We start from the raw sequence: 72,089 nt of genomic DNA, 5'->3' as shown, positions 1-72,089 counted from the left end.
CTAGCGAGCTTCCCTTCTAATACATTAGCCTCATGACATGTTTGAGATTGATCATCTTAATGCACACATATGTACTCTTCTATGCATCTTGATAGTGGTTCCTTATAGTTCTTTTGACCCACTTTTCTAGTTTCTTGTCACCTCACCCTTGTCTGTATTGGGGGGGTGGGGGGTTCTTTTATTGTTTCTCATGGTTCCTCAGTTCAATGGAGTGAGCTATGTATTTAGTTTTTGTTCCTATGTACTAGACAGATTTGGTAACTATGCATTTTAGTGAGATGGATCATGTACCATATAGACACTCTTCTTTTGGTTCCTACTTTGGTTGTAACCTTCCATGTTCAATCAATTAACTCTTTAGGCTTTGGTGTTTCATGCCATCTATATCTTCAAGTTTAGTTGTTTTCCTTTCTATGCCTCCTAATTCAATGTAGATTATAGTCTTCTCTATGTGGTCAAGTTCTATTTCAATGGAGATTTTTCATATCAGTAGTTACTTTTGATAGAGCTTTACATCTTCTACATGCTTCAATGGTTTTCTTCATGAGTTCTCTTTGTTCCTATTTTTGGAACAATGCTCTAGTTGGAGGCTTTTGTAGCCTTCACTAGGTTTTTAGATATCTCTTTTAGGAGTAGAGTTTTTCCTGCTGGGTTTTCTCTATTTTTTCATTTCATAGAGATTTGATTGTGAGTGGGTACCTCATCAAGCCTTGTTGTTAGGACTCAAGTTTTCTTTCAGCATTGCATTGTAGTTTCCTTTCTCTTTTTGCATTGTTGCTCATCTAAAGGGGGGGTGTTAGAGAAAAAGGTTAATTTAATTTCATTAATTAAATTACATTTTCTCCCTTCTTAAAATTTCACTTTATGCACTTTTTGCATTTTTTGTTTAAAAATTAATTAGTAATTATTAAATAGCTTTTACCTTTTAGGTTACCATTTGTAACTTTTTGGTTACCCTTTTTGGTTTCAATCTCCTTTTATAAGGATTGATCTTTTGTAATAATATATATCTTTTCTTTTTCTAAGAATAGAATTTGCATATTTTCAAAGCAAACCCTTGCCCCTTCTTCTCTTTCTCTTCTCTGTGACAAGTTTTCTACATTTAGGTATTCAAGGGCTTTGTGAATTTATTTTGTGTATTTTCTCAAATCCTTCATTTTTTGCTTCTAGTTATTAATGCCTTGCATTCTTAGGACATGTGGCTCCTTCATGATCACTAGTTAGATAGAAGATGCACATGCTTCTTTTGCCAGGGGCAGGTTTAATTTGAAACCTTTGTTGACTAGGAGGAAGGCTATATTGTTTACCTTGACTAGGAGCACCTTGATTTGGAAATTTTCACAAAATATCTTGGTAAGGATAGGGAACCTTTGGGAGTTTCTTCTTTATGGCTATTAGATCATTTTCCATCTACTGGATGAGTGTATCATTTGAGGAAGGGGACACCAAGGCTTTAGAGTTTAGGGTCTACACATCCTTCTTCCATTTTCTAGATATAATAAGATCATCATCTAACTCTATGGTGAGAGTTTGGGATGCTCTAAGTGTTGTAGGATTAGCTCTTTTCATTCAAAAAGCAATGTTTGGGGGCATGGTATTTAAAAAGAAACCTTTCTAATTCTCATCATTTGGCCTACTAATGGTAAGTATTTGATGCAGAGCTTTATTGAATATAGCCACAAATTCACACATAGATATGTCTATCTCTTTTTTCATCTGGCTCAATTGCATAAGTAAGGAATTTTCATCCTAAGCCAACTTAAACATGGCTTCAAAATAATTCTTCATCGTATCCCAAGAGGTGATGGACTCATTGGGTAAATGATGAAACCAATTAGCTGTTGAGTCTATTGAGGTTTGAATGAACAACCTTGCAATGAAATATTGTGTTGCTACAACCAACACTCCACACACGGTTTGAAAAGCATTTTGATGTTCTTCAGGTGACTTCTTTCCATCTTCATTGAATCTGGGAATAAATTCTTGTGCCTCTTTAGGCATTCTTCCAATGTCTCCCATGAGTTGTGGAGGCCCTATAGTGGCACCCCAAGGTTGATTGAGAGCCATTATTGACAATAAAAAATTTATAGGGAGGATTGTAATAGTAGAAGGAATCAAGGTTCCTAGGATGATTAAGGACTGGATGAAAAGAAAAGGATTACCACTTTTAGTGGAGAATGATGATTTGCTAGTAATTTTATCTTTATTTCTTTTCAAAGAAAGGCCAAGTTTGAAGTTAATTCTTGATAGGTCTTCAAAATCTTCATCCACTAGTCCTAATAATCTATCAGTCTGAGTATACCTTTTCGCAGCCAAGGTGACAGAAAGTGCTACAATATGATTAAATCAATTATTTACACAAGCAACCCTTTCTACAACTACTTCTTAAACTATAAGAATCCCTCTGATCCTCTCCAATATTTCTTCTTCTCTTTCTAGTACCAACTACACTTGGAGATATTGTTGATTAGTAACTCGATTAGCCTTAACACAAGTGCTTAAATTAGAAATAATATCTTCTTGTGTATCTTAACACCCCAGATTTGGTTGTAGAATAGGCAATTGCTTGTGGTTAGGAAGAACCATTTTCCAAAATTATATAATTCATTAAAAACTTAAGGGAAAGAGATTCTATATTTTCACTTCCCTAGTAGAGTTGCCAAATAACTATTAGTAAACAGTTTTTCCCTAAATCTTAATTCATAAAGAGGGGAAAATCTTGATAAAAAAACTAATTGAATTTCCCAAATGTGTAAGGAATTCTTTTCTTAGTATTGTTTTACAATACTATTAGATGCAACTACTAATTTGAAAAGATGTTCACTAGTTACTCTTTCAAGGGAAAACCTTCCTAATGAGTATTTTCAAAAAAATATTGGAAATTTTAAACAATCAATTCATAAAAATGAAAAGAATGTGCAGATTGAAAAAACATTCAAATTTAATAACCAAGATCATCCACATGATTAATCCTTATAGATGAAAATGACTTAAAATTTACTTTTACTATTATCCCTTTGAATTCTCTCAACTTCAATAGAAAGCTTTTAAACTATAATGAGACAATGAAAACCTTTTCAAAAAATGACTAACCTCCTCAAGGACATAAATCGTTATAGAATAGACAATAATATCTACTCCAAAAAAGCTTCAAAATATAAAAATCCAGAATCTTGTATTTCATTATCATATCCAAAATTTGCATCAAAGTTTTTGTTTAAAATGAAGACATTGTAATCAATAGTATTTATGGTTTGGCATCTACTGAGAGAGTCCCTATTAGAAATCAATTATTACATATATATACCCTTTGAAGCTAGATAACAAAATCCAAAATTACCCTGCTAGGAGTAGAATAGTTTTTGGTTACTTAACCATGCCAACCAACTAAACATTAAAAAAAGAAAAGAAAATAAAAGCTAGCAAGCATCCAACTATGAGATTCAAGGTGTCACAAGGATTTTTCCACACTAGAAGCAATCCTTCTAGCTTTCCAACTTTCATATGAAGCAGTAAAGGATGAGATAACAAATTGATGTGGCAGGTTGAGAAAAGAAATCCTCTATTTCAAGACTTTTTTTCCTTCAATTTTTCTATCTTTCCCTCATGCATCTCCAGGTTTTTGTGGTTGATTATCAACATAGCTTAGACATGTGCACTATTAGAAAAGTCTTTTCTCATAGGCATTTTCTTCTACTATACTTCCAATAATTTCTTCTATATCTATCTGATGATATCCTCTATAGGTGGGACACAATCACCTTCCCCTCCTACACACTATTTATAAAACCACTTCAGGTCTTTGAGGATTATGTCATCTATGACCTCAAGTCTGGATAATATTTCTTTGATTTCTACTACACCATGTGCAATTAATTCATTTCTCTATTCAATACATTCTTGATATCACATAGAAAGTTTTATCATCAAGACCATCTACAAGGCATTCAGAGAGGAACTTCTGCAAACCATACCCCTATATTTCATCAATCCACAATATATATTTCATCCAATTACTTTTCTCTCTTGAATATCCTTCAATGTTTGATTTGACCTTCTTGGTAATAGTTGAAGTTTCCTTCTGGGTATCACTCAGAAGATTCACTTGTGTTATCGCTTCATTTTGCATAGTCTAAACTCATTCTTCAAATATCTTAACAATAGCTTTACACTTCTATAAATTATCTGAGAACTGTTGATTGGCTGGAGACTTGACATCAAAAATGGCTGACATTTCATTGATTAGCTTTGGTTTAGGATGTAGCATGGCATTGATATATTGGGTCTTATTCTCATAGCTTCCTTCATGTTCTTCTTGTCTTTGGCATCTTTCTACACCCAGTCTACAATCTTCTTCTTAGAAACCTCAAATATTTAAATGTCCATAGCTCTAATACCTTTACTCAAGTATAATTTTGATACTTGATAATCTTGAGGTGTGAGTTCTTCCTAAATTTTATCTTGTGGAGGTTTGGCGATTTCTGCCAACCACCATCCTGCGTCCTTGTCAAAGTTGATCTGAGACTTTTTTTTTGCTTTCTTAATTTTAGAAGACCTTCCAAGGAATTTACTCACCAAGTCAACCATTGGAAAGGAGAGTGGTACCATGCTTCATTTATTTTCTATAGAAGTTTCTAACCACTTAGGTGTCATAGGTTCCTATCCAGGTGTGGCAGTGTTGCCGACCAGAGCTAGAGTACTCATTGATGCACTACATCCTTCTACCAAAACTAGAGTACCCATTGATGCATTATCTCCTTCTATCATTTTTTGTTGGTCTCCTACTAAGTCATACATATTAGGAGTAATGATTTGTTCTATTACTGCTTTAGCTTCTAAGGAATCCAAGTCTATTGTGAGTCTACTCCCTGCTTTGTTTTATGCAGTCTTTTTATTTTTGGTTTTCAAATGAGTAGCTCTTTTAGTGTTCACTTCTTGAAGTTTAACCTGAAGTTGAATTAGAGGGATAGATGCTTCAACTTCAGCTTTCTTTTGACCTACAACAAAATCATCAATGGCATCATTAGAGGGAATAGCTAGCTTTTTTGAAAGCTTCTCTTTTCTAGCTTTTGAGTGATTTTTGGAATTTTCTTGAGTCTACACTCAATTCATCTTTTTAGTCAACCAATTTTTTGTCCTCTTCAAAACACCTATCATGCAAGAATACAAATCATCTTCTTCCCTCTTGTTCCAATCTAGTTCAAGGATAAGGAGACATTCGGTTTTTTTTAAAATTATATAAGGGATCAACTAGCTCTTCATTATCATTTTCCTCTAACCCGTTGATGTCAAGATGAACTTTGAATGCTTGTATTTGACTTATGGTCAATCTTGACCATAATATTTTTCTTACTTGAAACCCATCAGAGTAATTGGCCCAATAGTCTTCTAGGTGAGGAACATGCCTGAGGGAGGACATATATTTTAGGTTTTCCTTGGCATAACCCACATAATCAAAGTTTTCTCTAGCAAAGTAGGACTTGAGACATAGATTTGGCATTATTGAATTTGTCAACATAGCTTGTTTGATATTGGGATGTCTATAGTGGCCAATTTCTATAGGAAAAAAACAACATAAGTCTTCTTAATATTTTTAGACAAATCAGTGACATGAATGAGCTACCTACAAATTTTAGAAAGGATGATGTTATCAAGGCAATTGTGAGGCAGTTTAAGAGGTTCACTAGTAAAACCTCCCACTCTGTTATAGGTGAATGTAGGGAATTGCATATAATGACAACCATAAATCTTAATAGCCCGCATAGATTCTTCAAAGATCCTAAAATTCTCTTGACCTTAGAGCTCAAAAACCAGTTTCCCTAAAAATACATCAATAATTTTCCTAAACTCTTTGTAGGGTTACTTTGATTGCAAATTTGTATAATATTGGTTAATGGTCATGAATTTTTTCCAAGGCTCATGTGGGAGACCTTCCAATTCCTTTGACATAGCCAAGATGTAAACCAAAAAGGAGGACATGAAAAAAGGGTCAAAGTTATTCAAACCTACAAGACTTGTGTGTAACCCTTTAGCTATCAAATCTGCCTAGTCAATGAATTTATGTCCCTTAACTTTATTTTGTATGAACAAATACATCCAATCATCCCAGTGAAAGATTTATTTTTACTTTGTTGACCAAAAAAACTATGTTGGAGATCTCTTTAATAAAATGCTCAATAGTTAGTGGTTTGGGTAACCTTGATCCTCGTAGTATCATTCTTAAGAGCCAAGTCTATCCCACAATAGAATCATAATCCTTCTTGTTTCTCCCATACAAGATTCTAGATTCTTCAAATTTCCATGGCTCATAGGGTTCTTTATGAGGCATCCTTAGGGAAGAATTGACTGTAACCCTATCAATTCTAGTTAGAATTTCACCTGTGACTTTCTTTATACATATGGTCTAAGGATCATAATGATTCACACACTCAACAATTAATTTAGAGCATCCTATGGAGGTTGGGAAAATGGAAAGTTCTATCATATTTCTACTAGTGAGTCTCTGGTATACAGGTCCAGCTTGTGCATTCTTAACTCTTTCTACCAGTTGGGTTAAGTCTACATTGACTAGGAAAGTATCATGTATGTCAGATAAAGAGCTTAACAAGAAAGACTTCTTGGGCATTGGGAGCTTAGGCTAGAAAAGAGTCATGGTCCCTTTGATAGGGGATCACAAACTCAAATGCTAAAAAGAAAGCTTAAGCAAAAACTAGGAGCAAGAAAAAACAAAATATATATAGAACATTGAATTATGAATTCACTAGTTTCTATAAAGTCAAGCACTCCAGTTCTATTCTTACCAGCTTGATGTTTTGGGCCTTGACAAGGTAAGATGGACAATTAAACCAAAAAAAGAAGAATTTAAGGAATGAGATTTCAAAAAATCATGAACAGATATGAAGTGTGTGAAATCATTAACATCAGTGTGTGAATTTATTTGACAAGACTCGTCAACCATTTTATATTAATTAATTTCGTCACATTAGCATATGGTCTCATTTTATTGATGTTAGATGATCACTAATTTTACTTTCTTAGAAATACTAGTACTTTGACACATGCCTCTTAGCTATCACATTTATTGCCTTTCACATCTTCGACACATGGCAAGAAAGTGGGGCCTCCTTTTAGTAAAACATGCATGTTTTAATTGATCGGATCCCTATAAGAAGAAAACGAATAAAAATGTTAAAATAGAAAGAAACAAAGTTGAAGTTGAAGTTGCACTTTATTGCTTCAACTTCAACTTCTTCTTTGCATAGGACATGTTGGAGTAATTGGGAAATGGAAGAAAGGATTTTGTGTTTTTGCTAATGATACCAGCTTGAACTAGAAGTTGACATATAAAGGATATGAGGTTCAAGTTCAACTTTGACCTGGTAAATCTTTGGGTAATAGTATCAACAATCGGCTAGACAAATATGGAACTAACAAGGAAAAAGATGATGAAGAGGATGTTGATAAAGATGATGAAGAGAAAGAGGATGATGAAGAAGAGGTCAATGATGAAGATGATGAAGACGATTAGACTACAAGTGGAGATCTTCGTGACATTAAGATTATTCAAGACTTAGACCTTGAAAAGATAGCAACAAAGGTAATGGCCTCCCTCCCACTCTCTTTGAGAAAAGCCTTAGCACCATCTAGATCAAAGAAGACAACTACCAAGTCTATTGAGGTAAACATTATTCCATCGATCACCTAATTGTCTATTGGAGCAATCCTAAAAAGTGCTATGATGACCACTTCATCCACCAAGAAACAAGATCCATCTATCATAGTAGCAAGCTAGACTAAGTCATAGCCAACATCAGTAAGTTTTCCTATTATTACTATTATTTATTCAATAAGAAATTTTGTTTCTTTACCAAGTGCATCTATAATAAGTGCAATGACATTTGAGATTAGGCCTCAACTAGGCACAAATTATTCCTTTTGTTATTTAGAAAGAAATGGGTAAAGAGGTAGAAGCCTCTACTGAGGAAATTGATCTAGATGAAAATATAGTTATTCCAAATTGGAATACCTTTGACCTCACTGATGATGAAATGGATACCCTTGGCAAGCTATGGAAGAAAAGGGTGAGATAAAAAAAGTTAAGAGCTGAAAGGAAATAGAGAAATCAAGTACTTGAAGATATTAAAGGCATAATTGTTGATGCACTTAATATAGAGGTTGATGAAAAGCAACCAATTTTGGATCAACTTGTTGACATTGTTCACAAGTATAATGAAGAAGTAACTGGACAAGAAAAACTACTATAGAGGGTTGAGAGAAATTTTGAAAACAATTTTTTGGAGAAGGTAGCTCAAGAAATAGCCATTGATCAAGTGGAATTGTCCACCATTCTTTCTACATTTGAAAATTCTGTAAATAATGTTGTTACATTATTTTTGAAGTTGAGTAACACATCTTATTTTACCAAAGAAATAAAGGATAAGCTGACCAAGATAGATAATAACATGAAGGAAAGTGTGCATTAGTTGTCACTTGATCCTACCTACAAGTCTACACATTTTGTGAAGATCATATATCTAATAGATCTACAGGTAGAGTTGTTGAGGAAAGAAGCTAGGATAATGGCTACTTTGGTAGAAATACATGGCATGATACTTCCCAACATGGATCCAATGCAAAAACATATTGCACATGCTAAAAGATTGATCCATGAAAATAATTTTTCTATAGTTGATCACATGATGGAACTATAAGCTGAGGTGCAGATGACTTTGCACATTTCAAAATTTTTGCAAGAGAATTGGGACAAGACAATGTTCAAACTTTTGAAGGTACGTAGCGATTACCTTTCAAATTTTGGTTTTACCTTGTAGTTATGCAATTTTGGCATTTGTGTCAAAATCAAGGGGGAATGTATATCGTATGTATATCATAAGGAACACACACACACACACACACACACTAGTAAAATCAAGGGGAAATGTCTGTACTAGTGAGAATAAAAGGGAAAATACAAGTACAACAAGCTACAAAAATAATTTTGAAAAGGTAAAAATAAAGTCAGTACTTATAGAGTAATGAGCATAGTAGCCAAAGCCGAGTTACAAACCCAAGCATGTTGATAGGGGGAGTTTTGACATGTATTTTGAGTATTCATATTTTTGGGTATGGTAAGTATTTTCTCACTAATGCCAAACAGGGGGGAATTTTCACATCATTGTCAACTAGTGACTTAACACTTAGGTAGTTGTTTACATTTCTACCGAGCTCCACATGCAAAAAGAAGAGCCTACTGAGCTTTATAGTGTCTATCGAGCATCTAAAGAAAAATATAGTGTAAGTAGTGCTTCACAGTGTCTACCAAGCTTTTGAGATAGAGTGTAGTGTAAGCCAAGATTAATAGAGTCTACTGAGCTCTAGAACTATAAATTAGTGGTTACCAAGCTTCATAGAGTCTAACAATCTCATCAGTGTACATCATGAAGATTTTAGTGTTAACTGAGCCTATCAGTGTCTACCAAGCTACATTGTGTTAACCAAGCTGAAGGAAGGTGGTGTCGACCAAGCTGTAATGTCAACCAAGCCCTTTAGTGTCTACCAGGTTCTCTAGCTTTCACCAAGTCACCAAGTGCTTACTGATTTTGTAAGCTACTCTTTAGTGATCAATGTGGACCAAGCATATGTGTCAATTGAGTGCTAGAGCTTTGCCAATTTGATAGTGTTTTCAAGTGTCATAATATCACTTGAGTTGTCTTCAGAGCCCAATTATTAGCAACAAGCTTACTTAGTGAAGATTGTTTGAGTTTGGTGTTGCAGCCAACTCCAAAAGGTAATGAATTGGATTGGTATATATGTAATGCACTATATCATATCCACACACACAGACACACAGATATATGTGAAGTAAGAAGAAGCATGAGTGTGAATTAGAAGAAGGCTACAAGCAGTATATGGAAAACAAGAGTCTTATCTATCACATCAAGTTGATTAGTTTACATCAAAGGAATCTCATACAATAAACCAAGTTGCATAGTAGAGATTAGTTATTGATTCATCCTAATAGATGTATCAGTCAAATACTTTAATAGGGTGGACTTAATAGTCCTTTGTTGAATCTCCTCACAAAGTGAATACTTCATTGTATTGTATAAATCCTTTAACAAGGTGGACTTAACAGTCCTTATTGCTCCTAGTAGGGAAGATCACCAGAAGTGATCAATTGTAAGCCTTAATAGGAAAATTTTCACTACAATCATAAAGCTAGTGGGTATCATCCCCACCCCAATTTTGCTTTATATTTGCAAGGTTTCTGGCTCACCAAATATTGTGTCAAGTGTTATGAATGTTTTACTACTTTCATTCTTTCATGGATGCAATTACATCAGAATAATAGATGAAGGATCTATTGGTGAATTAAGTTAAAAGTTTTATTGGCTCCTAATTCACCCCTCCTGTCTCAGTCACCTAGCCTACATTATATTTCCAACAAAAAAATACCACATAATAAAATCAAAAAATGATCTAACAAAAGAATTAATATAATTTTAAACATGTACTAATATATTTTCCACATATCATGCAAAATCTTCTAGCACTATGGGAAATTTATATGAAAATTAAAAAATAAGATACAAAAGATCTTTGTAGTTTTCATTCAATAAAAATAATGATGTTTTATATAGATTCATAATTATTGCAATTATAACTCAAATAATATGAAACATCGCTATGTTAAAAAACATTCTCCAAGAACATTGAAACACCTAAAATTTATTTCCTTTGGGGAAAACCTCAAAACCTTTCTAATATCATTTACTAGAGCAAAAATGGGAAAATTGATAGAAAAAAAGGAGTTTCATGGAAGTCTCAAGCACCAAAAGAACATGCTAAAAAGAACCACCATCTAATGGAAATACTTTCTAAGCCTATAATTGACAGTTTTCATGAATCATCAACCATAATATGTGAAATATAATAATGGAAAAGTGAGGTGAAAAAATCACATGAGTGTGTTATATAGTGTGAACCACCTAAATCAATAATGTATGCTATAGCATAAGACATAGATCACGTTGAAAGAGCATGTCCTTTCCTTCTAGAAGGAGGAGGTGGCCTTAGATAAGAAATGTTATGTTGTTGCATTTCTTCCTCTAAAGCCTCTAAACATTTCCAACACTTAACTTCATGTCTTCCTTTCCATAGAAATGGAAAGGATTGTGTGCATACTTCTTAGTCTTGGATGAAGACTCACGAGACTTAGAAGATTTTCCTTGTTTTAGAGTGGGTTTTTCTAAACTAATTTTGGAGGTGGCTAGGAGGAACTCTCACTTCTAATAGAATCTATTTTGGGCTTCTTTTTTGTATTTATTTTCATTTTGATGTCTAAGAAACCAATACTTGGACCTTTGATCATGTTACAGAGCCCAACTATATAAGCTTGGCTTTCTCTTTAGTCAGCCGATAAAAAAAAAACTCAAATATGGGCATAGTGAATCTAGGACTTAAGGAATCCATAGTGGAATGGGAAGTACATGAGAGTATCTAAAAGTTTCTATGAATCTTTGACAAGATAAATACACTTTGTATTACTTTTATTATTTCCACAACCATATAACAATGATTTTTTTTGTTTAAATTTCATTAGAAAATCCTCAATAGAGGGAAAAGAATTAAGTACAAGTGAAGTAAGTTTAGCCTCAATCTTGAGTTCTCTAAATTTATTAATGGGACAAAATAAATCATTAAACTTGGTCCACATCTCATGAGGACTATTACACTCATCAAGGTTAAATAAATTTTTTTTGAAACATGTGTGGAAACAAAACCCATAGCCTCATCTATCTTATTATTATTATGATAAATAACCTCAAACGATCATGTAAATATTGGTTGAACTACATTTAAATAGGACAACAACCTCTTGGATCTAAGAAGTTGAGTCACGTTGGCTTTCCATGTATGATAGTTGTGAGGTATAAGAAGGTCAAGAGAAGAAATGGTATCTTCCATTTTGGAGTGTTTGAATGTGAGAAAGTTCAAGTTTTCTATAGTAAATGACATAAACTAAGAGAAAAAATTCCCTCCATAATGCAAGAAACTAAACCACAAAAGTGATTTCTATAGCTTTAAAATGGAAAAAGCTTTTAAAAACTTCAAACAAAATCTTGTGTATTTGATTAATTGTTTGGAAGAAATATCAAAAGATATTAATAGAGAAAAAGAAGATATTTCTAACACCTATTTGATTTCAAAAAAATGGATCAAAATAGATATGGCCCCTAAAGTGCAAAATGCTCATCTAACTTTCATACATAAAAAGAAAAGCAAACAACAAACTATTTTAGAATAACCTCCACCACTAGGATGGGCTCAAAACCAACTTTCAAATAATAGCTTGGTTGTGAAAAATGAAGCTTGTATGAGAAAGATATGCTTGTTTTAGTGAAGACACCTCCAAAAGAAAAAGAAAAATACTTCTATAGCCTTGAAGGGCTTAAGGTTTTTGGTCCCTAGTCACTAATGTGACTATATTGGGGATGGTTGACTAGTGACAGTGCTTGGGTGGTATGGAGGAGTGTGAGGAACACTCAAATGACATTTGAGTGTAGTAGCATGCGATGATGAAAGTTGCCCCATGACAACAATGGGGTTGTGTGCACTGGTCATGGTGGGCTAGCCCACAGGCAACTGGGTAGAATAGTATTTTTAATACTAACTGTGCTTTTAATAAAGTGCTTTTTATTTTATTTTATTCCCAAACTTTTTATTTTTGACCTCGGGAGTCATGTCCAAGACTGTACAACTTTGATGCAATATTTGTTTTGCCTTAAAAGTCAACAATGGTCAAATTGGACATATATTATATGAAAATAAGATTGTTTAGGTGATATGAACTCAAAGTGCAAAAAAAAGGTAGTCTCTTATTTTATTTTAAAATAACAAAAAATCCTTGATTAACTCACATTACCTAGAATTCTTCAAAAACCAAAATAAAATACAATAGTTCTATGCTCTAATACCATGTAGATATTATTAATCCAATTTCATGGAGTTAAAATTACCTACATGCAAAGGTAACCCGTCTCAAGGACACTCTTAAAATATGAGACGTTATATTATTAGAACAATCAAATGTATAAAAAATATAATGGATCAATTCTTATAAAAGAGATTGTATAAACTAAGAGAAACCCTAAATGGTTAAATTTTAATAATTAATTTATAGTTATTAAGTGTCTCTAATGCATAAAACTGAAATTTTAAGAAGCTTGTAAGGATAACTTAATGATTAAGTTATTACTTTACTCTTACAATCATAAGGAATAAGAGGATACTTACAATATAGACAAAGCTAAATACCAGCCATATAATTACATAATATATGTAAACATACATTTTAAAACATGCCTAAGAACCAAATAAAATTCCTTTATTATTACTAGTGTTGTCTTGTTAGACAATATTTCCATACACTTCACAATGAATGATACATGAACTTAGAAATAATGGTACATAAAGTAGTAAATAGATAAAAATATATTCTTGAATAATATAACATAAGAGTAATAATATTCATTATTTTTTAATTAACTCAAAAATATGATTGATATAAAATAGAATGCTAGAGAATATATGCATTCAATGATGTAATGCTCAATTAAATTTAATGTTTCTTAAATGTACAAATATCTAGATTCTTTCTTGGTTCGTAAAAAAGGAAATACAAGTTCAAAAAACCATTTTAGTACACCTTTATTCTTTGACGAGAATTACGTATTACCCCTCGTACAAGAAATGCCCAACATTTTGGGCATATACCCCAATCACATTGCTTGCATATGTAAAATCTATGTTGTTCCCATGTAAGTCTTAAAGAGAAAAAGCACGAGTCACAATAATAACTTGAATATTCCACACTTTCTAATATCAAATCATGTTGGGGATGCTCTGAATGGTTTAAGATTATATCATTGAAATACTTCCTCACCACTTCATTGCATTTTCCCAATGATAAACTTTCAAATAGTTCATTCTGCATTATGACATCCACCTCATCTATTTTCTCATCATTTATTTCACACAACATCTTGACCATTTCATATCCACTCCTTGTCACCACTCCATCTGTATCTAGTACAACTAACCATCTTTTATCAATATATAGAATCTTTGAAAGTAATTTGAGTTCTTCGATCATCAAATTTGAGAAATCGTCAATTTCTTCATAAAAGAACTTGCAACGGTACCAAAAAGTTACCATGTTCTCAAATGATAGTTTAGGCCAATGCATTTCCTGTATCACATCTTCATAGACATCTTTGAGTGTTGAAATATCCCATTCTTCTTCAAAATAATTTCCAACATATATAATTTGAACATTTTTATGAACTTGTTTTGATTGTTCTAAACTAGATTTCATTTTGAGCTTTGAACTTGGGGGTTCAGCGTAAAGCAAAATCAATTTATCTTCCATTACTTCCTTGTTAACCTACAGTAATTAAAAATAGAACAATATAGTTAATAATTATTCATAATGTATATAATAGAATAAAAATTATAATTTATCTAAAAATCAGATAACATTAAAATTAAAAGTAAAATTTAGAAAAACTAATTACTTCAACATAATATCTTACCAGATTTAGTTTATCGCAGAGAAAACTCAGACTTGATTCAGTATGCATGTAGGAAGAGACAATTTGATTAACCTTGTTTCTGGTGAATGGAAAAGCCTCTACACCCCATGACATGATTGCAGACAATGCATTTTGATTTGCAATATTTCCTCCTTCATCAAAAATAATGCAAACTGGATTTTTCCTTTCCACTTTAACCATATTAGGATTGGGAAGAACTGTCCAGCTCATTTTCTGAATAGCCCTTGTGTAAGTACCAAGCCCATATAATTCATTTTTAAGTAGAGGAATCCAGATCATTTCAAAATTGCGGCCTTCAGATTTGACTTCTTTACAAATCTGCTCTAACCTTATATATTCAGGCGTGTTTAGATCACTCATGAAGATGCCTACCACATTGTCCTTTAGCTGATCCAACGGTACCTGAAACATTTGTTTTACAACATATTACCTGAATTGTGCAAATGTGTATCATTCATTTTAAAAGCAACTAAAAGTTTTGTTTCCAGTCATATGATATATTGAATTTATCATTTTGCTTCAAATTTATGATATGTATATTTACATGAAAACAATAATTCTGTAGTATTATTATACAATGAACGTACCTGGTTCAGTCTACCGTCGAGGAGGTGATGTGCATTGTTTTCCTTCAATATTTGAATAAAATCAGTAAGCCTGCTTTCATTGGACGGCCCAGCTGTTTCAGAAGACTTTCCTGAACATATTGATTCTATGAACTCTCCAATTCTATTGGAAACTATTTCTTCTTTATACGAGCTGTCTGAACTCTGGAATATGGCCTCTCCTGAAATGTCATCCTCTCCAAATCTATAGTGAAAATCCCCAAATTTGTGTTGTTTATCCTCCACCACTACATTCACCATGCAACAGGCAAGTTTGTTGTCAGCTGTGTAACCCCAATTATTAAAAAGAAGTTGGGTAATGAGACGATGGCGCCTGAGGTTAGTTGAAGTGATGGCACACGATCCAATGGGGGCAAACTTCAAAATTTGTCCGAAACATTCTTCTTCTTCTTCTTTCTCTTGTTTTGTCGTTTCACCCTCCTCTTTTACTCTTTTCACATAAAAAATCCCGAGCCTTCCACTTGTAGAGTCCGTCTTTGCTTTTTCCATGGCAGCCCCAATGAGTCGTTGTAGAAGATGATGATGGTGAAATTCCATGCGCAGAGGGAGGCCGATCACGGCCACTGTCGTATTCTCCTGGAACAACATCGATGTTGACCGCTCTATCAATTCCTGCCTCGTGTTGTCCCATTCTAAGCACTTCCCGCGCAGCAAACCCAATCTCGCAGCGCGCTTCCACTCCTCCCAATCCTGCACAGAACGGATACGAACAACGCGACATATATCTCCATTTCAGTTTTACGAGAAGAATTGTAATGAGATAAACAAGTACAGATCGGATCCTCCACTTACCAGAACATTCTTTTCAGTAGACACGGCCATTGGAGATTCGTCCTCCTCCCGAATTTCTCCCCACCTCTCTATCAATATAGCACTTCTTCCAATGTCTAAATACTCGCAATGCTGTAATTTTATTATTTTGTCCATTGTTGCTCCGTCCAACTTGTAACAACTCAACAATTTAAGGATAGACAAAGATGGTAAAGTTTCAAAATCATCTGACAATGTTTCTAGTTTGGAACACCATTCTATTACTAAAATGATTAATCTTTTGAGGTTCCCGAATCCATCTGGAAGGCTCGAGATAAACAAGCCCTTTAACAACAAGGCCTCCAAGCATGTAAGCTCCCCCAACCCTGAAGGAAGACTCGCAAAACTGTTACAGTTGAGCAAGCAGAAGATTTTTAACGCTGGCAGTGCTTGAAATCCAGGAGGCAACTCCTGCAGTTTCGGACAATTGTCCAGAGTCATTTCACTCAATAAACTTAGCTTCCCAAAGTGTTCTGGAAGCGCCACGATGTTGCTGCAGTCCCTTATTTCTAATGTTTTCAAACATTTCAATTCCACAAAGCTGTTGGGGAGAGTGGATAATGAGTTGCATGATATCAATACCAGGTGAGAAAGAAACGGCATGTTTCCAAAAGAAGACGGAAGCGACTCTAAATTCAGCATTGAATCGAGAGTGAGCAACTCTATCCGAAGCTCTGCAAAGCTTTCTGGCAGTGTTTTCAAGGAGGTGCATCCAGTCAAGTCCAACTTCTGTAGAGAAGATAAACTGCCAATGCGTTGAGGTAGTTCCTTCAAATTCTCAGAGTCTCTCAGGCTCAGTTCTTCAAGTGCACTCAGCTTTCCCAGGTCTTCAGGTAAATATTGGAGAAGGGCGCATCCGGATAGCCTCAGACAAGTCAATGAAGATAACACCCCAAGTTCTTCCGGCAACGACGCCAACTTTGTGCAACTTTGCATGCTCAAATACTTCAGTTTCTTGAATTTTCCCATTTCTTGAGGCAAAGATTCCAAGTCAAATTTATCCAGAGTCAAATGCTCGAGAGCAGCCAGATTGCTGATTTCTTTTGGTAGCTGCCCACAACAATTAAGCTGAAGATTTACGAGAGATGCAGGGAGCCCAAATCCCTCTGGCAGTTTCACCAGTTTCTTCGCTTCCACAGTAAATTTTTGTAAAGAAGGTAGATTTTGCAATGGAAGTGTTTCAAAGGACTGGGCATAGCGATCTGGTACATGATGAGAGATGATCTTCAGACTCGGTGGAAGCTGTGTGCAAAAACAAAACGTGGCATAACGATCATTTTCAAAAACGAAGATTTTGGAACAGTACGTGTTACTTAAATCAAGCCTGAAAACTAATTGTAACCATGGAAAGGAAGACGGTTACAGCTTCATATTCATCGCAATAAAAAGGAATCAACTTACAGCCGCAAACAGTAAGCTCAGACCGTGTTGCTCAAATTGCAGAAGGGCTGAATATAAATTAATATACTGGTTATTTCTAATTTGTATTTAATTTGAAAGAATTCTTACCTTATGCAAATTCATGCCTTCCTTCGATCCATTGAAGAAAGCCGTCAGACCCACCAGTTTTGAAGCATCTTCGAACGGGAAATCAATTGTATCTCCCACGCTGAGATATCTCAATTTTTTAAAAGGTCTATTGCAGCGAGGCCCATTGATCTTCACCCAATCTCCGATCATCAGCACTCTCAACGACTTGCACGTGGCATTCAGATGTCTGGATTCAACTGTAATTAAGGAGTCGTTCCCAACAAGGGAGATGCCCTTTATATTTCTGAGATCTGCTTCATCATCATCTTCTATGACTTCTAATAATTTATTATAATTTGATATCCTTGTTCGCTCGCCTTCTTTCTCCCCCATTAAGAGAAGGACGTCGTGAACAAGAACGACGCCCGAGTCACTTTTATTTATTAGCATTTTGCTCTGAACAGTCTTAACTGTAACATCATCTAGAATCTTACAAACAAGCTCCCAATCCCAACCATGGAAAAATATACAAATATCAAGGAATGCCTCTTGCTCTTCTTTCTTCAACTTACTATAAACAAAGAAAAGCTGGTTACTGAGATTCTCCTCCTTTGCAAAACCATCGGGATTTCCCTCACGAAGCGCCTTGAGAGCTTCTCTGTAACTCGATAGATTTCTATCATCTCTCAAGTGCTTTCCGAAAACAGACAAGAGTATAGGGACGCCTCTGCATGCATCTGCAACATCATTGATGACAGTATTTTCATCAAAGTCGCCTTTGAAATGTGGATCAACCTGTAAGACTGTTCCTCTCAATAAGCTTCTTGCCGCTTCATCAGAAAAAACTTTCACCTCATATTCTTTGCAGCTGATATTGAGTTTTGATATAAGATTTTTCTCTCGTGACGTGATCAATATTCTCAGCTTTGTTTTTGACTTGCCCAAATTCTCCACTGATATATTCTTAGACTCGTTGAAATTCTGCACTGACATATTCTTAGACTTGTTGAACCACAGTAGATCTTCTGGCAGGAGTTGTTGGACATATTTTTTGTCAACAACATTATCAATGAAAAGAAGGCACGATTTGTTTTCCATGACATCTTGTAGGCGCCGATGGCCCTCCCGTGGATTTCGCAAATCTTGTTTCCCCCCTCCAAAATCATAAATGATATCCCGTTGGAGCTGCTTGATGTGCGATGTTACATCTGCACTTTTATCATCGATTATGACCCTGCAAAATTTGTAGTCTGCACAGATGTGGTTCTGATACAATTCCCTAATGACAGAAGCTGCGAGTGTGCTCTTTCCCACACCACCAAAGCCGCATAATACAACGGCCCGTGCTGGCTCCGTACCTTCAATATCCAACAACGCCTTCACCTCTTCTACTTTTGCTTCAATCCCGACTGTTTTGTTTCATAGAAATCAAGACGATCATATGAAAAAGTGTATTAGCAACCCCTCTTATTTTTTGAAGTTCCAAACAAGTCAAGTATAACCTATGTCAAGCCATAAGAATCATAAAAATGAATGCATTTTTATAAGTTCCAAAGAAGTCATCCATGTCTAACCTTAAGACTCATTATAATGAATGCATTTGTTACCTGGCTCAAACTCAATTAGCCGGAGAGGCGATTCCTCGAGACGCTTTGTAGTCGTTCGAAGAAGCTCTTTACTGTTTTGAACAAGCTCTGTTGTGTTTTTATGAATATCAAGGTTGACTACCAAGCCCAAAGATGTTCTTATGTCTCTTATACTCTCATTAGTCTTTCCAAGTTGGTCTTGTGTTGTTGCGGCGAGCCAATACCTATACATGTTGGCATAAAACAAAAGCTACACGTTAGTGATATAAAAACTTAAAAAATAAAAATAAAGGCCAAAATATTTGTACACGGATGCGACTAGTCTTCCCACAAAATGTACTTTTGACTGTTTTCAGTGTGAATTTACAGACATAAAATTTGGAAAAAAATCTGTGTTATGAAAAAAATTAAAATTTTGAAAATTTTGATTCTAGGGTACAGTTTTTAAATTGGAAGTGAAAGTTATCATACAAATGAAATATTTAAAAAGTTGAAGTAGTTAATAAAAGAAATTAAATCAAGAATATGTCTCAACTATAAGTCAAGAGAAGACATAGATAGAAGGTGGAACATTATGATCAATATCATTAATCTAAACTTTGTTTGCATCATATATTAATAAAGCTAAGTTGCAAGAAATTTGTATTCAAACTTGATTTTATAGTATAAGGATAGTATAAGGAATACATGTTTTGACTTTTGACAAGGTTTTGGGTGGCATAGTGTTTATTAATAATCTTTGCATATGAGTGTGTCAAATCATATTTACTACAGAATTCATTGGGCTTATAATAGTTCTAGATAATTTTGGTCCAACAATTGATGCTCATGTTGGAGTTGTTGCGATGGAAGCTCATGGCATTGTCTCTAAAAAAATGCCCCCACAAATTTGTCTTGAAACTTCATGAGGTATGCCCTCACCTAATGATGTGTTTCTTATTCGAGATTTCGATAATGTTTGTGTATGGCTAAACAAAAATACTTTGAAAAGCTATTTTGCAAGTAGGATCCCTCCTAAAAGCATGTTTTGAAAATAGGTAGGAATAAAAAAGACTCCTCATAAAGTTCAACTTGACAATGTCAAAAGCTTGACCAAGGGATTTTTTTTGTTTCATAATTCTAACCATTCTTGTGTTGAGGCTATGCTCTCTCATGTGCTACAATCTATTTGGTCCTCCTTATTGTTTTTCTAGTGCTGGTCTAAAGGCTTTACTATCTCAAATAAAAAGAAACTAAGGGTTCCCATGTGGTTGAGTTCCTTGGCATTCCCTTGTCACATTGGCCTTTCATGCAAATCGTCACTTAGTCTCTTAGCAAGGTGGTTTCTCTTGAAATGGTCATTTTTTTTATGCTCATCCTCAAAAGAGGGTTTGTGTTAAGATTTCCCTTTAGTCTAAACTCAAAGAGACTGTAGAAATTTAGGTGGCTGGTCACACCTTCACTGAGAAGGTTTTTTATTTAAATCTCCCCAACACTTGCTATAGGTGTTAGTCAGGGGACCATAAGATCAAATATTTTCCTTTGGCTATGCTCAGAGCAATATCTCCTCTTAAGGAGGTTTATTTTCAACCTGCAAAATGGGTAATAAGAATGAATGAACCATTGTAGTTTTTGAAAGAAATGACTTTGTAACTTCATCACAAAAGAAGCTTTTCCATTCAACTTGTCAACTCATTGTTGAGGTTCAAATGCAAGCTCCTTCTACCTTGGTGGTTTCCTCACCAATTTCAAACCCTAGCCAATAGGGGAAGGAGATAACACAAGGAAGGAGTGATTAGGAACTCATCTCCTAGCTACCCTTGCTAAGAGTAACACATGAAAGCCAACCCTTTTGAGAAACTGTAAGAAATTCTATAGAGAACAATAAAAAAATGATCTGAGAAAATCTTCATTCAACATGCTAGGCATAAGACTTACTTGGTTGTATCCATATACATTCAAGTTAAAATAAGGAAGCTTAAGAGATTAGTCTTACAAAGCCAAACCTTAGTTTGTTCCTTCTATCTAACTTCATTCTACTTTCCTAATCCTAGATCTCTACTTATATAGCTAGCAAGACCACAAGCCATCCTGTTAGGAAAATTATTACAAAATATAAGTCTTGCCCCAAAGGCAAATTCAATGACCTTTCAAACAAGAAAATAAAATTTGATGGGGACAAGGATAGGTCCAAACATGATCCAATAAGAGGTTCCCAAGTACGTGAAACACCATGATGTCAAAAAAAACCTCATTGAAGCCGAACCGACACATTACTCAAGCTTCTAGGAAATCAACACAGCTCAAACAAAGAGTACGATAACTCCTGCAAATTGTAGAATTAGATTCTACACCCTTAGGTAAAGGATCCATAATAGGTCCACACTAAGTAGCTAATTGAATAGAAAGAGAAAAAAAAAAAAAAATGACCATTCTCCATACAATAGACATGAACAATGAAAGGAAATCTTTTTGGCTGGTGCAAGATTGTCCAAGCACCCAAGATGCTCCTACATCAGGCACCTGAGGTAAACTAAGAAATAATGTCCACATTAGGAAACTCCGATGCTCTGAGAAGTATCATAACAATCCAACACAACTTCTATTATCCAAAAACTATCTTCCACAAGATTATTGTGTCATTGAACTAAATACTCTTTATAATATCTTCCTTTGGTGCTTTTACTAATTTTGGTATCCAAAATCATTTCAAGTACTTTTGTCTTCTTTTCAAGATAATTAGGCTTATCAATTGTTTATTCATTTGATTTATGATACTCAAAGATGGCTGAAATATTAAATAGAGGTGATATATACATATCCTCAAGTAACTAAAGCTCAAAAGAATTACTAATGTCATGTTTCTTCAAGATTCTACAAGGTCCAAACTTCTTCATCTTCATCTTACTGCATATGTCAACTTGAAATATGTTGTTCTCTAAGTGTACCATTTCCTTAGCTCCAACCTCAAAGATCTTGTGTCTTTGCTTCTTTTTTTCTCTATATTTATATCCTTGATTATTGTCACATATGATACTTCTTACTTCTTCATGCAAATTTTTCATGAAGTTCACAATTTTTTTGGTTTTAGCACTATTCTTTACTTCATGATCCAATTTCTTTAAATCACTACTTTGTTTAGGACTCGTGTGATTTACAATCTTAAACAGAGTTTTCTTAGTACTTCAATTCATGGAATTATTATATGCAAACTCATCTTGTGTCAAAAAAAAAAGTCAATTACAAGGTTTTTGTCCAATCAAACATCCCAACATGTTACCCAAAATTTTGTTTAAAACTTTAGTTTTACCATCAGTTTGTGGATGAAATGTAGAACTAAAATGTAGATCATTACTCATCCTCTTCTAATGTGTCCTCTAGAAATTGCCAGTAAATTTAGTATCTCTACCTAAAATAGTAGTCTTATGCAATCCTTGAAGTCTTACAGTATCTCTATAAAAAAAATGCTATGTGGATTGCATTTGATGTCTTCTTACAATGTATGAAATGTATCATTTTTGAAAAAATTGTCAACCACTACAACATAGAAGCATTACTTCTCTAAGTTCTAGGTAATCCCAAAACAAAATCCATATTGATATCTTTCCAAGGTCTGGAAGGAATAGGAAAAGGTGTGTATAGCTAAACATTTTGACAACATCCTTTTGGAACTTGAGATATTATAGAACTCTTTACCATTTTTTGAACATCGTTATATATCTGCAGCCAAAAGATTCTTTCTAAAATGATCTTTATTGTCTTATCAATCTCAAAATGTTCTGCAAGTCCACTGCTATGTTTCTTTTTAATGATATGCTCCCTTATAGATCTTATAGGTATACACAATTGAATTCCCTTAAACAACATTTCTTCCTGACTAAAATAATTACCCTGCTTATCTTATTCATTTGTCACAAGGTTATTACAAGATTTCCAAGGTTTACCAAAATAAGGGTTAGTTTCATACAAGTTCTTCAAATCCTTAAATCTGAGTACTTCAATTCTCATCTCTGTCAACAAACTTCTTATTCTCAATGCATTTACTAATTTATTAGACTATCCACTCTTATGCTTCAACATAAAAAAAGTTCTACATGTACTCAACCCATTTCATATGTCCCTGATTCAACTTATTCTAACTTCCGAAGTACTATAAATCTTTATGAATAGTTATAACACAAATTCTATAGGCATCAAATAGTGTCTCCATTTCTTTGAAGCTTGAATAATTTCATAGAATTCTTGATCATAGACTAAATATTTTCTTTTAGCATCATTCAATTTCTCACCATAGAAATCTATAGGCTTACCTTCTTAACTTAAAACAATGGCAATGGCATTATCACTATGATCACAATCAACTTGAATTTTTTTGTTAAAAATAGGTAAAGCAAGCACATTGAATTTGTCAACCTTCTCTGCCAATGTTTCAAAGCTTATATTTTCTCCATGTGTCCATTTAAAATCCTTTTTATCACCTGTCATTGTCTCTATCATAGCATTACACATTCATTTGAAATTTTTGATAAACTTCATGTAGAAACTTGTCAATCCATGAAATGATCCAATTTCTCCAAGATTCTCAAGTGTAGGCCAATTAGAATAGTGTTTATCTATTCAAGATTCATTTTCAAACCATCAGAAGAAATTATAAAACCAAGCTATAGCAGCTCTTCTTTCATAAAAGAAAATTCCATTAAATTTATCAACCATGTTTCCTCTTTTAACCTCTTAGAACTTGTCTGATATGCTCAAGGTATTCCTCTTTAGTATTACTATAGATAAGATGTCATCAAGGCATGAAATCAAAAACTTACAGAAGAATTTATTTAGAATTTCACTCATCAGACTCATAAATATACTAAGTACATTAGTTAAACCAAGAGGCATATCCAACCACTCATACAAACATTTATTAGTCTATCCATGCAATATTTTTCTCCACTCAATCTATCCATAATGTCATCCTTCCTAGGCAAAGGAAACCTATATTTCAATGTTATTTTGTTTGTAGCTTTAGAATTAGTGCACATTCTCCATTATCCATTATTAGGTTCTAATACAAGAGGTATTGCACAAGGACTTTGTTGGGATTCAAATTTGAAGCCTTAATTTTGAGTACCATTTTAAAAATCAAGTCCTATACGTGCTTTTTTTATGCAAAGTGTACCAAATGTCCGTTTGAGGCCTAAGAGGTGTTTAATTTTTCTAACACCTTGCATTTAGTATGTCTATGTGTCACATGAAGATAAATTGTCATTCTGAGTCATTCTATGAAGTTCTATTTTGAGCAATGTCCAAATCTTCATTTTTGCCTTATTGTCAAATAGCGACAAGAGGCCTAGTTTAATTTGAATATCTTGCACCCAGAAATGTTTCATGACTCACTACTTTGGGAGTATTTAGTGTGCATATCAAAGAACCTATGTTTCAGATTTCAAGTCGCTTTGACATGTTTTGACTAAGTTTTTAATCCCTCAAAGTCAGTTGTCTATTGTTGTCATGTTGATGTAAATTGTTCAAAATTTTGAAAGGACCTGCTTGACTAGTTATGACTTTGACCCAGTTGATCAAAATGAGATAATTCCTTTTGCATTGTATTCTAGAGGTCAAAGACTTGTTATGTTTATAATTTGAGCTTATGACAAATCTGTTTGATCAATTTTTGAATGTGATTCCATATGAAATTTGTAAAGTTTTATTGGTGTCATAAAGTGTAGATTGATCAATACTCCTATTCAGGATGTCATAACTCTGAATCTGTGACTTCCTAAATCAAATGGATTGTACGGTTGTGTTCTACTCTAAAAATTCTTTAAGTGTTCTCCTTTTCAATTCTTGACAAATCTATCTGCACACTACCTAGGTTCATTTTGTATCCAAAAATTAATTTTTTGCCTTTGTTTCCAGTCTTGCAAATCCAACTAGCCCACTTTGACTACTCACCAAATGTGCCTTGTTATTTATCATGAGCCCAGATGACAGACTCATATTCTCATCATGATAGTGAACAAATTCCCTAGTTCTTGCACCCTCAAGTGTTAGTTTGACCTATTTTCAAAGACAAAACCGAATGCATTTTATGGTTTTCTGACATGTTTTGTTGCAGGTTTCCTTGCAAACAATTTTGTGAGACCAATTTAATAGTCAATATCTTTTTACCATGAAGTCATCATAAAGAAAGATCTGATAGGTAAGAGATTGTTGAACAAAGAATCAGTATGTTTGATTTCAAAGCTCAATCGGGTGTTTTGATTAGTTTTTAAAGCCAGTCAAAGGACCCCTTGGTATGGAACTAGTAGTTTACAAATAAGTGTAAAAATGAGTTTCAATTGATTCTTCAGTGATCAATTTTGATTTCAATTAGTCTTAAGTGATTAATGGATTAGTTTAGAATATTAGTTGTCTGAAAAAGAAAAAGAATTAGCTGGACCCACTTTGGGGCCCGATTGATTCCATTAGATCAATAAAATACCATGGATATCAAGGTTATCTTAAAAGTCCTAATGTTTGTGATCATTAAATATCTTAGTATTTTTATATCTTCATTTGAGATCAAAAAATCGTATTGATTATACATAGAGTGAATAATAAATAAATGGATCAGGGCCACATTGGTAAGCTTTGATAAAGAAGAGGTTACATTGGATGAATATTTTTAGGAAGTTTCTATTGTTCATCTGAGAGGAGGCAATTGCATAGATCTCCACTCCTCCCCATTTCATGACATATAGATTGTGTGAGGACTTCCAGCTCCCAATGTAGAGTATATGGATGGTTTATATATTTCATATTGATGTTGGTGAAAGAATTCAAAGCCATATACAAGAGCCTTGGATGATGCTAAAGAGACAATTTGGTTGGAGGCATTTTCAAACATTAACAGTTCTAGGCTGCAACAAACAAGAAAATCAAACAGAACTTAGAAACTACCATTCATCATTGTGGGAGCTTTTGAGAGCCATTAATGCCATCATGGTGGAGAAGGCCTGTTGATTTATGCTCTAGATAACCAAATGCAAAGGCCAAGAACTCATTTTCAGATCACCATCAAGAAGTAATGGTTACACAAGGAGGGTCCACATGCATGAAGGCATAGTTTTGATTTTTCTTTTGTACCCATTGATAAAGCATCCCATTTGGTTGTACTTAGTCTGGTAACACCCGATGCAAAGTAAGGATGCCTAAGAATTTAAAAAGAAGAGGAGACTGGCTGCCACAAAAAACTTGTTAACTTGTTCTATTGAGACCCCACACTATCAGCAAAGCAAAATGCAAATCAAAGAATGTGAAATCATAGCTTTAAAAGGAGGAGAGAGGATTTTCTTTCACATGTCTTTCCTTTATAATTTTTTCTTTGACCTATGATGTAGAGATTTTTATAAGGCTATCAATGGTTGTTTCTACTTTACATTTCAAATCTTGACTTCCTAATTCTACACATGAGTCCTTCATGTCTGTGAAAAGGTTTTCGATCAGAGGAATGTGTGAAGGGTCAGCCACAATGTAGAGACATTTCTATTTGTTTCCCTAGGATGAATACCTTGGATAGCATGATCTCTCTCCACATTTATTACTTCTGGAAAAAAGCGGTGTCCCTACGCTTCTGGACTATGGTGAAAGGATTTACAAAGAAGTGAGGTGGGTGCAATTATTGAAGCTCAATTCCACAACGTTGGAGGAAGTAATCTAAGGTATTCATTAGTCCTCTACAAAGAATGGAGAAACACTTTTGAAATTAGAAGTAGAGCACCCGCATGGAGCAAATTTCTTTGAAGATCACTTATTTAAAATGTCCCACATGCATGTCACAGGGTAAAATTTAGATGTTTAAGTAAATAGCCACTCATTGTCTAAGTGTTTAAATTTAGATCACCTCTCTCTCTTTTAGGAAATTCCAATTGTTCTCAAAGGTGTTGGATGCTACTCATGTGTACTACTCCTCTTGTTGGGCTCCCTCCAAAGCCTCCTACCTCAAGCTGGAATGCTTTCTTCTTAACTTTCTTTGGGCTTCTAGTTTTAATCATCAGGGCTTTTATGGGGTTGCCTAGGATTTCTATTGTCTTCCTAAAGAGTCTAGAGGTCTTGGCCTTCTTTGCACATAGAAGTAAGGGCTTGCATTTTGTGCTAAGTGGATTATTCATGCTCTCACAAGTGATGAATCTTGGAAAGTGTTTTTTTGACATTCTATCTCTTATGGATTGCCTATTAATAGGCCTACGTGGAAGGGGATTTGTCTCTAGAGCCTTCTTATTATGTAGGAACCTATTCATATCTAAGAATCTTTTGTTATCAAGAGCATTTAGAAATCTTGAGAAACTGTGAAGCCTGGCTTTACTGGGATGGTGATGGGTTTCATGATGGGCTTTCTTTATATCAATAAAACCTTTGGTGGTCACTACTATCTAACATTCAGGTTGTTCCTTTGGCCAAGACTCAAGGTGCCAATGCTCTGCATTTTTTCAAACACAACATCAAGACTGTTAAGGACCTTTTCTCTAGGATCTCTACAATTCTAAATCTTGGGAGGATATGTAGGTCGAGTTTTATCTTGCTTGTCTAGATTGTCAGACTTTTGATTCGTTTCTCTCTGCCATTCTTGATCTTTTTCTTCATAAGTTGGGGATCTAGTCTGTGCAACCTTGGTGGAAAGACTGGAAGTGGTATCTTGCCATGCCCTTCACTAGTTATAAGCCCATCTTAGGATATCAATGGCTTTCTCCCCATCTCCCTATGGTTGATACTCTCAACTAGTGATGACATCTTTAGTCTTCTCCTCATCATTAGACGGTTTGATTTGATACTATTTGGGATACTATCATTGAGCCTAAGATTTCCCACTTTGTCTGGTGCCTATTATTTCAAGGGCCTCCCCTTGAGCTGTGGCTCAAACATCTTGGTGTTCCTAATCCTCAGTGTCCTTTCTATGGGCATATTGAGTCTTTTTTGCATATTTTCTAGTTCTATAGGCAAGCTCAGAATTATTAACAATGGTTACGTGATTTATTTAAGCCTTTTATGCTAGAACAGAACCCTTTTCTTAGTGTATGATTGTGTTGGGTGATTCCTCGAGGATTCCTCATCAATTTACCTAGATCTGTTATACTTTTAGGATGGAGATTTTGTTTACTTTGTGGAAAGATAGGAATGTTATTCTTTTCACTTAGAACGTTCTTGATATTGATGTTGCTATGTACACTAAATCATGCATTTTGATTATGTCATTTTGTAGATCCATGTCCAAGCCAACTAGGTAGTGTTGCAGGTAGCCCAGCTCCAAGAATTGTTCAATCATTGGGGTAATGCACCTTGAACAGTCACCATAGTTCCTCCTAACTCTTTGATTGACCACACTCTATCCAAGGACCATCATCAGCATCAAATTTCTTCTTCTCATTGCTCATGTATGCCATGCTCATAGGCTCCTTGTCATTGTTCTTCTAGTGGTGGTGATACTAGTTGGTAACACTGCTCAACTTTTCTACCTCTCTATAGTTTTGGCTAGTCCCTAGTTCCTATGCCTCCCCCTCCTATTGCTCCTCCTATCTTTGGTGGCTCCAAGTGGTATTTCCCCTACCTGGAGCTAACAATTTCTCTACCACGGGTGGAGGAAGACAAAGAGAAAGTTTTAAGAAAATGCTACTGATGGCTAGACTATTCCTAGTCTACTTGCCAATCCTAGGGATTCCTAGGATTATAATTATTGTCATGATCCTTGCCCTCCAAGTTACACTACAACATTGCAGCTTTAGGAATCTTTTTATATGTTTTATTGGTGAATAGTTTTTGTTTTTGACTTCTTCTATGTGAACTTTTGTGGGGTGATCTTGTATCCTTGACCCTTTTTTTTGTGAATTTGCAACAAGTATATTAATCTATTAATATAAATGGACTATTCATAGAAATATAAATAAATGTCTAAGGCTTTAAAAATAAAAATTCATCACAAAAGGGATAGAAATGCACTTCCACACACATCTCTAGATGAATGTAAAGATTTGTTGCCAATGAAAATGTCTCTTGGATTTGCCAAACACAAAGACCCTTATAATACTTTATGCCATAAAAGAGTTGATGAAGTGATATGAAATGTTAGTAGGGAGCCTATATTTTTACTTACTTCATAAAACGTCTTCATGAAGTAGATCCATTTTAAATTTGCAAGGAGTAACTTATTAGTTGTTCTATTCAATGTGGAAAGCATATCATCGTCTATGTACCCTAAGAAAGGATCTTTGTGTATTGAACTAGTAACTCTAATAGAAGTATGGACATGTATTACTAATGTGTTCTCCTAAGCTAGAATCACATAGTTCTAAAATTAAAATTGTAGTGATTCACATAGGAGATGCCCACCCTTTATAGTATCAGCACATAATCTTGGATTATTTGTGCATTAATTTTCCCAAAGGTGTCTTTTTTGTTCATGCCATGCAAGAAACTATTGACTAGAGGTTTCCTTAACTTGTTATTAAACATTTTTATTACATTCAATCTCTATTGGCTACATATGCTATTTTTCCCCTTTCTTAGTCTTCCACAACCCCTAAAGGTGCTCCATGTTTACCTCTAGCAGGGGACATTCACACATTCACAATAAATGAGGTGACAGAAGATGGGAGAATTAAGGTGGATGACAGGAACTAATAAAAGTTTTTTCAGGCTTTTCCATACAATGGGTTTTAGGGCCACTGACTACTGTAAGATTATTGAAAGTACTAGCTGTCTCCTATGGCCTCTACTCCTTCATGTAGGTGTAATGAGTGACTCTATCTTTCAAGTGTAGTAGAATGCTTGGAAATTACAAAAATGAATGAAAATACTAGCTTGTTGTATGCATAGTACATTGGATATACTGGTGAGAGCAATAGACTGATGTTTTTACTGAGGTTGCTAAGAGTTAATCTAACCCTTGCACTCATCTTTCTACCTTTTGGATTTTGTTCTTTAGGGTTGGGAATTTGTTTTGGTCCACTTTTTTACTAATCTCAGTGATGCTCTGCTTTCTTCTCCCTATTTGAGCTACAATAGCCTTAGACTTATTTAGCTTATTTTCCCTTTCACTTGAACTTTTAGGTGTACCAGCATGGGATGGTCACATAGAAGAAACTAATGTAAATTACTATATGCAGCTTTTCTTTTCATGCATTATTAATGCAGAAAAATAATAAAGTAGGGTAGATAATGGCACCACTTGTTGAGCTATACATTTTTGTGAAGCTGCAAAATGAATGCCTATCAATACATTTCTATATTAGAAGAATAGATATTAGCTAACATTGCTTCTTTATATTTAATCAAAAAATAACTAAGAAAAAGTTCTTTTACATCACATGATTCTCATAGAAGACTCTTTTTACAGAAGCTATAGGGACCATTAAATTGACCTAGTGGGATCCGGGTCATTATAATCTCAGCTTTAGCCATCATTTCCCAACAACTAGTGAGTATTTTCCCTAGAAATTCAAAATAATTTAACATACTACACTACAACTATAATTCCCCTTTGCATGTTGGAATGCCCAAACACAAGCATGACATTGTGGTGGCATGCAACTACACCTTTTAGAGCAAGAAATACATACAATTATGAATTGTCAAAGATAAACTATAAAAATGAAAATATAGTTATGCAAATATATAGGAAAATCTTGTCAACCAATTGGGTAACATATTTAGGGCTTGTAGGTTAGTTTTGATTTCTCATTGGGACCTTTTGTGACAAAGGTTTGACACTTTATTTTTTATTCTAATTTTATAAAATGTATGTTAGAATATTTTTTCCAATAACATGTGCTGAAATGGTATAGGGCTTTTAAAGAAGATTTGTGTTCAAATCCACAAGAGAAATTTTTTATGGTTAACAAGAGAAATATTTTTTATGGTTAACAAGATAAAAATATATATGAGCATCACACAAGGTTACTAGGTGAATTTCACATAAAATTAACCTTAGTGATAGCAACTACACCCTAAATAAATATGTAAAGAATAGTGACATCCTCTCGCTGATTTTGATTTGGGCCCTAAAGGTCACTATTTCGTCGAATAACTGTAACTTATTTGCTATTCCATACCATGAAGAATTTTCATGCCTTCATCTACATCATGATTTCTTTCAATGGTTTTTTTTTAGCCTTTCATAGCTAGATCATTGTGTGCTCATGTAGAAAATTACTTAATTCTAGTATCCAACTACACTTAAAATAGCAATAGTTCTAGGAACACAATGAATCAACTGTCCACTATTTAGTATTTTGGTTTATTTTTGTGACTGAAGAAATTTGCTAAGCCATAAATACCACCTCATGTTATTGCACTTAGTATTTGTAAAGAATATAATACTTCTTGATAGTAATAGTATACATTGACCTTCTTGATCATTAATGCCTACCATCTTGTATTGGTAGCATATTCTCTACTCAGGGGATGCTAGTAAACCTCTTACAACATATTTGATAAGGATCTTTAATATGCTTTGCAAACTATTAAGCTCTTTTCCACCATGATGATGTCCATAGAAGCTTTGGAACAAGCTATGCACATTGGTCACAACATCATTTGAGGGACTTGAACATTTTTGTGGGTGTAAATGCAAACTACCAATATGCATCAGAGAACAAGTCAATATTAATGAATGCTTACTCATGGCCATCAGAGTGCTACCATAAAAATATTTGTAGACAATGTATATGCTTTATGTAGCCCCATGCTTCACATGGCATTGAAGTTTGAAACCCATAAAATTAATAACATTTTCTTTACCCAAAATTTAGAGTAGCTTTTCTCCTCGAAGGAGAATTTTTAGAAATGGACCATAGTGAGTGGTAGATGTGGTGTGGCTATATTGTTATTGAATCTTCCCACCAAAATATTTAACATTATGTCTCTCAGATTTTTTTTGGAAGTTTATCTATAATTGTATATAAATATAGCTTTTTGTGTTTCTCCTTGTTGATGTTTGCCTCCACGACTAAAGAAAACAAGTAAATGACTACCAAGTATTATTGTTAACATTGAATAATTGATTTATTCTATATTGCATTCTCTTCTTGTCAATTATTCACTAAATAAATAAGGCATGAATCATTAGCTACCTCAACACAAAATATAGTGACGAGGCTGGCAAAATTTCTCTTCTAGTTTTGGATGTTACAAAAATGCAAATTTTCTAATATTTTAAACTACCAAATGCTTTCAACCTTGTTTTAGGTCAGCTGATTTTAAACTAGTCAGAATCACAAGTTTTATAAGGATTGTAGTTGCTTGTTCCATATCTATCGATCAAAATTCTTTAAACATGCTATCTAGCTTGGGCACTTCATACTTGAATCACATTTTTCAACAAGATTGGAATTCCAAAAAAAACATAGACACTTAACCATAAGACAAGCTCAACCCCACCATCTTCTATCTTTGGGAAGAACTTGGCTGCCCTACAACTCTTGTTTATAGTGGAAAGATGCTACCCTTTTCTATTTTGAATTCCTCTTATAGGTCCTTCAGAGTGAAAAACCATCTTTGTAGCTAAATTTGTGGAGGTCCAAATAAAACTTTCCTACTTCAAAAGAAATGATCAATGCAGTATGATGCCATGTATCAAATTTATTGAGGCTAAGCACTTTCACATTATAGTATACATGTTGATGTTGATTATGCTTGTTACGTGAGATCACAATTTTCAATTCAGAGGTGATCAACACTTGCCAGCATCCATGGTTCCAATAGAGAATTAGTGGCTTACATATATTCAAACATTTATGTTCTTCTTAGTTTCCCCCAGTAAGGTAGGAAAGATGTTTGAGGTCAGTGCTATATATTTTTTCATAGTTTGAAAGAAATCCCAAGGCTTTGTCATTGAAGTATGCCCACTACCTATGTCAATTGTGAAATTGGCCCATGTGAATCTCAATGTAAGGAACCATTTGTTCCTTGTTGTCATTTTCTCCTTGGCTCTTAGGGTTTCTTTTACCCTGTGTTATAAAGGGACTTATAAGAGAGAGGGAGAAAAGAGAGAGGTGTAAAAGTTTTGAGCTCACACATTTATAGAGAACTCCTTTCTCTTGCCTAAAATTGTATATGTTTCTTTGAGTCTATAAATCAAACTTTCATTTCACCCTTCGGTGTATCTCATGGTTCATTATGGAATTACTTTTTTATGAGTTGTTTATCTTTATCTTTATTGGTCTCACATACTTAAGTATATTATGTCATATGATGCTTCTTTATTTTGGTTGTGTTATTAATAATTTTACTATATGTTGTGAGGTAGGGTTTTGAATGATGTATGGTCTAGGTTTCCTTGATCTTCCATACTCTTTCCTTAAATTCTTATATTTTAATAGAGTGTTCAAGTGAGATTATTCAATATCTAGGTTTTGGTGTATCACATTTCTTTTGTTGCATAATGGCTCCTTCTCCACTAAAAATATTATGAAGGGATGGATTCCAAAATCTTGGAGATGACACAATGAAAAATACCAATTTCATTCATTCACTAAAGCTTCCCATCGAGATTTTTACCTGAGAGATGTTTTAGTGTTGGAAATATTATGAAAAGCTAAGTTACTAAGAGGGGAGGGGTGAATCAGTAACTTCTAAAAATTTTATCCCAATTAGCAATTAATCCTTTATATGAATTCTGATCTAGCTTCATGCGTGAGAAACTAAGAAAACATGAAAGCATACATAACATTTTGACACAAGATTTGGTGACCTAGAAGCCTTCCAAATAGAAAATAAAATTGGGGTGAGGATGATACCAAAAATCTTTAGTACTATAGTATTAAGTTGGCCTATTAAGGCTTACATTGATCACTTATGATGATCTACCTTGTTAGGAGCAATAAGGACTGCAAGGTCCACCTTGTGAAAGGATTTACAAATATACAATAAAATATGCACTTAGTAAAGAGATTTACATAAGACTATTAGGTCTACCTTGTTAAAGGATTTGACCGATCCACCTATTAGGATGAAATAGTAGCTGATCTCTAATTTGCAACTTGGTTTGTTGAATGAGATTCCTTTGAGTGTACAAATCACCTCGCTAGGATAGATGAATCTTTGCTACTTGTTATACTATTGTATCCTTTGTAATTCACTCTTCTTCTCTTTTATGATGATTACATTACTTCTTTGATTCCATACTTCTATTAGATGTGATACAATACATTACATATACATCAATCCAATTAAACAATTACAAAGTCAGCCACAATACAAGTTTACACAAATATTACAAAGTCAGCCAAAATGTAGAAACTCAGGCTCTAAAGACTAACATGGTGAGGTTCTGATACTCGGCATCATCGGGCATTCGGTAGATGTAGAGCTTGGTCCATAATGATCACTTCCAAGTAGTCTTGAACTTGGTCTAAACCAATGACTCAACAAATACTGTGAAAGTTGACATATAAACTGAATCACTTGGTTAACACTGCATAGCTTGGTAAACACTATCACCTCAAGCTTAATATAAACTAAGTCTCTTGGTTAACACTAAGTAGCTTAGTCAATACTAGACTTGCATCACATCAACTACAAACTTAGTAAACATTGCACAACTTGTTTACACTGGTAAACTCGGCATACATTGAAATGTTCGATTTACACTGCTGATCTTCAACTCTATAGTAACTACTTGATTCAAACTAAAATTTGTCCATATGAATTAGTAGCAATTTTAGGACTTGGTAGCAATTGCAGTCCTTGGTTAACATTGTTAACTATACAATATGCTTAGTATGAACTCACAATCTAAATAAGTGTATGTCACTAATGACAAAACATGACTAAAATATCAACAATCTCCCCCTTTGGCATTAGTGACAAAAACACTTATCAGTCAAAACTGAATTATCCATCACCTTATATCTCCAACTTGATAGAGTATACTATTTTTGAAATTTTTCAAAATATTTTTTGTAAAGGTTACATTTACGTACATGGAAATGATTTCTCCAAAGATAAAATACAATATACTATACATACAATATATATTTCTTCACATTTTTCTTACAATTTTCTTCCTCTATCTTTTTACATCTTTCTCCTCTTTGTATCATCTTATATAATGCCAAAATGAGACAAAAAGTTTGAATGTACCTTTAGTATGATTGCCAAAGTCTTGTCCTAGTTCTCTTGCAAGACCCTACATGTGTGTATTGCCACCTACTCTTCTGTTGATAGTTCAATCATATGGTTTGCAATAGAGAAATTATTATTATGGATGAGCATTTTTGAATAAGCAATATGCTTATGCAATGCATCCATGTTAGGGAGTATCATATTTTGAATATCTACCAATGTAGATGTGATTTTGGCCTCTTCTTTAAGCAATTATACTTGCATGTCTATCAAAAAATTGATCCTTTCAAAATGGGCAGAGCTTAAACTTGGGTTAAGCTACAATTGCTGAGCACTCACCTTAAGAGCTTCATCAATCTTACACAATTTTTCTTTTATTTCCTTTGTAAAACTTGGAATATCACATAATTTACCAAAAATTAAAGTTACATTTGTACAAGAAGTTTCAACAGAACTCAAAATAGTAGATAACTCTACTTGCTAAATGAAAATCTTTTGACCAATAAGTTCTAAGACCTTATTCTCAAAGTTCTTCTCTACTTTCTATAATAACTTATCGTGTCCATCTAGATCCTCATTATGCTTCTGCACTGCTTCTGCCAAATGATATAAAATTGGACGAGAAGAATCAATCTCTATACATATAGCCTCTACAAAAATATTCTTGGCATCCTCAATGATTTTGAATTCTTTATCTCTTTCATCTCTTAGTCTCTACTGCTTGGCTTTCTTTTGAAGCAACTCTCCCAAAGTTTGCATTTGATCAGGATCAAATTTTGAAATGTCCTGATTAGGAATCACAATTTCCTCATCATGATCTACATCCTTCTCCTTTTCTTTACCTTTACCCAAAAATTTTGTGCTCGGTTGAGGTTTGGTCTCAACTTTCCTTGCACTTATTTCTTCTGTACTTGGAATTTAAACAATAGTAGAAATAGTGGGGCTTGATACAAAAATTGATACTGCACTTATTGTAGAAATATTTGTAGAAATACATGTTGAAACCAAAATTGATGTATCCAAAACTATTAAAGAGGGAAGAGTCTGCAACTTGGTAGATGAAGTAGTTGACACTTTAGTCAATGATGTGATGAGATAAACTAGTGCAAAGGTTGATTGGATCCTTATGCTTGCAGTGCTAGACCCAATCAATCCTATAGAGGTTGTCTCCATGCTTGATTTTTTCACTATTTTGCTTGGAGAGTGAGGAAGTGAGGCAATAATTGTTGTAGCACTGTTAATTGGGATAGTTTCCTCAACATCTTGAGTTCCTTCCTCAGTATCCTCATACTCTTATTCCTCTTCATCATCCTCATTATCAAAATGTGCTACTTCTTCATCATTTTTATCTTATTCCTTTTCTTGATCATCATCATCATCATCTTTATCACTTATGCTGACAGGAAAATTACTCATTTTTTGAAGAAGATAGATATTTTTCCATATATTTGTTCTGTTCTTCACAACATGTTGTATTTCTTTTAACAAAATTAGACAAGTATTAAATCTTAAAGTCAATTTTTCTTCATTTTTTTTTAAAGATTCCTTGATTTCCTTGCCAATCAAATTTGGCATCAATTGCCTTAGGGTTTTCTCATGGATGTCCTTTGCAATTTGTATTGCATGTTCCCATCTTGGCTTGATTTTGTTCATTAGAGCTTCTAGAATTTTCTTAGTGAGCTGGTCAAGAGAGTATTTCCATTTGCCCATTTTAGATATTAGAATATCTTCAATTTGTTTTTGCTCATCAGCTATTTTGGTCTCATATTTTAATGCTTTGAAATTTGTTATCCTAGAACCTAATTCCAATTCTTTCATCCTCTCTTCAAATGTGGGTGGAGACCTCTTGAAAATTATATCTCCCCCTTTTGTGTCTCTTGGTGAACACTGTAGTGGATGTCTTGGAAAGCTTAGTAATGATTACCTTGCCCTTTTTCTTCAGTGGTTCCTCTTCCTCTGATTCTTCATCGCTTGCTTCTTCATCTTCACATTTTCCCTTGGCTAACAAAAGAGTAGAACTTTTTTTTAACTTGGCAATCCTTTTCTTGCCTTTGCTAACTACCTAAGGAAGCTTGATCTCTAGTTCAATTTGGGCCATAGCCTCATCACATGTCCAAATATACAACCTTGGGGTCAAATAGTTCATTAATCAGTGTCTCAATTATATCCGTGGTTTCATTAATATTTACCTCATATCCTAGAGGTTTCACCCATTCAATTCTAGGTCTAACTACCTGAATATATACCTTATCACTTTCCACCATAAAACATACATCATCCTTATAATTCTCAACTAGTTTCTTGCAGATTCAAAATCTATTATTCATTTTCTCCTCGAAAGCATCAAAATAATTATCCATAATACTAGTGTAATTTTCTCTCATCTCAGCAATGTATTCATTAATCTAATAGAGTACTGGAACATCTTTCCTCCAAACAATAGTACCCTTTGATGGAAATAATTTTTGAACATAAAGGAATAAACATGTCAATAGAGAGACAAAATTACATGGATTATTATTTGATGATAGATGCTCTCCATGTTCTTGTTGAAGTTATTCAACAGTAGCTCAACAAGGTCAAGAGAAAGGTTATTCTTGATAGCTTTGTATGCCAAGTCAACTACTTCACATGACACACTATTCAAACTACTCAAACTGTAAATCCATTGCACAATGACATTAATGCCAAACTTCAATTCCATGTCAGTAACACTACTAATTTTCATTCCCTTATCATCCCACTCAACTAGGGTTTTCTTCTATAGTTTGACCTAACCTAGGGTTTTTGTTGTTTTACCTTTAGCCAACATTGATCCTGTGGATCATTGTAATCAAAATAGGTTGCTCCAACCACAATTGACCACTATGCACACAACTAAGAATATACCTAATCCATTTGACTTGGAAATTATGGGGCATGTGAGGAATATGGGTTAATCCTTTGGCTTCGAGATTTTGATGCTCAGGTTTAAAAAAGCCATCAACACATAACTCTTTTGAACATTCATCCATTTCTAGGGTGCCAATATCTTGAATCACACATTTAAAATAAGAATGGATGTCATTGATTAATAGTACCTTGGAAGGGATTTTTGATTGGATTCCACTTGGGGCTAGGCTTTCAATGACTATAGGAGTGAGCTTAAAATTTGGTGCCTTCCATTCTACACCATGAACTAACATGTCTGACCCTTGCTTTACGTAGCTATTGGTAGCTTCCATCTTCACTTAGTAGGGTTTTAGACAATTCAAAATTTTTGACAACAATTCTCTCAAATCACTTGAATGCTCTTGAAGATCACTTTGTGCAATTTACTCTCAAAAATTCATGGTAAAAATGACTTTAATTTCATTCCTTTTATCAAATTTTTCCATCAATGTTTGGTACAAAAGTTTGATGGATTTAATAGATTGTCATCCACTTTTCTTGCATTGATTACTTGGTAAAGTCTTTCAGTATTCAATAACCACAAGTAAAACTTAGTTACTCCCAACCTCACTCAGTAGAGTCTATGACCTGACCTCACTCGATAAGGAAAATAACTCGATAGTAACTGGTACCTTTTACTTGGTGATCCCTTTCACATCTTAAATGCTAATATGGATCTTTTGTCTTGACAGTTGGAACTTATTTAGATGTCTTCTTATAGTACCCTAGTTCTAATTTTTCTTCTGAGAAATCAAGTGGAAGTAGTGGAGTCATCCAATTCTTGAGTGGCTTGATCATCATTGCTTGGACTTGTATTTTCGGTAGATTTTGGTACCCATTATTATGTCATTTGTTTCTAATGTTGTCAACTTTTGCCTTCTTTTCATCTTCTATTCTTCTAGTATACATATAGTTCGTGGCAAGGTGACCAAGTTCTATACAGATAAAACATCTTTTGGTAGTATCTCTTTTCCTCATGTGATGTTTTACATAATTCATACCAATGTGTCCAAATTATCCATAGTAATGGCATCTGCACTAGGTGTTATACTCCCAACCATGTATAGCTTTCACAACTTGTTCTATTGGATTCAATATCTTGGTTTTGAATTTTGATGATTTGTGCCCATGCTTCTTACATTTGTGACATCTGCTTTCAAATTTTGGTTTCTCTTTGAATTCATTTTCACTATGACCATGTTGATTACAATTGTAGCATTTTCTATTGAATTTTGCTTTCCCATTGCTCCAAAATTTGTTTAAAGTATGATCTATCTTACCACAGTGATTGCAAGTAGGTTTTTGGTTCCTTTAAGCTCCTTTCTTGGATGATTCTCTTTCTTCTATGTATCCAATTTCTACATTTCCTTTTTGTCTGAAGTGATTTTGTTCATTCAACTGATTCATGTCTACTTGGGATTTCAACACTCTTTTATTGGTTTGCCTTTCAATGTTTAGATCATTATATAATCTTTCATTCTCTAATATCAGATTCATGATTTCTTCATTTACATTGGTTCAAGATGATCAATGAAATTTTCTTACTAAAGGGATAGGTGTGGAATTTAATTGTTCTTTCCTTCTATTTCTTCTCTTATCTTATTTTTCTCTTCCATGACTTCACACAATCTCAATGACTGAATTTGTTGCTCGCTTCTTAGTTTTCTTACTTCTTATTAAAGAGTACTATTCTTTTCAAATAGTTCTTTGATTGCTTCATCAACTTCATCTAAATTGTTTGAAATGATGTCTTCAATTCTTTCTTCAATGTAGAGTGAATCATTCATTTGGATTGTAAGATCTTTTCTTCTTTTCAGGGATTGGGAGAGTTGCTCTTTAGCTTTCTTGAGTTGTCTAGTGGCCAATTCCAAATCTAGTTTCTCATTGTCAATAGCTTTATCAAGTCTAAATACCTCCATTGCCTTTCATATTTGTTCAATTTGTTCAACTTTTCACTAAGAACTACAAATCTCTGATACCCATTGTTGGAAATATTATGACAAGCTAAATTGCTGAGAGGGGAGGGGTGAATCAGTAACTTCTAAAACTTTTATCCCAATTAGCAATTAATCCTTTATATGAATTTTGATCTGACTTCATGCATGAGAAACTGAGAAAACATGAAAGAATACATAACACTTTGACACAAGATTTGATGACCAAGAAACCTTCCAAATAGAAAGTAAAATTGGGGTTGGGATGATATCCACAAACTTTAGTACTACAGTGTAAAGTTGGTCTATTAAGGCTTACATTGATCACTTCTAATTATCTACCCTATTAAGAGCAATAAGTATTGCAAGGTCCACCCTGTGGAAGGATTTACAAACATACAATAAAGTATGCCCTTGGTAAAGAGATTTACATAAGACTATTAGGTCTACCTTGTTAAAAGATTTGACTGATCCACCTATTAGGATGAAATAGTAGCTAATCTTTGATCTACAACTTGGTTTTCTTAATGAAATTCCTCTAAGTGTATAAATCACCTTGCTATGATAAATGAATCTTTGTTGCTCCTTATACTTTTGTAACCTTTTCAATTCACTCTTCTTCTCTTTTGTGATGATTACATTTCTTCCTCTTCATTTCCATACTTCTATTGAATGTGATACAATACATTACATATATATCAATCTAATTACACAATTACAAAGTTAGCTATAATACAAGTTTACACAAATATTACAAAGTCAACCAAAGTGTAGAACTCAGGCCCTGGAGACTAACTCGATGAGGTTCTGATACTCGGCATCCACTATCAATGCTTGGCATCATCATGTGTTTAGTAGATGTAGAGCTCAGTCCATACTGATCACTTCCAAGTAGTCTTGAACTCGGTTTGCACTGGTGACTCTACAAATACTGTGTAACTTGGCATATAAATTGAATCACTTAGTTAACACTACATAGCATGATAAACACTATCACTTCAAGCTCATTATAAATTGAGTATGTTAGTCAATACTAAACTCGCATCATATCAACTACAAACTCAGTAAAAACTACACAACTTAGTTCACACTAGTAAACTTGGCATACACTAAAATGCTTGATTTACACTACTGATCTTCAACTCTATAGTAACTACTCAGTTCAAACTAAAATATATCCATGAGACTTGGTAGCAATTGTAGTGCTTGGTTAACACTGTTGATTGTACAATATACTTGGTATGAACTCACAATCTGAATAAGTGTATGTCACTAATAACAAACATGACTAGAATGTCAACATTTAGGTGTCAATTTTTTTATTTATTTAATTATATTAATGGGTGAACACGCAATAGTAGCTTATACTTTTCTGAACACATTGGTTCATCCTAAAATAACACTTTATAAATAAAATTTTATGATTTAAGCCTTGAGAGGTACCATTTGAAGGAATTGATTAAAAATGGTTAGATCAAAGCCTCTTAGATAAGTAAAAATATTTGATATAGCCTATCTACTCCTCAACCACACCTATAATGGTGTCTAATTTCTAACTATTAAGATGTTGACCAAAAAATCACTTTGGATTTTTCTTTCATGGGACGAATGAATTAATTTCATAAAATTATATATTTACTATGGTACTAATCAAAAACTATTTCCAATGATTATAATGTTAATATAAATTATGTTGACTATTACTTCATATCCATAGTTTTACTAAACATGGACATTGAACCATAAATCAACCTCTATCTTTGACATTCTTGGAAAAATATTAAATGAGATAAAACAAATTCTAAAAATATAATTTCACTAGGACAATATGTCCAATAGTAAATTAGGGTCTAATAACCATTCATTTTTTTCTATAACAACCCCACAATAATAAATAACCTTATATACCAATGTACATTATAAAGTTAACCCAAGAAAATAATTATATCTATACATGTTCAATATCACATATAGGAGATACATTGTAGTGGTTGTAGCTAATTTTCCCCATTCAATTAAGGTACCAAATAATGTTGAAACTATTTGATTATTTATTGTTCTCATATGCAACTTAATTACTTAAAGATAAGGTTTTAATTTCTCAACAATAGTAATCCACTTTTTAAAAGTCATTATGTACTACTAGGAATAAATTGAATCACTATTGATTTCCTAATATCTAGTATTGGTTGACACCTTTTTTTGGCCTTTTTTTTGCATATACAGTGATAACATCTGCTACAAAGTGTGTTGTTATTGGTGAGAAGTGAAAACCTTAGCTTTAAGCAATTAACTTGCATAGAAGGACAACTAAAATAATGTGCAAATTTAAACATTATTTGGTACCTCAATTTGACATGTGAAGTCAACTATAAATCCTACTAGATGTCTTCTCCTAAGTTTTCAAGTCATCTATCTATATAAAATAACAAAATTAGACAGATACACAATAATTTACAAGCTATGAAATGAACAAATGTCAAAACTATGGTTAAATCAACTTCAAACATTAGAATATTGAGGATAGAGTCATGAAAACAATTACAAGATCACTAGATAAGGATGTTACAAAACTAAATTTGAATGAATCAACTTTATCTTTATTCTAAAAAAAGTTATGCTCTATGAATTTAGTGTCACTCTTAAACTTATTCTTTTTAACAATATATTATTTTTCATGGGAGAAAGAAAAGTTGATTCAAATCAATTTCAAGAATAATTTTTGAAGCATATTTAGAATCTAAACAAAAAAAATCCTAGAACACCCTAATTTAGTTTATCGTCCAATTTATAATGGTTTACTAAAAATACACATCTAAAGTGAATTATTTTTTAGAAAGTACATTTCAATGTTTGTGCAAGAAAAAATGTTTAAGTCACTTTTGGAGGTTCACCCTAATAGTATTTACTATTATTATATGAATTATATATAATAATTATTATTTAATATTATAGATATAAAGATTAATTATTCTAATCCTATTTGACATTTGCAGGAATTAAATACATAGATATAAAAGTGATTAGGTTTCCAAAATCCATGAGAATTATTTTAGTGTGTGTTCACAAGTTCATTTTCAATCTTTCTAATGTGACCTTAGTGTTAACATTAAGGTCAATTTGTCTATCTATGACTCAACACTTAGTCAATTGGTTACATTGATACCAATATCTACAACTGCTATCGAGCTTATCATTTAGTTTGCAATGTTTGCCGAGCTACATAGTGCCTACCAAGCTTTAGAGACAAGGTTCAATGCAAACCAAGCATAGCAAAGGTTACCAAGATATTTAGTGGAAGTGATGGCAACTCTAGTTTAACTGAGCTTTGAAGTGTTAACCAGGTTCTCCAATGTTGACCAAGCTCTATAGTGTTAACCAAGTTAACCAAGTTCTATAGTATCTACCAAGCTTATAGTGTTAACAATAGGAATCTAGTGTTGATTGAGCCATGGAGTGTCAACTGAGTTTCTTAGTGTCACTAGACCTGCCTGAGTTCTTGCTACTTGGAAGTGATCAATATGGACCAAGCCTCTACTTCAATCAAGCGCAAGAAGATGTCAAGTGTTGACAGTGGTTTTTGAGTGTCAAAACTTCAACAAGTCTATTTTTGGAGCCCAAGTTTTAGTAGTTAGGTTGAGTTTGTGAATTATGATGAATTTAGTATTGTATTTGACTCCAGTAATAAGTTAATTGGATTGATATATATGATGTATTATATCACATCAATTTTTAATTTGATGAGAAGGCTTAAGAAGTATATAAGTGTAAATTGAAGGCTACAAGCAATATATGGTACAACAAAGATTTATCTATCATAGTCAAGTGATTGAATTGCATTGCAAGGAATCTCAACTAGTAAATCAAAGTGACAGATCAGAGATCAACCATTGGTTCATCCTAACAAGTGTGTCAGTTAAATCCTTTAATAGGGTAGAGTTAAGAGTCTTTTGCTAAATCTCTTAACCAAGTACATACTTCATTATATGTTTTGTAAATCCTTTTTTTGGTAAATAGGTTTGCTCTTTTAGATTATTACTCTTAAATGCCCAATTTGGAACAATATCTGATAACAAACAGTTGGAAAGCTACTTTTGGATGATTTGGCTTTCCTCTAAATTGGTAGGTACAACTCCCTAAAATAGATTTGCAATAAATTAGGTTTTCTTCCTAAATTACTTCGAGGTGTGTTCTTAACTTGAGAATAGTAGAAGTATAACCAAGCTAGACCTAAATAGAATCTAACAAAGGCAAATAGAAGTTTCTCAACAACAAAACGGTTTTATGCACTCACACATCTTATGAATTCATAAAACAATGAATACTAAACTAAGTGAATTTGAATTTGAACTTTGATTAATAAATTGAAAACATTGAAAGGATTTCTCTTTGAATGAACAATAATAACACCTATTATGCTCATTCCTTGCCTCAAAACAGGGGAGGTAAAACTTTGTTTCTCCCTTGTCTCAATTCAAGCAAAAGAGAATATGTAAACTAAATACAATATTAACTAGAATAGAAAATGATTGACATAAAATACCATTCAATTGTCTTTGCAACAAAAAGTACTTCACACAAAAAGTTTGCTGACCTTTCATTACTCTTTTCAATTCACACACATAGAGTTTTTGAGATGACCATTACAATGGAAGTTTAATTAGTTCATTTTTTGAAAATGACAAATGGCAAGATGCCAGTTTGTCATATTACAAAATTAAAAAAGAAAATGAAAAGAGGGCATAATATGAATCATTTAGACTTCTTCCCCTTTTCTATTTTCACTCTATATGCCCTAGCAAAAACCATTATTGGTATTAGCTCTTCATGGTTAGGCATGTGTATATTAGTGAATCTCAAGAGCCATTTTGAATGTTCCCTTGCCAGCTCCTTTAAGGCATTCAACTGATCTTGCTAGCTCCTCTAAGGCATTCAACTGATCTGGAAAATCCTCCACGATGACATGTATCCAACCATCGAGCGTCTCGAATTTTGCAATTCTATTTTTACTACTAGAAGCCACTCTAGACAGATTATCTAGAAATGTATAGAAGTTACTCTTGATTACATCTACTCCAATGAGAGCCTTTCCTTGATCACTAGTTTGAGAATCAGTGTGTAGTCCCCTCATAAGCTCAAATCCCCTATCTTGAGTCTTCTTTACTTTACTCTTTATTTCCTTGAGTCCCTTCTTAACCACCTGGATCATTTCTAGCTTGAACTGCATACTTTGGAGCCATTCAAACAAAGGTTCATTCCCTTTCTTTAGAATATTTGCTTCAATTGCTTCCTTTTCTTTCATCTGGATGATCATATTTAAAAAAGAGATGCAGTCATCACATCTAACCCTTTCTTTGGCCAAAGTATTACTATTAGACAATATATTATCTGTTTATGTCTCTAGTCTAAGGATAGCATTTCTAGTTTGATCTATGAGAGAAACTCTTGATTTAAGGCTCTCAATCCATTCTCTACCAATCTAGCCATAATGCCTATCTTCCTGGAGCTGGGAAATGAGGGCTTGCACTTCAGCTACACTAGTAGTCTAGGTCAAAGACATACTAGAAATAGTTGCTAGTGGAGTGACTAGTTGCTTGATAAATTTGTTCAATTCTTCTATCTCAACTTTCATCTTGATCTTTAAAAATTTGAGACTTTCCAATTGTCCTTCTATCACTTTATTACTTGATCTCCACAAGCCAAATTTTGTATCATGTCTAGCTTCTCCAAGATTGATTGAATGTAGAGTGAAATCATCAGGCATCATATCCTAAATTCTCCCTCCCCTATTTGGCTTGGCTATTTCCATTGTCAAGTGCTCTATTTCTAGATCTTGCCCAAGTATTGACAAATTCTTTTGCTTCTTGACCTTTGTCAACGCAGTCTTGGAATGAATTGTGAGAGATATAGTGTCTTTTGCAGAGACACTTTCATCTTTTCTCTTTCTTTTCCTTTCCAAAGTATCTTCTAACCAGGAATTAGTTCCTATCACTTTGGAAGCTATTCTGAGTGATTCAATACTGAAAATTTTCTTCTTCACCAAACTCATTGTTATAGAAGTTGAAGATAAAAGATTCTTTGAATCCTTAGAGATGATTTTGGAAGAAGTTTGGCCCTTCTCCATTTTTGAAGTCTCCTTCATCTCTTCAATTGACTCAATAGACTCACTACTGCTACTCTTTCCATCCCCTAGGTCTACTATCTATATAGGGGAACCACCTAGCTTCAAAAGTGAAGCACGTGCTAATAGCACAGGGCTATGATGAGGAGATGGAATTGGGGTGGTATATGGGTAAGGAATAGGGGTAGTGTGAGGAGATGGAATTGGAGTAGCATGAGGGGATGGGACCAGAGTGGAGACACCATCCTTTGGTTACTCCATTTTCTTCTCTTCAATACTAGCTTGGGTTCCTATAACTAGGAGAGAACCATCATGATAGGTCTGGGTTATAGGAAGATTCTTTTCCGAAGGTTGATCACCTTCACCTATAGGTTGAGATGGCTCTTGGTTGGAAGCTATGGTCACACCCACTATAGCACTCTGAGATGAAGTAGACATTGTAGTTGTTTGAGAAGCTTGAGTGGTTGCAACCTTGCTTTGACTCTTCATGGTTATCCACTCAACCCATTTCTCGGTTCTTTTAATGATCCTAGCCACCATGATATCAAGATTCTCCTCCACATCCACATATGGCTTGAAACTGATAGGGATCCCTCTTAATTTGGTCAAATATGTATTGCTATACATATTTTGACCATCATCCTCCAATCCTTTGACATTGAGATCAACACCATATGTATTTATTTGTTCCACCGTGAGCCCGGTGAAAGCATGGTCTCAGCTCTCCATCTCATCCTTGCAATCTGCCCAATAATCCTTTGTAGTGGTGACATGCTTAATCACACTCCCAATTTGTATCACCTCTCTTGTATATCCATTTGGATTGAACATGGGTCTCACAACCTCATATTATTCCAATTTGTACTTATTCTTGAATGTTTTGGGCATGTTTTTGGCATCAAATCGAGATTCACAACTATATGCTCCAAATTTCATGGGGAATTCATACCCCTTCTTACTTAAACTTGCACTCAACACATTCACCTGGATAGCTTCTCTCATGATCTCTATCAACACAATCATGTCACTTGGGTATTTGGGCAGCTTCAAAGGAAATCCGTTGAAAGCTGCAAGACACAAATATGAGAAGGATGAGAATTGAATAAAGTAGCTACCAAACTGACTGATGGTTGCCATCGCTTCTGGGTTGAACCTCCTCTCTAGGCATCCTTGTACTTCCTTGCAAATCCTCATTGTAAATGAATCATTAACTCTGATATACTCTACATTGTTATTTTGTAACTACAAGCATGGATAAAATTCATAACTTTTCACATCATTAGGGAAATTCTCTATTCTGGGAAGTCCTGGCCACAATTGTAGAGAAGCTAACATATAAATCATGAAAGAAGACATGTAGAAGGTATTGTAGAAATTTGCGGCACTGAGGGCTCTAGATAGATACTCACTTACATCATATGCCCAATCAACATAATGTGTATCTGAGCAAATGATTTGTACCAAAAAAACATATTGTTCTACAAAATTGAGTGCTTCCACTTCACCTTTCAATCGATGCAAAAGAACCAGAATGTCCATAATCTTGGGCTTGAGATCAGTGCCAAAAAGAGTCTTAGGAACCTTACTCTTAGCTCCTCATGGCTTTTGGAACCAGGACCTCATAATTTCCTTCTGCCACACCATCTTCTTCAAGGAGAACTTGGACATGGCTCCTCCTATTGTCAATTTGGAAAATTCTTCTTTCTCTAGAATTCAGAGGCAATTGACTACAATTTTTTGGTCAATTGATATCAAAACTATGTGATCAGGTAGCAAATTTTTTTTAGTGTTTGGATTGTAGTGGTTAATACATTCAACGATTAGCTCGGGAGCTTGAACTGCCACTGGAAACTCGATTGCTTCTACTAGCCTGCTTCCCTGGATTTTCTCTGTTATTGGGTGAATTGGCTTTGCCCTTAGCTTCCTTTGAAAATCTTACATGTCAAAGAAATAGAGTGAGGTGTCTGTAACATTTTGCAAAGTTGACTTAATTATGTTCAATCCATCGAATCTAGGGAATCTTTTTGCCATCTTATCTAACATAGAGATGAATAGAAATCTTAAAATTGAAAGTAGGACAGAGAGTAGAACTTTGCAACTATGAGAATCTTGAAATCACTATTCAATTCAACAACATAACAGTTCAATAAAGAAAGTGGTAGCTTGAAAATTTGTTATGTTCATCTCTATATAGAAATCCCAATCCACTCGTTAATCTTCAAGATTCATGCCACATGAGTGAATTAAAGGATAAATCCATTAGATTAGTAAATGCAGGGGTTTCTAATAGATTTTTCCATGTCTTTTCATTGTTTCCATTGGCCCAATGATAACATTCCTTTATTACAGACTTACTTTCCTGTTTTTCATTAGGTTTCAAAAAATTAAGAATGGAGTAGTTTGTAAGGAAAAATCTGCTCAGCTAGATTTTGCTTAAGATATCTTCCCAAATGTGATTAATTTCCTTCCATTATCCTTTGTAAGTATCCTGTGATCAATTTATGAGCCCAACATGCTTGCAAAAGTGATTTTTCAATAGAGGTGGAAAATTGCTTTCCAAGGTTGAAAACCCACTAAGGAGAAGGCGACTTCTATTTTTCTACCTTTGCTTTAATTTTCACTTTATTCTTTAAGTAAACATGCTTCTAGGCTTTAGAAAATCTAAAAAGGACTACGAAAGTGAAAAAGGAACCCACTTACTTACTTAGCTCTCTCACAAATGTCTTAGTCAAAAAACTGACTTCCTAGGTCAAAAACTTGCCATGGAGAAGCTACTTTAGAGTTTTCCACAAGATGTTATTCTGATCATTGTCGTGAATTATGAGTGACTCCCAAGGTAGAATGCTGCAATGTAGGCACAATCCATCCATAAAACTATTTATTTCTTCCTTACTTTTGCTTGTAAACCTCCTTCATTGACCTCTGCAAAAAATCACCTTCACAGATCAAAAACCTACCGAGGAGAAGTTGATATTGGATTTTCTGTAAACTTCCTTTTCTTTATGTGAAAGCTATAATGAGTCATGAGAAAATTCATCCCCAAAAATGATTCTATAAAAATCATGATATGACCCAAGAATCTCCATCAAAAAAGGTCCTAGACTACCCACAAAACTCACAATAACAAGGGAAACCCACCAGATTATGTAATGCGAGGGAGGAGGGAAGATGAAAACTTGATGGAGAGACTTTTCACTTGAGGGAAAAGAAATAGACTCAGACATACCTAGACGAAATTAATACACAAGATCATTTTTCACTTTGCATAGTGGGTACAGGATGAAAAGTGGAGCAACACTTTTCACAAGGTGGACCTAGAAATCCTTACTGCTCCTAATAAGGAAGATCACCAAAAGTGATCAATTGTAAGCCTTAATAGGCCAAATTTATATTTTAGTACTAAATCTTGTGGGTATCATCCCTACCCTAGTTTTACTTTCTATTTGGAAGGTTTCTAGGTCATTATATCTTGTGTCAAAGTGTTATGAATGTTTTATTGTTTTCATTCTTTCTTACATGCAACTAGATCAGATTATGTGGCAATAGTTTAATTGGTGAAGTAAGTTAAAGTTTTATTGGTTCTTGATTCAATCCTCCCCTATTAGTAACCTAGCCTATCTTATTTTCCAATAATTGGTATTAGAGCTTCTTTTGGTTCTCACAAAAGAAGTTTAATAGCTTGAGAAAAGATTAGAGGTAATAGAGTTGTACAAGCTAGAAAAGGTTATTAAGAAAGATAAGTTAGATTTGGAATTGTCCATTTGAAATCTCAAAAAAGAAAAGTAGCATCTCTCTCAATATTTTCAAAGAAGGAAGGAACTAGCAGCACAACTAAATGAAAATCTCTACATTGAAGAAAGAATTGAAGACTAATGTCTAGAAAGAAATTCAAATGAAGCTGATGCAACAATCAAATATCTACCTAAGAAGAATCTTACATTCCAAGAAGAAGTCAGATCTTGAAAAGAGAGAAAGAAATCCAATCAATCAGATTATGTGAAGTCATGGAACAAAAGGACAAAGCCAAAGAAGAGATAGAAGGAAAGAACAATGAAATTAGTCAACTATCCCTTCAACAAGTATATTTTATTGATCAACTCACTAGTGCCAATGAAGAACTCATGAATCTAAGATCAGAGAACGAAAGACTTCATAATAATCTTAATATTGAAAAGAAAACTAATGAGAACATGATGAAATCTCAAGAAAGCATGAATTAGTTAAATGAGAAAAACTAGTATAGACACAAAGGCAAAGCAAGATTAGGTTATATAGAAGAAGGCAAATCATCCAAATAGGGAGCTCAAAAGAACAAAAGGCCTACTTGCAACCATTGTGGTAAGATAGGTCATACATCAAAGAGATGTTGGAGCAATGATAAACCTAAATTCAATGGGAAGTGGTACAATTGCAATAAGCATGGACACCGTGCAAGTGAATGTAAAGAGAAGCCTAATTTTGAAGGAAAATGCTATAATTGCAATAAACAAGGAAACAAATATTTAGAATGCAAAAACAAGAAATTGAACCTAGCAGAATAGATTGTGAAAGCAATATTTGGATGGGACTACAACACATGGTGTAGATGTCACTACTGTGGTGAGTCTCGACACATTGGAGAAAATTGTGTAAAACATCACATGAGGAAAATAGATACTACAAAAAGATGTTTTACTTATATAGACCTTGAACATCTTACCAAGAATTCTATGAACATAAGAAGAATTGAAGATGATAAGAAGGTTGAAGCTAGCAATATCAGAAAACAAATAAGGCAATAATGGGTACCAAAACATCTAGAGAATGCAAGCCTAGGTCATGAACTGGATGACACCCAAGTTAGTGAGTTGGGTGACTCAAGAATTTTGACTTAGTTCCCTTTGGGAATAATTGGAACCAAGATTCAAAAGTAGACATCCCTCATTATTTCTAGCTAGCAAGAAGAAAGATCCATATCAGCATTCAAGATACATAAGGATCACCAAGTGATTGTAGAAGTTCAAGACCTTACTCTTACAAGCTAGGGTTTTTGTTGCACCAAAAGATTGATCTGCTTATGCCCAATACAAGCACTAGACTTATAGAAAAAAGGAGGCAGTTAAGCCATGTCACGAATCTCAAAGGGGAATGTTGGCAATTAGTCTAACAATCCCTCCTTAGCTTTACTTGAGGAGATCTGGACCTGTGACCAAGCTCTGATACCACTTGTTACAAGATAGGGTTTTCATTCCACCAAAAGATTGACCTACTAATGCATGATACAACCACTAGACTTATAGAACATAGGAGGAGGTTAAGCCATTTCATGAATCTCAAAGGGGAACATTGGTGGTTAGTTCAACACTTACCAAGCTACGTTGGGTTGCAAGACCCTACCGAGCAAGGTCAGAATACACTAGAGCATCGAATGAAGATGCCAAGTTATTGATGACTCTACTGAGCTATGAATGTCTTTTGACCATCAAAAGACAAAATGAGCAACGTTTAGTCTATCATTGAATGAGTATACATACCAAGAATTAATGATGATTAAAAAGAGGAAATTGGTTAAAAGGGAGAAATTGAACGCACTTTTTCACTATGAATTTCCAGACCTATTTGTGAAGAGTGAATTCAAAGCCTTTGAGTGAATTGAGTGTTTATTGTTGAAGAATTCTCAAGATTTTAGAAACCCTACTAAGTATGGAATCTACAAGTAGCAAAGCTAAGAAAGGATCAAAAATTTTAGTTCGTGGAGTGGAATGTGAGTTTCCTACATTCAAGTTGAGTCCAAAAATCTCAGAGGTGCTCGATGCAGCTGGTGCATAGTTACAAATTCCACCTAAGGTATTGCTCATGCTTGATATCTATTAATATTAGCATTTTTCTATTTAGGAACTCAATACTCATGAAATGAATGAAGTGTTAAATGAACTATGTGTGAAGGGTGTATTGAAACCTAAGCACCAACATTTGGAAACCAAGGGTTTAATGCATATTTCACATATGCCAAGGGACTTTCAAGCTAAATGGATCAGACTTATCTTAATCTGCATTAACAATTGGAAATTATGGTTAGACCAACCCATTCAGATTATAAGGAAAATGATTCACAAAATCATTGGACTACCAATGCTAAACAAGGCAAAAGCTACCAAAACCCTAGGTCTGGTTCAATTGGCTAAAAGTACTCTTACCAAGTGGGATATCTGACATGGAGATGAAGCTCAAAACCGATTGAATTTCTCACAAGATTTATAAGTCTAGTCGATTAAATAGTGTGTCATGTGAAGTAGTTGACCTAACTTACAAGGTAGTGAAGAACAACATGTCCTTTAACCTTGCCAAGTTGTTATTGATTCAATTCAACAAGAATATGAAGAGCATCAAAGGATCAAAGAATAACTCATGTAAGTTTGGTTCCCTTTTGACATGTTTATTTTTCTTTCTTCAGAAGTTTTTCCCTTCTAAAATTTTAGGAGTATGGAGGAAGGATGTTCCTTTTTAATATCAAATCAATGAATTTATAGTAGAAATGGGTGAGAAATTTGATAGCATCATGGATAACTACTTTGAAACATTCAAAGAGAAGATGTAAAATAGATTCAGAATACTACAAGGAAGATATATGTTTCATGGTTGACTATGATAAAGTGTACATTCAGACAATCAAACCTAGAGTAGCATGGGTTAAGCCTCTAGACTATGAGGTTAATATTAGCGACACAAAGGATACTATAGAATCTCTATTGAATGAGCTTGTAAATCCTAAAGCCACCTATTTTAGAACATATGATGAATCAAAGACAAGAATTGAGCTTGAGATCAAGCTACTTCAAGCAGTAAAAAAAGGAAGGAAGAGGATAGAAAAGCTAATGAAAAACACAAAGCAAGGAAGTTCTACTCTCATACTAACATAAGGAAAAGGAGATGATGTAGAAGATGATGATGAAGAAGATGAAGTAGAGGAATCTAAATCTAAGAAGGAAGAGCCTCCCAAGAAGAAAGGGAAGGTCATCATAACCAAACCTACCAAATCCTCCCCTACTATATTCACAAGAAGTTCAACCAAGAACAAGAGAAAAGTTGAAGATGGGAGAAGAAGAAGAAGATGATGATAAAATTATCTTTCAGAAGACTACTCCCACTCTTTAGGAAAAATTTAAAAGATTAGAAGAAGATTATGGTATGAACAGTTTCAAGTCATTGAAATATGAGACCAGGCACCTTGAGGAGAAGAAGCAAAATGAAGATTCTTCTATCAAAGTTGGGTAAATGGAACTATTCACCAGATGAGCTCACACAACAAGTTCCAAATCCACTCTTAAAAGAAATTAAGCCACAATGGGATAGTGCAATGAAAACTGCTAGGGACATCAATGAACAGACTTTGAGATAGCTTATGCCAAGTCTCAACAACAAAGAGGTGAAAGAAGAATTGAAAAAAATGAAAAGAAGATTACACCCAAGTTCAAAACATGTCTTCTACTAATGAAAGATATTGAATCTGTGGTAAAGTCATCCACTACCACTTGGAAGAACAACTATCAATTGCATCAACCCAGTGACTTTGTTATTCATGTTGATGAAAAGGAAGGTGAAGATGAGAAAGAAGATGTAGAAATAGATGATGTTAATTTGGATGATGAGGAGGAAGAATAAGAAGCTATTGAAGGAAGCCTTCTAGAGATACAAAACATTGAGGAAACTAATTTGGAGAAAATTTCAGCAGTAGTCATGGCTTCATTTCATCATTCTCTGAGCAGAGCCTTAGTGCAATCTAGCTCCAAGAAAGCTTCTACCAAGTTGGTTGTGGATACCAATGCTACACCAAGAACCCAACCAAAATCTAGATCTATTTAGCTAAGTGTTACATTGATTGAAATGCATAGCACTTCATCTGTCGAGAGGCAAGTTTCTCCATCTTCAGACTTGACCAAGCAACAACAAGGTATTTCTAAATTGTTAGTACCATTTCCACATTTTTTTCTACTCCATATATTTCTATAATTGTTTTCGATTCGAAATGTATCCATAGCTAGTACAATGAGAGTTGAGAAAAAATCTCAACTAAGCACTAAAGTCTTAAATAAAGGAAAACAAATTGTTTCTACCATTCTGAAAGAAAGGGGTAAAGAAGAGGAGATTGATCTAGATGAGGACATAGTTATTCCAAATTGGGATATCTCTACCCTCAAACTTGATCAAATGAATATCCTAGGTGAACTATTACAGAAGAGAGATAAGAAACTAAAGCTTAGAGAAGAAAAGAATAATGATAATCAAGTTCCTGAAGACATAAAGAGCATATTTATTCATGCTCTAAGTATTGAGGTTGATGGAAAAAAACCCATTTTGGACCAGCTAGTAGAAATTATCCACAGATATAATGAAGACTTGAATGGATAGGATAAATTGCTAAAAAGAGAAAAAAAAAAAATTAAAATAGAGTGTTAGAACAAGTTGCATAGAGAATTTCAATAGATAAAGTAAATCTAGCTAATATTCTTGGTTCACTAGAAATATCTATTAGTAATGTTATTTCATTATTTGTGAGACTGAGTGACACATCTATCTTTACAAAGGAGATCAAGGATAAATTATCCAAGATAGATGAAGATATGAAGGCAAGTGCACACCAATTGCCACTTGACCCAACTCATAGTAATGCACATTACTTAAAGATCAAATATCTGAAAAATCTGTAGACATAATTATTGAAGGAAGAAGCTAGAATTTGAGCTACACTTGTAAAAATTTAGGGCATGATTCTTCCAAACATGGATGCATTTCAGAAACACATTGCACATGCAAAGACTCTCATCCATAGTAATAACTTCTTCATAGCTAATCACATGACGTAATTATCAGCAAAAGTTCAAATTGCATTGCATACAAATAAGGTTTACAAGAGAATTGGGACAAGACATTGGTACTTATTCTGAAGGTACATTCTAAATCCTTGTCACATTTTTCTATTAACATATAGATATTATACACCTTTGGCATTCATGTCAAAAAGGGGGAGAGAAAGTATGAAATGAATGTATATATGTATATCTATAAAAGGGGGATAATACTTTTGATAAAGGGGGAGAAAAGTAATATGTAATGGAGGAGAAATATACTATATTCAATTTGTATGTACATAGGAGAGATATATGTATGGGGGAGTAGTATAGTATTATACAAATAAGTGGAACATATTTTTACAAAAGCAATTTGGAAAAATCAAAAAAATAGAGTATGTTACTGAGCCATAATAGCTGGAAGTCAAAACCAAGTTGAAGACACAGAATGATGATAAAAGAAGTTTTGGCTTATAGTTTTGAAACATCATACTTTTGTCTTGATAATTTTTTTTCTCACTAATGCCAAAGGGCTAGATTGTTGACATTAAGGTCAATTTGTCTATTAGTGACTGAACACTTAGTCAATTGGTTACATTGCTACCAAGCTCTATAGTTACTTCCAAGCTTATCATTCAGTTTGTAGTATTTTTCAAGCTATACAATGTCTATCAAGCTTCAGAGATAATGTTTAGTGAAAATCGAGCATAGTAGAGGCTATCGAGCTATTCAATGGAAGTGATGGAAACTCTAGTGTTAACATAGTTGTATGTTTATATGTAGATATCTAATATTTTGTTCATTTTTTTTTTCTTATTTTAGGTTGTTAAATATTTTTTATGTAGCTTATTTTTTATTGGTCTAACTTTAAGTTAGGGTTCTATTTCTTCATTACAATCTTCTTTATTTTTTTCCTTTTTTTCCTTATTTGTGGATTCTAGTTATTCACATTTTCTTTCTATATTTTCTTTTTTGGATGCCACTTTTGACTCTTCTTGACCTTTCTTGCCTCCCTACAACTACTAGCATCGTTTAGATAATTTAAGTCTACAACTATTTTTATTTTTCTCTGTTATTTTCTTAAAAAGAGTTAGATATAAAATTTAATCACAGATTTCTCCCTTTTAATTTATACTTTTATTATAAAAATATTTTTTTCAAAATACCATTTAGAAAATAGTCTTGGGAAAAATGGCTACTCTACGAAATGTGTTCTACTAGGGTTTATACAATTTGTGTATGAACCCTTTCTACCACACTACTTGCCATTCTACATTTAGTGTGGGAATTTCCTTTAGGATATAATGGCCTGGGCCCTCTTCGGCCCAATAGTTGTTGCTGGTGTTGGAATTGTTGTTGCATGCAAAAATGGACCCGCTAAGAAAATGCCCGTGCAAATTTGTGCCCAAGGTATTTCATGAGGTAATTCCTCTCCCAACCTAGTTTTGAATATTTTTTCTTTTGAATCTCTTTGTCAATGGCTAAAAACCCAAACCTTATTGGGTATTTTGTGGGTTGCATTCCATCTAAAAGCATGCTGCATGAATGGGTCACCAAGGCCTGGACCCCCTAGGGGATTTGCCTTGAATGGATTCAAAGTCTTACTAAGGGATTTTTTTAATTTCATTTTGGTAACCCCTTCTAGGGAGCAGTATTAGCCATGGGTCGTGGACAATTTACTCATCTTTTCTTATTTTTCAAAGATGACCTCAAGATTTTTGCATCTCGGATGACTGCAAACTTAAGGTTCCAGTTTAGGTAGAGTTCCCTAGGCTACCTATCCCTTGCTGATCTTTCCTCTTAGAAATTGTCCAAACTATAGGCAAAGTGATTTGTGTAGAACTAGACAAATTTTCAATGCCTGCCCTCAATAGAGGGCTTATGTTGAGGTCGACCTCTCTAGAGACCTTAAAGAATATGTGGAAATTCAGATTGGTGCTATCACCTTTACCCAAAAGGTGCTTTACCTAAATCTCCCAAATACTTGCTTTTGATGTCAATCTACTAGCCATAAGATAAAGAATTTTCCTATTCTCAAGCGCAATCACTCTTTGGTCTAGGAAACCAAGCCAGTTCTAGTCGTTAAAAAAGATGAATGGACAACAATTGTCAAGAAAGGCAAAGATGCTGCTAAGACAAGCCTCGTTTCTCAAGAACCCAACCATTCCAGCTCCAATGCAACTCTTATTGTATCCACAACACCTGAGGTTCCCATGGTTGTGCCATCACCTATTTCAAACCCTATCTCACAGGAAACATAATAGCTAAAGGTCCAAGTTGCTTGGGTTCATGCACCTCAAGAAACTTCTATGATTTCCTTTTAGTTTCTCCATCGCTCTTGTAGCCTTGAAGGCTGGAATGTAGTTTCTATCACTAGGGATAAATGAGAAGCCATCACTTTGGGTGACCCCTTTTGAATCCTTCACTTTCTTGCATAACAACTTTTCCTCACTTGGGGATGAGGAGAATATGCAAGTTGATTTATAATTATTTTTCTCTCATGTACTGTACGGGGGCTAACAGACCTCCCTAGAAAATATTATGTTCTTGATACCAAGCGTAGGCTTGGCACTATTGATATTCTATGCCTACAAGAAGTCAAAGTCTCTAGGTTTCTTCTCAACTCAGCTTTCCATGTGATATGGCCAGATGGTGTTAGTTTTGCTTCTTAGCATGAAGTTGGTCAAAGTGGTGTAGTCACTCTCTTGTTGCCTTGATTTTTTCCTTTTGTTATTTCCCATCGTTCTAACCCCATGCAAAGAGTTGTTTGGATTTTGTTGTCTTTTCAAAATCATTATTTTGGCATTGTCAATGTCTATGCCCCTAATGATGTGGTTGAGCGCTCACACTTGTAGAGATGGTTAGCTAATTCTTTGTTGCCTGCCACCTAGATATTCTATAGAGATTTCAATATTATTGAGCTAGTTATTGATAAAGTGGGCCTTCTGGATTTTTGATGGTAAGTTGGAGAACAAGGTCTCTTTCTGACCATTTTTCCATTCACTTCTCCATTAGCTAGCATTTTGCCCCTCCTCGTAATTGTAAAACTTAGTTTTACCTTAATACTTTAGTGCTATCACATTTACCCATGGCCTCTCATATTTTACAAACTTTAAAATCTTGAACCTAGGCCCCATTCCATGTCTGGGTGGATTCAGTGGTTGAATAATGTCATTACCCATACTATGAGGTTTCTTCACATTTATGGGAGATAGCTGGCCACTTATCTCAAGCGATCTTATGAGGCCACTACCAAAGATCTTAGTATGACCATTGAAGCTCTAGCCATGAATTTGTTTGATACGAATATCCAAGTTTGGCTTGCCAAGCTTCACCACTAGAAGTCGGTTGCAGACAATTATACAGCCTAGGGAGCTCAACTCATGGCCCACCTTCACTGGGTGGAGATTGGAGATCAAGGTTCTAAGGAATTTTTTAATGTGTTGAGGGATCACCATTCTATAGGGAGGATCAAACATATTTGGGAGAGTCCACACTCCTTCTGTGAGCTTCCTGACATTCTCCAAGCTTTCATTCGCCACTATGAAATTTTTTTCATAGTGTAGAGCCCTTCGAAAGCCTGAAATCAAGCTTTGAAGGCTTGTTTGGATGTCACTCCTAAAAGAATCACTCCAAAACAATATCCATTCTATGAGAAGAAGCTCACTTTATCGGACCTCAAGGAAGTTGTCTTTTCCATGGCGTATGATAAGGCCCCAAGTTATGTTGGTTTCCCTTGTGAATTTTACAAAGCCTTTTGGGAAGAGATTGGACCAGACTTGCATAAGGTTTACCTTGAAGCCTACAATTTTTTCTCTTTAGGCAATATTATTAATAAGGGGATTATCAAATTCATACCTAAGGTGGGTGACCCTGAAGATATATGCAATTGGAGGCCCATCACTTTGTTGAATGTCTCTTACAAGATCATTGCCGAGGCTCTCCCTCTTAAAATCTATCATCTTCTTCCTCAGATTATTCACCCTGAACAAATGGGTTTTATCAAATCCTATTATATCTTGGATAATATAATTGATGTGTGGGAAGGGATGGAATGTGCTTGGCATTCCAAGTAATAGGCCATCTTTCTTAAGATTGATTTTTCCAAAGCTTATAACCGGATTGAGTGGCCTTTCATTCTTGTAATGCTTGAGGCGTTTGGGTTTGGCTTAACTTTTTTGTAGTCAATCCAAATGCTTTTTGGGGATGTCTTTTCTTGCATTGCCATTAATGGCTGCCAGTCTGAAGCCTTTGGGCTTTATCATTCAATTCAACAAGGCTACTCAATGGCACCCACTCTAGATGTGTTGGCGGCTGAAGGTTTTGGGTACTTGCTCACAAATGCCATCTCACAAGGGAGGGTCCATGGTATTTCCCTTCTCGACTCCCCTGATCAACTTGTGAATGGCCCTTTCGTAGATGACTCCTTCCACACTCTCACTGAGGATGAAGAGAATTTTGCCTCCACTTTGCAATGTCTTGACACCTTCTATCTTGCTTCAGGGTCTACTATTTAGTGGCACAAAACCCTCTACTATAGGAAATCTTCCCTTCCCCTTCCTACTTGGCTTGGGAAATATCAATGGAAATGGGTTCAACATGGTGAAGTTTTTCATTTTCTAGGCATCCCTTTTTCCTTCCAAGCTTCCGCCATCAAGCTCTAGAATGCGGTTCTCACAAGAATAGAGAAGAAGCTAGAGTATTGGATCGCCAAACCTCTTGCCCTTGTGGAAAAATTCTAGATATGTTCTAAAGTGTTGGTCGCCAGCCATGTGTACTACTCCTCTTGTTGGGCTCCTTCAAAGCCCTCTTATCTCAAACTTGTGCACCTGTTACACAACTTCCTTTAGGCTTCAGATGCTTCTCACTAGGGCTTTCATAGAGTTGCCTAGAATTTCTACTGTCTTCCCAAAGAGTCTAGTGGCTTAGGCTTGCTATCCATCCAAAAGCAAGGTACTGCTCTTTGTGCCAAATGGGTGATCTAAGCTCTTTCTAGCAATGATGCTTGGAAGATTTTGTTAAGATATTGCATTTCTTTAGGCTTTTTGGTTCACCAGCTAGCTTGGAAGGGGATTGGTTTTCAGACCATTCTTGTGATGACAGAACCTATCTAAATTCAGGGCACTTTTGTTGTTAAGAGTCTTTGGAAAGCCTGGGAAGCAGTTAAGCCCTAGCTTCATTGGGTTGGTAATGGATTCAGAAATGAGCTCTCCATGAAATAACACAATCTTTGATGGTTACCATTATTTTCTATCCAAGGTGTTCCCCTGGCTAAAGTGCATGAGGCTAGTGCTTTGCATTTTTTCAAACACATCATAAAAACTCCTAAAGATCTGTTCTCCAAAGTTACTATGAGTTTATGATTGTAGGAGGACATGAAAGTGCAATTCAGGCTCACTCGTCTAGATCAACAGACTTTTGATCTTGCAGTTTCTATGGTGCCTCCACATTTGTTACATAAAGTTAACATTTAGTCCTCTTGCCCTTGGTGGAAAGACTAGAAGTGGTATCCAAACACTCTGGTAACTAGCTATAAGCCTAGGCTAGGCTACTGATGGCTGGTTCCTCAATTGCCCATGGTTGAAGTTCTCAACCAACAATGGCATTTGCAATCTTCTCACCATACTTGAAGTCATAGGTTCTCCAATCTGTGGCAAACCATTACTGAGCCTGAAATTGCACATTTCACCTAGTGTATTCTTTTCTAGGGCTTGCCTTTGGGTCCTTGGTGGCAACACTTGGGTGTTCTTGAACCCCATTACCCTTTTTGTGGTCAACTAGAGACTTTGTTGAACATTTTTTGGTTTTGTAGACGGGCTCAGTGTTACTAGCAATGTATCCATGATCTATTTCCCCCCTTTCACCTAGAACCTTTCTCTTGGCATATGGTTGTTCTGGGTGACAACATTTAGATTCCCTTCAAGTACTCCGAGATATGGCATGCTTTTAGATTGAAGATTTTAGTTATCATTTGGAAATATGTCAATGCAGTTATTTATGCTAACAACACACTTGACATTAATGTTGCTATGTACGCTAAAGCATGTATTTATAACAATGTCATGTTACAGATTCAAGTACAAATAGATAAAGTGGCTCTAGAGGTGGCTCACCTACAAGAGCTTTTGGCACATTGGGGAAATGGCCCTTGCACGATAGCTCATGTCCCACCAAATTTGGCCTCCGGTGACTGTACCCCTCCTTGAAATCGTCGTCGAGGATGTAGCACTTCTACTTGCCGATCTCACATGCCTCACTCTTAGCCATATTGCTCTCTCAACAGTGGTGCTTTTGGTCGGTGCCACTCTTTTGGAGGCTTAGGTGGTCGGCACCGCTCCACCTTACCTCCTCGGAGGATTGGCTCGGGGTGGTCCCTAATGGCTCCTCCTACTGCTCTTGCTACCAGTTGGCCTTCTGTGCACTCAGACCCCAAGTGGGTGTTTCCTCAATTGGACTTAGCCATTTCTCCTCCCAAGCCCGAGGGAGAAAAAGATGAAGATAATGCTACTGCTACTGATGATGGATGGGCTCCCCTTGAGCAGTCTATTTAACCCACCCTCGGGTGGGGATCTGATGATAAGGATCCTCCTCCCTCAGTTGGGGCTATGCTGGCAGCCTGAGGCTTTTTACAATTTCTGAATTATTTTTTATGAATAGTTGATATCCAACCTTAGGCCGTTTGAACTCGTGGAACGATCCTGTTTCCTTCAACCCCTTTTTTTCTGAATATGTAACTTTATTGTATTTTTTTAAATATAAGAAAGAGACTATTCATAAAAAAATTAAAAATTATTATTTATATTGTAGATAATAGACAACCAACCTAAAAATAACAAACAAATGAAAGCAAAAGAGAAAAGAGTTGGAAGATTTTATGTAAAACTAAACATCTAAACAATCAGACTCTAACTAGATGATTAAATCTTAATAACAATATCACAGAATTTCAATTAATACATTCTGGATACAAGCGGGTGTGTTATAATAACATAAAATAAATGGTAGTGTGCGCCAAACCTGGAGAGTCGTCCCTTGCTGATGTAATTAGAGCACATGATTGCCCCCTCCACTATCATCTGAACCGCTCCGCATAGTCTTTCCCTGTGATGGGGCATCCTTTCCCTGAAAACTTGCAGGTCTTTTGCAAGGAAAACAATTGCTTGCAATAGCTCTACGCACTTGGAGACATTAGATGTCACTGTCACACATCTCTCCAGTGCAGATCCAACCACAGACAGCCCCAGGAATACCCAGTGGGCTTCCCCAACCTTCTTTAGTGCTTCCAGAGCTAAGCCTCCCATTTCCTTAGCTATGTCCTGACAAATGAAAATGAAACAAACTATTGTTGTCAATTACAAATACTTAATTCCTACACTTGAGGTTACGCTTACGGCCAAGCAACATCCAATACCGTGCTGGTTAATTTTTCAGCTTCAGTTGAAATGGTGTCGATAAATTGAGCAGCCAGAGTTGTGTTGGAGGCTACACAAGTCAACACAGAAGAGGAGGTTGAGGATGACGCCTCTTCTGAAGAACCCTACAATAGTCAAGAACCACGCACTTTTCTCAGTTGAAAATTCATTAATAAGTCATGAACCGAACCTACATAAGCACTGTTTCGAGGGTTGGGGCCGTAGGTACCTTGATCCTGTGTAGATGATAATCAACGAAGCGGATGAGCGGCTCGATTTGATCAGCTGGATCAACTTGTTGAATGCGAAGGTTGAGGGAATCGATGGAAAGAGGGGACGCCGATGCGGTTAGAACAGTAGGAGGTGAGGAAGGCATATTGTTAATGGGTGGCTGAGGATCATCATGCAGAGAAGAGCCCACCGGAACACTAGGCGTAGACAACTCCAAGGGTTTTGGAAGGGGTGAGGACGGTAGACTGGAAGACCTTCTCAAACACTTGCAAATGTTACCCATGTCTCCCGGTGGCTACCAACAAAAATTCTGGAACACTAAAGCAATAACTGAGGCGAAAATATGATGAGAAAGTCGAATGGCTTAAACACCACACATTAAGGCTTGATTCCTAGTGTAAAAGTGTTAAATAGTCAAATTTTGATTTACTTTTTCAAAGTTAATTTCACCCTTAGTATGTAATGTTTTGAGAGAGCAGGTTGTTATGTGTATATTTAGGGCCAATATTATTCAAAGTCAATGCCCACCCAATGAGCTTGACTGCATGTTACTTCCCAATAATATTATTATAAATTTATTTTCTCGACGCTCGGCGATTGCCGTTGATTAAGCCTACGGCATGTTACTTATCATCATTTCTATTAAAATATATAGACATCACTTTCAAAATCAGAATCATTGGTTGGTTTCAGTAAAATGATAAAATGCCCAACCAATATTTATGCAAAGTGGATAATTGAACAGCAATGTAGATTCAGTATAATAGTCATACTTAATAATAATTCAATAACTCATGTTCTCACTTTGTTCGGCATAACATGCGCTGCTCCATTATCGAGATAAATTAAAGTATATTTTTATTTTATTAATACCTAATTCGTATGAAATAATAATAGCTTAGTTTTATCAATGGGCTTGTAGTCCTTCGCCCACAAATCATTTGACTGTAATCTTGTCTTGGCTCGGCAATAGCATTTTAATTATTAATTATGAGTGTTATTATTATTATTATTCATATATCGAGGCCTCTTCAAAATCATTATTATTATTATTTCGTCTGAATGAAATAGCAGAAAATATCGTTTCTATATTGGATTAAATATTCACAACTTGCACCGGTGACAACCAAAGCGCACTCATGTTTAGCACAATATCAATATTTTATATGATCGAAAGATACCTTACTTACTATGAAATGACATTTCTTTTAAATTCATGTGTACGATAGGAAACGCCTCATCAATATTTTAGATTGACTCAATAAAATTAATAATTAAATGACTTTTTCATTTGGATTTAGGATTTGGGTACAGCGAATATGATTTTAATAGCTGAATATATATGATAATCTCAATAATGGATCTCATAAGTGTTTGAAAAGGACAATATCGAATTAGTATAATACCTATATTTTATATAAAAGTAAGCTTTTGTCAACTTATCATCAAGCTTTGTGCAATTAATACCCTACTTACTATTGAATAAAAAGATAGTAAGGTAGATAACATGAATAAGAAATTGACGCTCTCCAACCCCCTTGAGCTTTTGTATCTATTTTTTTTCAAATTTGATGACTATTTCTAGGGAGGACTCGTCCTCCTCCACTGTCCCCATGGACCCTATGCCCTTTGTCCCTTCTACAAACTCTGATTGTCGTTGATGTGGTCTTGGTTGCACCTGAGGACCTTGTCAATGCCGTTGAGATTGATGCAGTTATATCAAATGTGGTGTGTACACGTATATTGATTTGTATAAATCAAATTAAAATACATGTATAAATCAAATTGAAATACGTGTAAAAATCAATATAACTTTAAATGTAAAACTTATATTGATTTGTACATGTATTTCAATTTGATTTATATAATTATTTTTTAATCTCATTTCATGAACTCATGGGACAATTTAAATCTGCAAAATCATTTAATTGGTTAGCCATGCAACATCCTAGAAGCAATGTTAGGTTTTTGTGGAACTTGTTTGAAAGTGGACATGGAAAAAGGGAGCATGATGGAGCAGGAGCATGTATAAAGTGTGCACTTCGACAACATGAACTTGCAGGTACATACATGTACATACATTTAGTGTGTTCTCGATCTACTTATGGCATATATACATGTATAGATTCTCTCTCTCTCTCTACACACACACACACACACACACACACACACACACACACACACACACACACACACAGATTTAATGTATTTTAAATTATATATGTACATGTGCATGTTATTGAAGGTAATAGGATAAATAGTGCACAAGAAATTGTTGAATGGTGCAAAGATTATTTTGCTACTCGAGATACTAAATACAATAAGTGTTATTTTTGGGAAGTGAAAGGTACAAGTATTAAATATATTTATTTATTTGATATAATACATGTATGTGTGTACATATTCTTATAATTCAAGTTTTTAATTAAATTATCTGTATTTGTAACAGATATAGATTGATCTAATCCTTACAATTGTCAAACAATTTCTGGTATTAGAAGTTTACATCAAGTGGTGACTACAGGGCACCACAAACCCCCCAGTGATTAAAGCATGAGAGAAATCATGTTTTTGTGATGATTGCATGAAGGACAATCCAATGAGTGTATGTGAAAATATCGTAAGTGGATATGTTTCACATTGGGATTTGAAGGACATAGTCAGAAAGCCTCCTTTTGAAGATGCTGACATTGACATTGACATTCATGATCCTATATATTCAGCTGATTATGAGCATGTTTCTAATTTAGTTATGCCAGGTTTGTGGCTTATGTACATATATATGACACACATGTATGCTTGTTAAAATTTTCACTTTATAAACACGTCTATTTTTATGTACATTGCAGGAGATATTTTTGTTGTCCAAGACTTAGTAGATAATGTAGAAAATGTAGACTATTATCTTCTAAGATGCACAAAAGCAAAACACAAGTTGCTAGAAGGAACTATAGATGCTGATGGATAGTCATATCCAATTGGATCAATTGTTGTTGAAGGAACATATTATCAAAAAATTAGGATAACCAATAGTGGTATTGAATTTATTGAATACATGCATGGAGAAAAGGTTTTACAATATAGTAACCATGTTGTAGCAACAAAGTTGCAATTTGATGCAATACCAAGAAGAGGACGTAGTAGAAATCAAAAGTGGAAACTGCTTATTGAAGAACATGAAAATATTCTAGAGATAATTAAAAATAGAGAGGATCCTAACAATACAATGTTTGTGGACCTCTAGTTCAGAGCTATTTGTACTTATTTTCTATATATAGGTTGAGCATACTTTCATATTTACTAGCTACATACACATCATTTTGGATATATATTTTATAAATTTATATGTACATTTGATTATGGATCTTGGATATATGGTACAAATTATGAACATTCATGTATTGTTACTTATATTTTGTGTAAATGCATATTTAAAATTGATTCTATAACATGCATTACATTCTTTATGTTCGTACATGTATTCTTTGTGTTCTTATATGTATTAAATTTAGTGATGTTCCATGTATTGTTGTTTATATTTTTTGTATGGTTTTATGTATATATATGTACATATATCCCATTAGGACTTCCCCTTAGGACCTCCCCTTAAGACTTCCCCTTAAGACAACCCCTTAAGGCATCCCATTCTAGGAGTTCCCCTTATGATCTCCCCTTAAGACAACCCCTTAAGAAATCCCATTCTAGGAGTTCCCCTTATGACCTCCCCTTAAGACAACCCCTTTATTGATTAAATCCACTCTTAAAATTGATTCTATAGCATGTATTACATTCTTTATGTTTGTACATGTATTCTTTGTGTTCTTATATGTATTAAATTTAGTGATGGACATGTATTCTTATTTATATTTTGTGTATGGTTTCATGTATATATATGTACATACATCCCATTAGGACTTCCCTTTAGGACCTCCCCTTAAGACTTCCCCTTAAGACATCCCATTCTAAGAGTTCCCCTTACGACCTCCCCTTAAGACTTCCCCTTAGGACCTCCCCTTAAGACAACCCCTTAAGACATCCTATTAGGACAACCCCTTTACTGATTAAATGCACTCTTAAAATTGATTCTATAATAGCATGTATTACATTCTTTATGTTCATATGTATTCTTTGTGTTCTTATATGTATTAAATTTAGTGATGAACATGTAATGTTATTTATATTTTGTGTATGGTTTCATGTATATATATGTACATTTACATCCCATTAGGACTTTCCCTTAGGACCTCCCTTTAACACATGTACAAAATAACACATGATCTATAAAATAAAAATATGAATATTGAAAAAATACATACATTCAACATGAACATAATATGTACATCTATGTAAAATAACACATCTATGAAATAATGTATGCACAAATGTAAAATGTATCCAAAATACCATATAAAATGTCTCCAAAATACCACATCAAATGTCTTTAAAAATACCATGTATCAAATGTATTTGAAATAACATGTATCCATATAAAAGTATCCGAAATAATACATGTATCTGAAACAACACATGTATCTGAAATAAAACATGTATCTGAAATAACATACATCTCCATATCAAAGTATCTAAAATGACATGTATATATATAAAGTGTCCCAACATCAATGAAATAGACATGTAAAATAAGATCAACCACATCCCCCTCTTGATCCATGACCCCAAAAGGCTCTACAATCTGGATCTAAACCTTGTGTCAAATGAAAGAAATTTGTAAAATTATAAAATTATACATGTATGCATGCATGTATTATATCATATGTACTATATATATCTATCAAATATATAATAAAAAAATACATAACATACTTGTGACTCATGTCATGCAAGATTTTTTGGGGTCTGAAGATCTCCAAAATGCAACATACTATCACTAAGACCCTATAGAACACACATGTACATGTTCACACGTTAAATTAAATTACTCAAGAATACATGTATAGACCTAAGTACATGTATAAAAGATCTTGAGTACGCTAAACAAGTATACATGTGTAAATTATAGTATAAATAAATTTAAACATATAAATTTATAATATTTACCCTAGCATCATGTAATGCTCTACCAATCTAACTGATATCTGAATCATGTAGTGATAGAGTAGCCTAGTCCTAGTCGACCATCTCATCTAAAATCATAGTGGTAAATAGACCCCATCATATTGTGGAGGCCTAAGTATGGGGGGGTGCTGTAGGAGGGGGGGGGAGTAGTGTTATAGGGCTAGGCTATGTAGGAGTAGGTGCTACAGGATCCTGAGTAGGTGTGAGGATAGGTGTTGTAGGGCCCTTTGTAGGAGTAGGTGCTATAGAATGTGTAGGGATATCCTCCTATATCTGTGAGGGTTGTGATCTTGTTGTGTGTGAGAGAATATGGCTGATGTGTCCACCAATGTTGTGAAGAGGAATCCCTGTGACTATTGGAAATGCTTGATATGAACCAACAAGATTGAATGCTAAATAAGATGCCATACGATGCAATGCATCCACATCTAATATAGCATCAACCTGTAGTGGAGATGGCATATCTTCTATCTCATATAGATCATCAACTCATGTGCTAGAGGATGCACCTATCGAAATGGGACCACGAGATTGTAACATATATCTGCCACATCAATCTAAAGAAATCTCTTGCAAGTGCATAGCAATTGTGGCTATGCTAGAATATATCTGACTCCTAGCTATATCATCAGGAATAGTCATACTTGCAATAGGCATTTGTGGAGCTCTCGACATGACCAAAAGGTTTGGACCCATCATTGCATGTTTATTAATCAGGGTAGGGGTGTCCATAGGTCTAAATCTCTCTGACAATCTATCGAGGCCTTGTCCAGCATGAGCTGGAAAATCTATATAATTGACACCATGATGCCAATGAAATTTTGCAAACAATTGTTTTTAGAAATAAAGAGGAAACTCATCCTTCTATGGCCACCTACGATGCCCAGCTTGTTGGATACAATTGATTAATTGTATGTTGTCTTTGATGTTACAAAAATTTCATATCAGTTGATGGTCTATGCATGCTAAGTTCACTTGGTTAGTGAAGACAATTTTCCTAGTCTACCGAGCATTCTTGAGTCTGCTATAAATAGAAGGCAGTATCTATCAAGCTCACTCGGGCGTCGAAGGAAGTTATGTAGAAAAGACTGTTAACCAAGCTCACTCGGTTAACAAAGGGAAGTTGAATAGAATTGAGTTCATTCGATTACCAAAGGAATTTTGTAAGTTCATACTGTTAACCAAGCCCCTATTGGTTAACATAGGAAATTGCTTTAGAATTAGTTTCTACCAAGCTGGGTCGACTACCAAAGGATTTTTATTTTGGTATGTAAATCTTAATTATTTTATCTATTGATTCTAGCCAACTATGGTAATGAATATTGGTTATTCTAATTTGTACTTGAGCCAACTTGACAATCTAGAAGGTATAAGTAAAAGGTCAAGTTGTGATTTCAAATAGTGTGACATGAAAGTTGAATGAGTTGAAAGAGATAAGAAGAGAGGAAGAAAACATGAAGGATAAACAGGTATCCTTGTGGAGCAGATGAGTGTTATTCGATAAAAAAGGATCAAGTATGAACTAGAACAGAGATCTATAATCAACAATTCAGTTGCATCACAATCAGGTCATTTCATTGTTACTCTCTAACCATTGTAGTAGTGATCTAAAATTTATTAACAAAGTTGGTTTAATAGCCATTTGTAAATCCTTTAACAAGGTGGCAATTCCATTGAATTGTTTCAAGACCTCTTGCAAGGCCACTCCTAATAGGGTGATTAAATCCTTTAATAGGGTCACACCCAACAGTGTATTTTGTAACCTTTCATAGGGTTGGCTCCTAATAGGGGTCACTTCAGAAGAGTGAAAAATAATAACTAGTTACAATTGGTGTTTTTTCCCAAATTGGGTTTCCATATTAAATCCTAGTGTCTTATTTGTTCATGTTATTTCTTTGATGCTTGCAAGTAAATTAATGATAAAATCTTAAGATCTGCTAAAGTAACACACACTCTGCATTTATCGAGTTACAACAATTTTTGTATGCTTACCGAGTATTAACAATTATCAGTTTTATCAGTCTGAATTTTATTTGACATCCAAGGGGTCTAGGATTTATTTTAGTAGTAACTAATTCAGCCCTCCCCTCTAACTTACTCCTCTTGTATTTCCAAAAATTGGCATCAGAGTTTTTGGTGCTTGTAGATAAAGTTTCAAGGACCTAAGCTAAAGATCAGGATGTCTTACAAGAGAGAGATTCCAAAGCTGAATAGAGACAACTTTGCAGCATGGCAAGGAGTTATGAGGCTTCATCTGGCTACCATTAGTGATTTAGGTTGCAAATATCCTGATGAAGAATATAAAACTCCCACTGGAACATTGTCAGTTGAAGATATTGCTGAGAAGAAGAACCATAACATCATTATGATTAACATTGCATTTTCTCTTAGTATGTTGAATTTGCTGAGGTCAAAGAATGTAAAACTACTTTTGATATGTGGAACAAACTAAAAAAAATCTATGGAGGAGATGACAATGTAAGAAGAGCCAAAGTAGAAAGCCTTAGAGGAAAATTTGATCAAATGAGAATGAGAGAAGATGAAACATTGCAAGATATGTGGAAAGAATAAAAGCCAATGTCAGTGAAATTAGAGCATCTAGAGGAGAAATCAAAGAAGAAACTATTGTAAGTAAAATGCTCAAAACTTTGCTTCCCATCTATGCAATCAGAGTGTTTGTTATTCAAGAAAAGAGATGTGATCCAAATAACAAGATAGGCTTGGATGCCCTAGTAGGAAGGTTGACAACTTTTGAACTAGACAACTTTGACAACTATGTTCCTACTTCCAAGAATATTGAGTCTACATTTGAAGCTAAACTCTCACTCAAAGAAAATGGCAACAAAATAAAAGATAATCAGTTAGAAAGTGAGGAATAAATAGAAGAAAGTTCTAATAGTAATCTTGAAATTGTTGAAGCTCTACTTCCAAATAAATATTCCAGGAGTAGAGGAAAGTACAAAGGTAAAATTCATTTAAACTATTTTTCTTGTGAGGAAATTGGTCATATTGATGCTAGGCGTTCAAACAAAGAAGTCAAGGAAGAGAAGAAAAGCCACAAGTAGAATGGCAAGAAGGAATTCAAAGGTCACAAATAAAGGTAAGAAAATTTGTTTTATGGCTATAGATTCTGATAACAGTGAAGATGAAATAGTGTATATTGCTATAAAAGATGAATTTGATGATGAAGGAGAGAAGATTGCACTTGTCTCTTATGTTAGTAAAAATGACACATGGACCATAGATAGTGGATGTTCTCACCATATGACTAGAGATAAAACTAAGTTTGAACATTTTAAACACTATGATGGAGGTAGTGTAAGGTTTTGAAATAATGAACCTTATTGCATAAAAGAAAAAGGTTGAATCTCATTAACCAATGAACTTGTATGTGACAATTTCTATTGGGTTGAAAGACTAAAACATAATTTACTGAGTGTGGCACAACTAAACAACATTGGATTCAAGGTAGAATTCATGAACGGCAAGGTGAGACTACTAGATAACCAAGGAAATCTAATTGGATCAGGCAGACAAACAAAAGGTAACCTATTTTATCTTGATCTTGGTGATTGTTCATGCTTTATTGCTCAAGTAGAAGAAAGTTGGTTATAGCATAGAAGACTATGTCATATAAACTTTGATAATATGGTCAAGATAAGAAAACTCATAAGAGTAAGAGGTATTCCTAGTTTGAAGAAAGGGTATGTGCAAGATCATGGTGTGCCAAAAAGTGGTGATGTGAAAAAAATAGATTTTGAAGACATCTAAAAGTGCTTCAAAATCTGCTCTGACTTTTTTTCACCTATCTAGGTACCAAACTTGGAAGGTAAGGCCGAGCCTTATCTGATATCCGATCACATATCGGATATCTGATAATTAGCATAATCATATTATAGCAATACAATTATTATAATTATTATACTATAATATAATAATATTATTATTGTATTATAATAATATAAAAATATTATATTATAATAGTATAATATATTATTTAATATTATATTATATAATATTATTATAATAATTATTATTATACTATAATATAATAATATTATTATTATATTATAATCATATAATATTATACTATAATAATAATATTATAATGTATTATATTATAATAATATAATATAATATTTAATATTATAATATATAGTAATGTAATATAATAAAAAAATATATATAATATAATATAAAATATAATATAATGTAATATAATATAATAATAAAAAAGTAATATAATATAATATAATATATAATAAAAAAGTATAATATATTATAAATTATAATAATATAATATAATACATTATAATAATATAATATAATAATATTATTATTATATAATATAATAATAATATTATTATATAATATAATAATA

The 72,089-nt window shown here is 34.3% G+C and overlaps 1 protein-coding gene across 1 annotated transcript; it reads right to left on the bottom strand.

Moving 5' to 3' along the window:
* Positions 1–13,589: 13,589 nt before the first annotated feature.
* On the bottom strand, positions 13,590–62,960 carry LOC149536915 (uncharacterized). The gene is made up of 9 exons (XM_089806024.1): positions 62,631–62,960; positions 62,401–62,526; positions 62,007–62,305; positions 19,129–19,331; positions 17,561–18,930; positions 16,034–17,293; positions 15,203–15,931; positions 14,595–15,017; positions 13,590–14,446 (listed from the first exon to the last, which is right to left on the bottom strand). Exons 1-9 carry the CDS (start codon positions 62,913–62,915, stop codon positions 13,700–13,702), a joined length of 5,442 nt encoding a protein of 1,813 aa, XP_089662150.1. The 5' UTR covers positions 62,916–62,960; the 3' UTR covers positions 13,590–13,699.
* Positions 62,961–72,089: the final 9,129 nt, after the last annotated feature.

This window comes from Cupressus sempervirens, chromosome 10 (assembly GCF_028749045.1).
Source record: "Cupressus sempervirens isolate cs-2001-9-10 chromosome 10, ASM2874904v1, whole genome shotgun sequence".
Classification (NCBI taxonomy): domain Eukaryota; kingdom Viridiplantae; phylum Streptophyta; class Pinopsida; order Cupressales; family Cupressaceae; genus Cupressus; species Cupressus sempervirens.
This window is presented reverse-complemented; position numbering and strand designations above follow the sequence as displayed.

What these genes read in the sequence shown, in the direction of transcription:
- LOC149536915 (XM_089806024.1), bottom strand. Translation starts at nt 62,915, where the DNA reads ATGGGTAACATTTGCAAGTGTTTGAGAAGGTCTTCCAGTCTACCGTCC. An exon ending in AAGGCATGAATTTGCATAAG is followed by an intron (nt 17,294 to 17,560) that starts GTAAGAATTCTT and finishes TTTTGCACACAG; the next exon opens with CTTCCACCGAGTCTGAAGAT. An exon ending in TCGACGGTAGACTGAACCAG is followed by an intron (nt 15,018 to 15,202) that starts GTACGTTCATTG and finishes CAAATGTTTCAG; the next exon opens with GTACCGTTGGATCAGCTAAA.